General features: G+C 38.2%; 1 protein-coding gene across 2 annotated transcripts; it reads right to left on the minus strand.

The window, feature by feature from the left end:
• Positions 1–31,945: 31,945 nt before the first annotated feature.
• On the minus strand, positions 31,946–46,116 carry Pcdh18 (protocadherin 18). Of its 2 annotated transcripts, none has more exons than XM_034500753.2 (4): positions 43,170–46,116; positions 42,320–42,408; positions 42,066–42,229; positions 31,946–33,922 (listed from the first exon to the last, which is right to left on the minus strand). In XM_034500753.2, the coding sequence occupies exons 1-4, from the start codon at positions 45,654–45,656 to the stop codon at positions 33,255–33,257; spliced, it is 3,408 nt and encodes a 1,135-aa protein (XP_034356644.1). In that variant the 5' UTR covers positions 45,657–46,116; the 3' UTR covers positions 31,946–33,254. The 2 variants fall into 2 exon arrangements, with proteins under 2 accessions (XP_034356644.1, XP_034356645.1); XM_034500754.2 differs by having other exon boundaries at positions 42,320–42,405; positions 43,170–46,115.
• Between the last annotated feature and the right edge of the window lie 25,973 nt (positions 46,117–72,089).

Genomic DNA, 72,089 nt, shown 5'->3' on the forward strand with positions numbered 1-72,089 from the left:
CCGGCAACCATAGCAGGTTCAGGATGTTACAGAACTATGGCTCACAAGACTCCACAAAAGAAGCTTTGTTTTTAACATTTTTGAAGACAGAATATACAAACTGGGTGATCTAGTTCCTAAACAAAAAGAGAAAATGAGGAAGTGGAGAGGCAAAATACTCTAATCTCACTCCAATTTCAGAATTAGGAATAAAAATTATTACTTAAAAGGTCCAAGAACTTAAGGCTGTGTATTTTAAAACATGACTAAATTCACAACTGTCTAAAAATTGGAATATCAAATAAAGTTGGCATTTCACTTATGTAAAAAAACATTTTGATTTGTTATGTCTTAATATGCTGAGTTTATTAAGTAAATGGTCACTGACACAAAAAAGAGTAGGTTGTAAACTGTAAGTAATTAAAACAGCAGTTGTCATTCTATTGTAGATTTTGTGACTATTCTGTATAAGACTACAAATTTAGATATTCCAAAATAACATGCCATCTAGTTAATAGCCAAATCTTAATGTAGTCTGGAAATGCTCTAAGCATGTTATATTTGCAGTGCTGAAAACTTTATGAGGCAAATATCATTACTGGATCTATAACAACACCCAAGCACAGCAAGAAGTCATTTGTTGTAGGCCATATGGTCTAGAATGTTCTAGAACTAATTAGAATCTAAATGTAGATGGACTCACAAGGTTCGAAACCCATCTACCTAGAACACTTTTCACCATTAAAAAAGAACCTACTGGATTCCTTGTATACCTGTGGGTGTTTGTAGATTGAGTTGTCACCCTAAACATATAGGTACTTTTAAAATATGTGTGTCTCTTATAAAGACTGCATCCTAAGCAAGCAAAGAAAGTCTTCAACCAAACTATGTTTCTCATATTGTTTTACAGAAACTATTTAGGTCATGATACATATGACACTCTGGTGATAGAATTTTATTTTCTCTTGTAATACCAATTTTTAAAAAAAAATCTAATTATTTAATAATTTCTTCACTTCTATGAATGTTTCAGAACTAATTTTTCAGGAATTAAGGGTCTTAAATACAAAGAAACTTAAAGCTGGCTTTTGGAAAACATTCCCACAACTTGCAGTTTGACATACATCATGCTTAGTCTCTGTTATGGGGCAGCCAAGGCCTGTGAAGATAAGATTTATGTACAGGCTTCTAAAACTATACATTTCCAAGGGAGTAGAATTGGCCACATCATCTGTTCCACACATTAGTGTCACAGAGACAATCTGCACAAGCAATCTGAGCAAAGCTCGGGAGTTGTTTGATCCCCAGAGCAAGAGTTAATTTGTGTACATAATATAAATGTTTTGTGCCACTGGGAAAAGAATATGCCATCACTGTCCAGGGGAGATAATATGAGTGACTCAGAGTTATTTCTCTAAGTAGTTGAACTTTCATTGCAATCTAATATTTATCAAAAAGTAAGAATATGCAACTGTAATAATTTTGAAAAACTCTTGAGCCACTAATTGTGTCAGACTAATGAGTCATCTCAACATTGAGACTGGCCTAACACTGGTCTGCAGAGAGACCCGAGCTCTGGATAACTGGAGTCCAACTATTTTTGGATTCTAGTCAGTTCTAGAACATGCTGGAACATATAGCCTTGAATAAATGGAAAAAGAAGCTTTCCATTCTAGTTTTTAATACCCAAAATATTAAGAGAAAACCAAATTCATGATTTATAAGCACCAGAGGCAAACCCCACTTTCCTTATTGGTGAGCAATTAGAAAAGGATGTCTATTTTACTATCGTAAGATATGTAATGTAGTATTTCTGTCTGAACTCTCTGAAGTTTACAAGGTAATTCTGCTAGGTGCATTCACTTTGCTCTGAAACCGTGGTCATTGTGAACTTCCAAAGCTTTCTCTTTCATATTATTTAGAAAAATTTCAATTTAAGCTTGTTTTTTAAAAAAATTAGAGCTGAAATTTAGTGATTTTTAGATGTTCTTACTTTTTTTAAACCTATTTTTTGAAAACACGATGAACTTCATGCTTCATCTACCCTTAACAATTGCATCACAGAATAATATACACATATTTAAGTTATTAATGGTGGTGAGATAAGAATGTAATTTATAGTATCCATTCAAGTGTGTTTCTACAACATATTTCCTAGCAATAGTACTAGTTAAATTTAAACTAAAGTCCTTAGTTTTATTTCTTATCAGAACAAATTATTCCAAAAGAAGAGACTGATTAAGAATGGATTAGAAAACACACTTGCAAATATTGGGGTCTTTTATTAGAAAAGGAAAATCATTTAATCAAAGTGGTACTTCTCTTGGAGGTAACAGAACACATTCAAGACAGCCCAAACCTAAAGCCCATATGGACATATCCTCCCTTTACCACCTGTCATTGTTTATGTACTCAAGCAAGAACAATTTAGAACTTGTGTTGGCAGCAAATACCCCAGGTTCTAGTTTTTCGACTGGGTCCAACAATAGCTGCTCATGACACTTTAATCCAAATCCTTCTGCAAATCAGTCAGTAGTCAGTAAAATTGAATGCTCACTGCTACTTGCTATTAGCTTTACTGAGGGCAAAAATACAAAGAACAAGAACCAATCTTCCCAGTGTACTCAAAGGTAGATCCCTGCTTCTTTCCCTGCATTCATTCCCTAAAGCTACAATAACAAATTAACACAAACGGGGCATCAAAGACTCACAGAATTGCCTTTTATTCTCACAACTTCAAAATAAGAACTGCAAACTAAAGCTGTTGGCAAGTCTGAATGTCCCCAATGACTCTCAACAACCATCTTTCCTTACTCTTTCTGTTTTCTGTTTGTTACAGTCTTTTGATAGCTTGGGGTTATTGGCTGCAATCCCTCCCTGTCTATGGGTAGCCTTCTTTCCTCTGTGTCATTTTTTGTCCCTCCTGTGAAGAAGCATGACATTGGATTGAATTACTCAGCCTACCTGAATAATCCAGGATGATCTCTTGCCAAAATGCCTAATTTAATGACACCTGCAGATTCACAAATTGTAAAGATTAAGACATAGACATACCTAATTCTGCTTGTGTGCATGTGTTCTGAGAGAACAATTTAACTCACTCCAACTATCTTTATGACTTCAGCTGTTATTATGTGCTACACATGAAGCAATTTGGAGGTATTACATTTTTCTTTGTGATGGTGGTCTGCTAGTCTTCTCCAAAACAGTGGTACCTACACAAAAAGTAAATGATTGGAAGATGATTATAATAAGTGATAGTTAAAAGATATTGGCTTTCATTATCTACACATTACTCTTTTCTCAACATGATTGCTCTTCACAGCAGCTTTTTGGAGTAGAGATCACTTTGTGAGTTTTACATATCATGAAACAGACTCTAAACATAATTTGTCTGAATTACACAGAAAATTAGAGGAGCTGAAATTGGAATCCAAGCAAGATATCTTTGGAACCCTATTGAAAAATAAACACGACTATTCTATGGGCTTTCCTGTGACTTAACTGATACACTCAAAATTACCTTAGTGTTCTATTGAGTTGATATTTTTGACTAGTCAAGCTTCCAAATAAACTGGCTTTCAGTCAAGACTGGTTTATTTGTCAGGTTTTCTGTAACAACATCATAAGATAAAAGGAGCAAATTTCTTTCAGTTACCAGGCATGTAATCTACTTTAGTTTTTAGTATTTATTTTACTTAAGGGTAGGCCCAAATCTAGAGACACTGGACAGGCTCTGTCAAGCAGACTACTCTAGTCACGGTTTTGTCAGGTTCCCTGAAGCAGAGCATGTTTGTGATAACCTCTTCCTCCCTCCCTCCCTCTCTTCATACAACTCTCCACACATACTTAAATAGAAAGTGTGTATTATTTCTTACCTGTACTTAATAAGTTGTTAACTGTGATTCACTCTCATCCTGAAATCCTCTTCTGTAATGCAGTCAAAGAAGCTGTACCTGAGAGGTCCATAAGCCAAGGGGGTAGAGGATATATATATAACAGCAATTAGTAAAATAAACAGTCCATGAATTTGCATGAGTTCAGGGAGGAGTGTATGAAAAAGTTTGGAGGGAAACGGTAATTAATAAATTTAGTTCCAATTGTGGAAAAAAGAGAACACAATATATGGCTATATCACTTCAACAGTCACAGAAGCTGGAAAAAATACCCCCTATCTTTGCTGCCCACAGGAAGCTCAGTCCTGGCTACCTGTTCAGCTTATTGGGAAAAGCTGAGGCAGAAGACCTAAACAACTAGTTTTATTTTCTCTGGTTCCTTACCCCACATGATTAAGACTCAATTAAGGAGACCAATAGCAACAACATCAACTAATCTGAACCCTTGGGGGCTCCCAAACACTGAAGTACCAACCAAAGAGTGAGTATAGGTCCCCATACATATATAGCAATTGTACAGCTTGGTCTTCATGTGAGTCCCCTAACACCTGGTGCAGGGCCTGTCTCTGAGTCTGTTGCCTGCCTGTGAATCTCCTTCCCCTAACTGTATTTCCTTGTCTGGCCTCAGTGGGAGATGTGCTTAGTCCTGCAATGACTTGTGCTGGGTGGGGTGTGTGTGTGTTTGTGTGTGTGTGTGTGTGTGTGTGAAAGAGAGAAAGAGAAAGAGAGAGAGAGAGAGAGAGAGAGAGAGAGAGAGAGAGATATGAGGGGCTCCCCCTTCTCAGAGAAGAAAAAGGAGGAATGAGGGGAAGATCTACATGAGGAACTATGTAGTTTATATATATATTTATATATATATATATATATATATATATATATATATATATATATATATCACAGAAAAGCATGCATATATATATATGCATGCATATATATATGCATTCCCAAATGTAACATATTGAGTCCATATAATGTTACTCATATGTATATTTTCAGAGCTGATCATTTGGCACTGAACAACCAATTAGTGTTCTGTTCCTTGGGGGGAGGCCATCTCTCCTCCTGTCTTTCTTTAGTTACCCATAGTTCTTTGTGTATGGATGTGTCCTCATGGGTTGTTTTTTTAAACTGAGGATATCAGAACTGTCTTACCTGCTTCCAGACATTCCCCTCTCAGTGCTTTGCTGTCTCAGTTTCTCCATATAGTAAGTTGCTTCATTATTGTGCACAAGAACCAATAGAAAGTATGTGGTGAGACAATAGTCATCTCACTCAACATGCTCCCAGGAGGGAGTGCCACCTCATTATCTGTATAAGCTGTTGTCTAGAAACAAGCTAGAGACCCTTCAACACTCAGGAGGGTGGATCACACAGCATTATCTATAATACAAAGCTCCAGTATCTATGAGCTACCTTTTATTCACTGTCATAGTAGTTTATATGATGGAACGATAAAGAAATTCCTAACTGTACTCAATGATCAAAGCAATTACTTGCTCTAGGGGTCCAAAATCTAATTATGAAATAATGACAATAAGCAATCAATTATTCAATATCCCAATTAAACATTGCCATGCTTTTCTGTGGTTTATGAGTTATGCAGAGTAGCTCACGTTTCTGAATAGCTAAGTACTAAACTCTCTCATTTTACTTGCCCAAGATGACTGTCAAATAAAGAAGACTAATTGATCAATAAACACAGATACCAGCTCTGAAAACATACTATTGGGGAAATTATGGACCGCAGTATCAGCCAATATACAATTGTAATTATTCTGATCCTGATCTGATCCTGAGCAAGTGAAAGCCTACACATTGTGAGAGTGCAATGGGAATTGGGAATCAGGAATCTGTAATAGAGACCCGTTCCCAGGACTTGGAACTCATACAGAGTCAGGCTAAAGAATGTAGGAGTGCCTCTTATCAACTTGAGGATCTGTAGCCTAGAGTTTGGGCCCCACAGACCTGAGACGTTCTGTTCTGATGACGTAGAGGCCCGACTCATTCCCTCAGTCCTCTGCAGCCATTTTCAACAGACTGTGATTCTGTTGTTGCTATGTATCCTTGAGAAGGCCAACTCTCACATAGGCAAGTGAATCCTTGAGTCTCTGTCAATATTCCAGATCCCAGAGAGAACACACTGCCTCCTACACGACTGACAGTCTTTCCCAATTCTATCCATTCCCTAACAGTGTTGAGCAAATAGAGCAGTCTTCTTGATGACATACATGGGCTTGAGTTCATTTCAAAAGCAGGTTACTTGGCTCAGGTCTGAAAGACTTTTTATGTTCTATGATCCTGCTGTATAATTACTTCACTGCATAGAGAAGTTTTTTTTTTTTTTTAATATTTTTCCTATAAAGTTATCACCTCATTAAGCTAGGTATTTATGCCTTTTCTTTCCATTTAATCACTTTTATTAGACTACTCAATTTCTAGGAGAAATATTATCATCTAACTTGAAAATACATATGTATTCCTCAGGCTGTTTTATTTCTTAACTTGGCATTATATTTTTAATATGCTCTGTTGAATTAGGTTACCCTATAACAACTATAGCAAGGTCTACTTTAAGGGGTGTTATTAGGAAGTTTTCTTAGTTTCTGCTTTAAGGTGGACCGAGAGATACATTTTCCAAGTCCTGTCTGAAGCAAACAATATTATGAGAGCAATTTTCCGATCTACTTTTTTCCCCTAAAGGTTAATAGTCTAGCTTCTGAAATAACCATTTAGGAAATGTTAACTTTATGCTGATTTAGATTGTTCTCTGAAAATGTGTCTTGAAATAACCTCTTGCCATTTTCACGACATGCATGAAAGAAAAAGAAAAACAAATAAACAAACAACAACAAAAAAAAAAACAAATCAAAAACTAGGATTCCTGTCCTGAGAGAAAAAGCACTAAAGAGATTCCCAACGCAGTTGAAGGCATGTTAGTTTTAGCGCTTGCTTCACAAACATGTGACCCTTCCAACTGAAGAAAATGAAGACAACTCTCCATCTATTGAGTCCATATTTCTGCCTCAATACTTAGCCTGGAAAATGTTAAACAGAAAATAAAGGCATGTAAAAGGAGTAATGTGTCGTTTACGGCTTGAATATCGTGGATTTAGTTTAATGCTTGCATTATGGGTGCCTAATATCACATGAGAATCCCGCATGTGAGATGCTGAGGGTCCCTGCCCTGCCCCCACCCCCGTTGGCTTTGATTGGTAAATAAAGCTGCTGGTGGCCAATGGCTGGGCAGAGACAGAGTCAGGACTTTTAGGATTCCTGGGAAAGAAAAGCAAGAGTGGGAGAAGGCAGAATTGCCAGTCCACTGGAGGAATAAGATCCAGGCTTAGGAGTGGCAGAAAAAGAGGCATACTAATCACGTAAGAGCTGGGGAAGAACAGGCCCAAACCCTCTGCCCCAGTTGAGTTTAGTGTAGCAAAATGGAATATAGATTTTAGTAAGTAATAACTCAGGAGTATCAGAGGGGAGGTGTTAGCAAAGTACAAGTTTGGGAGTGGCCCAATCATTGAGCTGTTTAATGCTATTAAATATAAATAAGTTTCTCTCTCTCTCTCTCTCTCTCTCTCTCTCTCTCTCTCTCTCTCTCTCTCTGTGTGTGTGTGTGTATGTATGTGTGTGTGTGTGTCTTTTATTCAAGAATCCAGAACATTGGAGTGGGTAGCAAGAACTCGCTCAGCAGCCACAAGGTGAGTGGAGAAGATTAACCAACTACAGCAACAGAATATAGCAACTTAGTTTTCTAAAAATAAAGGATTTGATTCTAACCTAGTTTGGAGTGTGAATCCAAGTCTGTCTTGCTTCTTGATAAATAAATGAAAGAAAAAAATTAATAGTAATGTTTTCAGTATATTTCAAGGATCTATGGTATCGAGATAAAATAGATTCCGAGGGGGAAGTGATCCTGTTAGTGAACCTTCATCCATGTTCCTGTAAGTAACTCTTAGGAGCTCATTGATTCACCAAACAAGACTTAAGACAGATTGATTCTAGTCCTGTTGGGGGTGTCTCTAGCTGAACAGACATTGTTCATATCTCTGTAAAAATAGTCAGAAAACACAGAGGAAATATTAACAGGGTGAATAAAACCAAAGAAGAACTGCAGATTAATGGTTACATAGCCTCCGTGTTGGACAATAGAAAGAGAGAGAGAGAGAGAAAAAAAAAAAAAGAACTGCAAACAATCCTGATTCATCTACAGATGGAACATCCATAGAGGCCATTCTAATATGGTTACCTTCCATTGTGTGGGATGAGATGTTGTGTCTGTAGTGGTAGGCGCATATACCCTGCCATAAATGATAACACATGCAACTGAGAATAGTGTATCGTTTGGGAGAAATTAATGATTCCCAGAAGACAGATGAACTAGAAAATACCACAGTCCCTGAATGTAGCACATATAGAACAGGATGGTACACAGGCACTGATAACCTCCTTGTGCCTGTTGCTATGGTCAATAAGACAAACACAGATCCTCTGATTTAAGCCTAAACTGTCTTCCCATAGAAAATAAATAAATAAATAAATAAATAAATAAATAAATAAATACTGTCAACACAAAAGAGGAGTTACAACAAGAAAATCCATGAGGGTGCTCTTCTCTCCTCTGGCTTCTAATTTGGTAGGAAAATGGGAAAGATAGAGGTGTTGGTTTCTTGTTTTATGCAGCTAACCATATGCAACAGAAAGCATATACAAGTTGGCTCTGTTTCAAAAACTCCATCTTGGAATCCCAGACTTAAAATTCATGGAAAGAGAAACAATGAAAACAACAAAGGTGAGGCAGAGTGGTAAATAAAGACAATTTTTACCAAACAAATTCTCATAATGTGATGGCTTACTGCCCTCTGGGAAAGCAGTCCAAGAGAAATTGCAAAAGAACATTTCAACCAAGCCTCCTAAGTCATATCCCATGCTTCAGCTTTATCCATTCATTAGAGAAAAATCACTAAGTACACCAACAGTAACATCAAAGGAATTAGACTTATCTTAGTCAGGAATTAGAGAAGAAGGATGAAAAGATTTGTTTTGTGTCCACACTTGTATACTAGGCAAAGCAGCTAAGGGCTCTTACGTAGATTCCGCAGTTGTGTTCTCTTCATAACACATTTGCCTGGGTCCTTGTTTCTCTCCTAGCTGATGAGATGTTGCTGCGACTTAGAGGGTAGAGTTGATTCATTTAAATGTACTGCCCAGCTCATAGGGACACTTCATATCACTATATACGGAGTTATTGTGTCATATCTTCTGGGAAGATATGAGCAAAAAAAAAAAAAAATTTAATCAAAGTTAGAGCATCTGATGGGAACAAAGACTTGATTCCATTCATTTAGATCCCTGGGGAACCAGGGAGTTTACTGGGGTTCTTTATAAGGGGAAGGCAGCTTAAAGAAGCACTTTGTTATTTGAATGATATTAGTAATTTTCCCATTATTTGACTGTATATACTGTTATGATTAAATTAAAACCAGCTACAAAGTACAACTTCTTTCTATTATAAAAAGATGTGAATTGAATTATGATTTTTTTCTTTGTAGTAAAGTTGAACCCAGTTCTAGTTACACGCTTCAGAAAAGGGTGGTCCCTAATACCAGCATTCTGGCTGATGTACCATAAGAAATCCTATATCTTTCTCCAACACCTACTCAACAAAAACTGGCATGCTAAACATTACAATTAACCTGTAAATTTAGGGGTACATTATTATATTACATTTACAATCAATAAAAATCTAAGGGAGTTATATAATTTTTTAAATGACTATTTTTTGGGATTTTGTTTGTTTGTTTGGGGTTGTTTGTTTATTTGTTTGTGGAAAGGCCACATGAAAAACCATGAAAGACTGAGTCTAGATAGGAGTTATTGTCAAAGAATCCAGAAAATTACAGAGACACTGGAAGCTGGAATGAGCAAGGATTCTCTGGAAAATTTCTAGAACCATGGTCTAGACTCTTCAGTCAATGGACATTTTTTCTTTGCATCCACCTATTCATAGATGCCTGGGAGCCTCCCCCATCCCAGATCTCTGGCACTTGCTAACGATGCCCCTACCCTCCGACTCCCTCAAACCACCAATTTCTATTCATTATCCTGGCCCTTGGCCCTCTCACCTGGCTCTCTCTATACTTGATCCTAAACCATCACCCCCATCTCCTTATTTAATTCTTTCAAATTCATTAGTTAAGGTGAACCATCTAGGAAATTGCCATGGGGGCTGTCTGAAAGGCCCTAGTTTAGTTCTTTGAATATATATGGATAAGAGAGAGAACAAATTCCTAAAAATTTTCCTCTGACCTCTGTGGTGCTTGTCTACCCACACATGAACAAACCCATATGCACACATATTCACAGTAAAATATTAAAGAAATGCAATTTCAAAACAAAACACTAATCATCACAAACAACCAGCAGAACCAATAACTAATTATTTAGTTAATTAATTTTTCCTAGTGTATGTTAATAATACAAATAAAGCAATAATATCAGTAATATGCATTCTGTCTAACCTTATAAATGGCATCTGTAGACAGATGTAGACATTGTGACTGTTCATAGATTTTAAAAAAGAACAGACTGAATCTTTAAAGTCGGTTAGAGACATACGTGAACTGACCTCAGATGAAGAACTGGAAAACTGCACAAACAATTCACCATTCAGGAGATAATTTGCTAATAGCTGTTGCCATATGGTTCCACGGGGGAATTCTTCCAAAATGTCAAATAACAGATAGCTGCAATTAAATTTCAATTGTTCGGCACACAGGGAAATAAAAGAAAAATTTCCTAACTACTTTATAATATACATAGTATTTTAACGTCAAACCAGGTAGAGTCATACAACAACACACAGACATGTACATACAGAGATACAAACACACATATATACACACACACAAACATATTCACATATACAAATATGCATATCCACAAACATAATACAGTACACATCCTCACAGACATACACACAAAAACTCAAATACATACACACAAAATATATGCACACACCTACACAAACACACATACACAGTCATAGACACCCACAAAGGAACACACAGACAAACACAATCACAAAATATCATACTCAATGAAAATCCATTTCTAAATATAACTAGGAAGATTTGATTTTATATTTAATATAAAATGAGTCATGTACATTGCATTTCTAGAACATTGTTTTCCTTCCTTGCAATATTAACTTAGCTAAAAATAGAAAACAATACACCTAGCAAGTCAGGAAATCAGGTCATATGAGTCTCAGGTATAAAACAATCCAACATCTCTCCTTCATTTCTGAAATCTACATAGAATCATTTTAAAAACCTATGTTTATGCATTTGCCAAGTGACATGAAGTGCTAATTACATGTATATGTGTAATTATATATCTAATATGTAATACAACATTTTACAATGAACGTTCTGATAATAAACTATACTGGAGACATCAGCCAATGAAATTGGGGAATGAATTGAGAAATAATGATTGGAATGGAGAAGTTTAATTTATTTAATAATATAGAATTGCTTTCCTTAGGAAACTGTTTGAAATAAATCATTAAAAGACCTGTTGAAATAATGTAATAAAGCAATTTTAAGGCTACACAAAACAAAATTGAATAAACAAGAATTAAAGTAATCTTTTATACAGGTAATAATGGTGCAGAATAAACACACAGAGACCTGGGAAGTAGTCTCAGCAGGTCAGAGCACTCACTGCAGAAGCAGGCGAGCATGAGATTAATTCTCATCACCCAAGTAAGAAGCCAAATGTGGCTACACAAGCCTAGGATTCCAGCCCTGTGGGAAGAATAAACAGGAGGGTTCTTAGGGCTTGCTGGTCTGCCTGTTTAGATAAAACAATCAAAATCCACATACAAATGGGGCAGAGAGTAACAGAGGAAGACACCCAACAGAGGACATGTGAGAGAAGACAGCTGACGTGAGATTCCCTCCATAGGAACAAGGGACCATGCATCTGTATGCTCAGTGCTTATGTGCTCCCACACACACAGACACACGCACACGCACATATACACAAACACATGCAAACAGACACGGACACACACATACACACACATGCAAACACACACAGACACACATACATATATACACAGACGCCTATACACAGAGACAAACAGATAGACACACATACATACACACACAGATGGAAACAGACACACACACACATACAAACACACACATTCACACATACATACAAACACACACTGACACAGACACACATACATACATACATATACAGACACATACATACAGAGACAGACACATAAACACACACACACACAGAGAGATACACACAGACACATACACACATTCAGACACACACAAACTCAAAAGAATAAAACATGAACAGATAAAATACAAAAATAAAAAACATTAAATCTTCTATAAATAAACTGTATATGCCACTGGTAATGAAAAAAAAGCTCTGTCACTAAAAGGAATGTAAAGATCTCGGGAGAGAAAATGCAGTATCACAAAAATATCTGTCTTTCCTTATCTTAATCTGTAAAGCTAATTTGATCTCAGTTAAAAAAAAAAAAAAAAGAAAAATGTCAATGGTATATTTTTGGAAATGTATATAAATACTAAAGTTAAAATCAAAATAACGTAGCCACAAACATCCTAAAAATATATAGAGAATTATGTTCCCCTAATCCTAATATTTTAAATGTAACAATAATTAAAACAGCATGATACTGAAGAGAAAGGCAATCTATGTACTGCTGAGCACAATAAACACTGAAGTTGTTATATTATTATCAGTTTGACTTTTATAAAATCTGAAACTATTTATGTAATTTATTTCAAGACATTTCAGGCAAAAGATTCAAATGAGAAGCATAGGCGGAGCCATGTCGCAGAACACAGAAAGCAGGCTTTGAAGAAGCTGTGCATAAGCAATGAATTTGGCCTGAATTAGAAACAAATAAAATGAAGCAGTATGAAGAGTCAAGGGGAGACAGGATCAAATCAAATTTTTTCCTAAAAGAAAGAAATGCTATTCAGGATACAACATCCTGAGGAGTTATTAACTTCTAGAGGAACAGTATCAGAACAAAAAATTGAAAGACATTTAGAATGGATATTGCCATTTCTTAAAGAAAAGGTGTTCATCAAGAAATAAAATGAATTATTCTGAGTCATAAACAAAATCATTCCCAAAATATGAGCAATTAGCTGGTGATTTGAATTTCATTCTTTTCATTGAAATTCAAAGGGTTGCAAATCAATACAGAATTTTCTTGTCAAAATAGAAAACATCCCTTTATGTTAAAGAACCCATATGAAAACCTAGTTCTGATGCAGGAGACTCACCACAACATTGAGCCTGGGTGTTCAGAATCAAAACCTGTCTCAAAAAACTGAAGGAATTTAAGAAGGGGAGGAATAGAGGAAAGAAGAAAGAAAAGGAAACAGTGAGACCAGAAAGAATGTAGGACTTAGAAATATAGAAGGAAAGGAGGGAAAGAGGAAAGGAGGGAGGGAAGAAGAGAGGGGGGAGCAAAGGAGGGAGGAAGAGAGCAAAGGAGGGAGGGAATAGATTCCTTCTACAGAAATCTGAGACTTCCCTGTCTCCTTTGCATTTGAATTCCATCTTTACATGAGGCAATAATTTTAAATGTGTCAAGCTTTGCTTTTATTACAGTAACTGCATCATAGTAAATGCACAGATAGGAATGGGAGACCCTACTCTTCTTGTTGAGGTTGTTGTCATTTGTTTATTTGTTGTCACAACAAACAGCTGATGTGTTGTGTCAGGAAGCTTTAGTAATGACACATACATTCAGAGTATGAATTTTTGACAAATATTTTTGAATGGCACCTCCATTCCATGTGTATTTCCCAGCATTCTGTAGGGTTGTTTAGACCCCTGATGCAGGATGTCTGAACTGAAAAACCAGGGACTGCTGCACACTCTGACATCCTGTAATGATCTTACAGGCTAAATCTTGTGGCTGTTCAGATTCTTCATGTGATTGTTCTGGGTAATTCTTGAGTTTCTATTGTAGGCGACAGGAAGCTAGCCAAATGTGCTTGTATGTGTGTGTCCGTGGGTGCTCTGTGATTGTGTCTATGTGAGTTTCTGTGTGTAAAGGTGTTTGTGCGTGTGCCTCTGTGTATGTATGGGTGTGTCTCTCTAAATATGAGTGTGCATGTATTTGTGTGTGAGTGTATGTTTGTGTGTATATGTGTGTTTATGTGTATTAGCATGTGTGTGAGGCTAGGTGATTGTGTGTGAGTGTGTGTTATTTATGTTTGACTGTGTGTGTGAATTTGAGTTTATGTATGGATGAATGTATGTTTATATGTGTGAGTGTGTATCTTTCCCTGTTATGAGTATGTATGTATCTGTGTGTTATGTGAGTATGTCTGTGAATGTGTCTGTGTATATGTTTGGGTGCATCTGTTAGTATCTGTGCATGTGTCTGTATGGATAAGTTTAGGTGTGTGTCTATATCTGTGCGTATGGTGTGTATCTGTATATGTGAGTATATTTGAGTATCAGTGCTTGTGTGAATGAGTATATGTGTGCGTTAGTGTATGTGTCAGAGTGTGTACATATGTGTGTATTAGTGTATGTATATGTGTGTATAACTAAGCTTATGTTAGTGTGTGTGCATGTGTGTGTGTGAGGGGTGATGGTGTTTGTATGTGTGTGTATGTGAGTGTTTGTATATGTGTATGTGTGTGAGTGTGTATGTATGTTTTTGTGTATGTGTTTATGTGTGTATGAGAATACACATGTATGTATGTTTATTTGAGTATTGTGTGAGTCTGTATATGCATGTGATTTTTTTATGGATGAACAAGTGTGAGTGTGTTTCTATGTGTGTGAGTGTGTGTGTATGTGTGTGTTTGCATGTTTGTATGTGTGTATATGTTTATGTGTGTGTATGTATTTTAGTGTGTATGAGTGTGTGTGTTTGTGGGAATGTATATTAAATGTGAGTTTATGAGTATGAGTATATATGTGTGGGTACAAATATGTATGTGTATACATGTGTGTGTGAGTTTGTGTGTGAGTATGAGTGTGTATGTGTGTATATATGAGTATGTGTATATATGTGCCTGTGAGTTTGTGTGTGATTATGAGTGTGTATGTGTCTATATATGAGTGTGTGTATATGTGTGTAAGTGTTTTTGTATGTAAGTTTGTAAAAGTGTATGTATTGTGAGTGTATATGTTTGTGCTTTGTCAGTGTATGTGTTTGTTTATTTGTGTGTCAGTGTGTTTGTGAGTGTATATATACAAATCTATGTGTGCCTTTGTGTACATTTGTGTGAGTGTGTGTATGTGTATGTGAATGTGAATGTGAATGTGTGTGAGAGTGCATTATGAAAGGGTGTGTGTTTATGTTTGTGTGTGAGAGCATGAGTGTATTTGTATGTTTTTGTGAGTGTCTGTCTATGTCATGTGAGTTTGTATGTTTGCATATATGAATATTTGTGTCTGTGTATGTGTGCGAATGTGCCTGCATGTGCATGAGTGTATATATGTGAATTTGTGTGTGTGTTTGTATATTTGTGTGAGTGTGTGTGTCTATGTGTATGTATGTGAGTGCATGTGTGTGAGTGTGTGTGTATTTGGATATGTGTATATGAATTGTGTGTGGATATGCTTGTGTATGTGTGCATGTGAATGTGTGTATTTGTGTGCATATATTTTTGTGTGTGTGTGTGTGTGTATTATGTGTGTGCATGTGTTTAATGTGTGTGTGTGTGTGTGTGTGTGTTTTCAAATTAGGACAGCTCTTTGATATCTCTACCTTCAGGAATATCAGCTACTTTAGAAAAGCACATGTGTTTCTTCTCTGACAGCCAGTAACATGGGTTTCTAACAAAACAAAATCAAAATTAGGAGGATTTTTCTAAATACAGGAACAACAGAATGAAGGTTGGTTACCTGTGCTGATAGTTTCTTCAGTACAGTCTTCAAAAGGTCTTGAAGGGCATTTCTCCTGAAATGAGTTTTCATTGAAATTAGAACTAAATTAATAGGATTCAATGAGGAGTCCCCATATTCTATAGTATTACAAAATTTTCCTACATTTTAAGATAATGTTTTCAATCTTACTAAAAAGTACAGAAGTTAAATCTGTATCCCCACAAGTTTTGATAAATGTGATGTGCTATTCTCAACAAGACAGAACATTCCTTAACCTGAAAAATGTCCCTAAACTTATAGGCAAGCCCAAGCTCTAGTCTCCATAGCCTCACGAGTGAGGGAGCAGCACTTCTATGTTATCCATCAAGACATGGGAAAGAATGTTCTGTTCCTCTTGCAAATCTTTGGTTCTGGGAGTTACCAGACTTTTACCTGACATACTAGGCTCTCTATACTCTCCCATTTACCTACCAGCATTTAAAATGTGTCATGTAAGTTCTGCGTAGGTTTTGAATCCTGTTATTTTCTTTCTAGCCTTTTACTTAATCAAACTTGTATACTTGACAGGTCAAAAGTGAACGAGTCTCTATACACAAAAGTACAGAACATAAGAACACACTCTCCTTTCCACAAAGGTACTCTAGAGTGGGGCTTAAGAGAAGTGTATTCGAATTACTACAGGGGCTGAGAAGATGCTTCAGAAATTAAGGGAACTTTTTGCTCTTCCCAAGGACCACAGTTGAATACTTAACACCCACAATGAGAGCTAACAACTATCTGTAACTCTGGTTCCAGGACTTTCAATGTTTTTTTCTCAATCTCCTGGGCAGTGCATCCAGCTGGTATACAATCATACATGCAGGCAAAATCCCACACACATAAAATAAAAATAAATAATTTTTTCAAAAGAAAATTGCTGTAGAAATAATATATATAATTCATAGCAATAATTTAGAGGTGCTAGAACTCCAAGAGCTCTTATTGCACAGTTGGCAAAGCTCAACAAACTTTGCATCTAGCGGGTCAGTCTTTGTGTGGTTATGTGACTGCTTCTGGCCAATGACAGTTCCCAGGGGAAGTGGCATATGGCATTTTCAGGAAACTAATAATTGTTTATTTATCCCTCTCCACTGTCCTTTCCCTAGTGTCAGAGTGGAAGTGGTATCCTTCAGGAAAAATGGGTGAGTGCTAGCACCAAATCTAAAAGATATGTGCCTTCCTATGTTCTGATGGAAAAAGTGGCTCACTTTTGTATTTTATTTATTTTAAGATTAACTTTGTAGCTATTAGTCTTCATCACTTAATATAATATGATTCATAGTTTATCTTATTTCAAAAAAAAAAAGTTTTGTTTTCAATCTAGTTGGTAAGATCTGAAAGGAAAGAAATTTGTAAATTCTCAAGTTCTGGACCTGAGCTGATACACCATTACACACACACACACACAAAGACATAAACAAACAACATACTTTTCTTACAAATATCCCCAGGTTCTTCTAAGATAAAGTCTTCATTTTCTGTCACTTGCTCCAAATAACATTCCTATGAGGAAAGCAATCCTGTCCGTGTTACTAACATTGCTCTATTAATGTAGAGACCACATTGTGTGACATACACAGCACCTACCTTCAGAGATGAGGCACCACCATCTTTGAGATTTCAGATCCAACACTAGGCTGGGGAGAAATTTCACTGTGTGAAAAGTGAGGACTTGAAATCCACAGAAGGCCAGGCAAGGTAGCACACATCTGTAATTCCAGTGTGTGGTAGTTTTTGAATTTTGGGGTTTTTTGGGTTTTTGTTTTATTTTGTTTTTTGTTTTCTTTCATTTTTTTTGTTTTGTTTTTGTTTATTTTGTTTTGTAGTTTGTTTGTTTGTTTCTTACAGTGAGAGGAGAGATACAGAAGTGAAAATCCTTAGAAACCACAGAACAAATCTTAGACAAACTTCATCCGCTCACCTCCATGCATAAGCCCTTGCTCTGGCACACACTTCACAAGTAAAAACTAAAAGAGTTAAACAGAGAGTGTTCTGGTTAATATTTGTGAACTTGACACAAACTAGAGTAGGTTGGGAAGTAATTGAGGAGTTGTCTCCATCAGATTTACCTGTGGCCATATTCTTGAACCATTCTTGTAGATTAATGATTGAAATGAGAAGGCACAACCCACTGTGAGTGACACCACCTCTGGGTCGGTGGCCTGAGTTATTTGAGTTATTAAGCTGAATAAGCCATGGAAAATCAGCCAGTAAGCCATGTTCTTTCATGGTCTCTACTTCAGTTTCTTTCTGCCTTCAGATTTTTGCCTTGAATTCATGTCCTTGTTTCTCTGAATGATGAACTAAAAGATCTAACCCAAATATTACTTTCTGCATCAAGGTTATTTTTGTCAGGGTTTATCATAGCTACTGAAGAAAACTAAAACAAAATGGAACTTTCCCTCCAGATCAGTGGAGAAAAAGAATGCCCTCTGTCTTCCTTCGACAAAATGCAAATTACTGCATAAAACCTCAGTGATTCTTAGGAAAGTAAAAATAAATAGATATGTATATCCCCTCCCCATCTGAGCTTTCTCTTGATTTCTAATCCCTGTTGTGTGCAGACACACTGAATGTTGACAATTAATTCAACCTTAGTCCCACCAGGATTATCACTGAAGCATTTCTGTAAGAGCAAATCTTGTAATGGTGACAGTGCATTCATTTCTCCTGCGTTTCCTAGGAGTTCAAAAATGTCCAGTTGTATATTTAGAGTGTAAGTGTTGGCTAGTTTATATGTCAACTCAACATAAGCCAAAGTCATCCAAGAGAAAGGAACCACAGTTGAAAAAATCCCTCCATAAGATTGGTCTGCAGGCAAGACTGTAGGGAATATCTTCAACTAGTAATTGATGGGAGAGGGCCTAAGCCATTGTAGATGGTAACACCTCTGAGCTGGTGGTTATGGGTTGCATAAGAAAGCAAGCTGAAGATGTCATCCTTAGTAGTCAGGGAAATGCAAATCAAAACAACCCTGAGATTCCACCTCACTCCATTATGGCTAAGGTCAAAAACTCAGGTGAGAGCAGATGCTGGCAAGGATGTGGAGAAAGAACAGTCCTCCATTGCTGGTAGGATTGCAACGTGGTACAACCACTCTGGAAATCAGCCTGGTGGTTTCTCAGAAAACTGGATATAGTATTACCTGAAGAGCTAGCTATACCACTCCTTGGCATATACCAAGAAGATGCTCCAACATATAACAAGGACACATGCTCCACTATGTTCATAGCAGCCTTATTTATAACAGTCAGAAGCTAAAAGGAACACAGATGTCCTTCAACAAAGGAATGGATGCAGAAAATGTGGTACATTTACAAAATGGAGTACTACTCAGCTATTAAAAACAATGAATTCATGAAATTCTTAGGTGAATGGATGGAACTAGAAGATATCATCCTGAGCAAGGTAACCCAATCACCAAAGAACGTACATGGTATGTACTCACTGATAAGTGGATATTAGCCCAAAAGTTTGGAATACACAAGATACAATTCAAAGACCACATGAAGCTCAAGAAGAAGAAAGACCAAAGTGTGGATACTTCAGTCCTTCTTAGAAGGGGGAACAAAATACTCACTGGAGAAAATACAGAGATGAAGTGTTAAGCAGAGACTGAATATCCATCCCATATACAGTCACAAAACCCAGACACTATTGTAGATGCCAAGAAGTGCATGTTGACAGGAGCCTGATATAGCTGTCTCCTGAAAGACTCTGCCAGAGTCTGACAAATACAAAGGTGGAGGCTCACAGCCAACCCTTGGACTGAGCATGGTGTCCCCAATGGAGGAGTCAGAGAAAGGACTAAAGGAGCTGAAGGGATTTGAAACCTTATAGGAAGAACAACAATATCAACTAACCAGACCCCCCCTAGAGCTCCTAGGAACTAAACCACCAACCAAGGAGTACACATGGAGGGACTCATGTCTCCACCTGCATATGTAGCAGAGGACAACTTTGTCAGAGATCAATGGGAGAAGAGGACGTTGGTCTTGTGGAAGCTCAATGTTCCAATGTACGGGAATTGGGGGGGGGGGGTGAAAGTGGGTGGGTGGGGAAGACTCATAGAAGCAGGGGAGGGAGTTTCTGGGGGGCAGAACCGGGAAAAGGAATAACAATTGAAATGTAAGTAAAGAAAATATTCAATAAAAGAAAGAAAGAGAAAAAGAAAGAAAGGAAGGAAGAAAGAAAGGAAGGAAGGAAGGAAGGAAGGAAGGAAGGAAGAAAGAAAGAAAGAAAGAAAGAAAGAAAGAAAGAAAGAAAGAAAGAAAAAACAAACAAACAAAGCAGGCTGAGCAAGTCAGCAAGCAGCACTCCTCCATGGACTCTGTATCAGTTCCATCCTTCAGTCTCCTGCACTCTTTGAGTTCCTGTCCTGAAGATCTTTAATGGCTCACCATTTTATGCCTATGATTTAGGAGTACAAGCAAAATAAACCCTTCTTTCACCACATTGCCCTTAGTAATGGTATCTCATTGCAGAAATAAAAGTAAGTGCTAAGATCTTGTACTAAAAATGTTCGCAGAGTACCTATGAACCAGATGCTCTTCTGGTTCCCTAGGTTGTCTTGGCTCACTGAGCTGAGCCTTTGCATCTTGTCTGTCCTGAATCTCATGATATGAGAGGAGAAATGCACCTGTGCTCTCGCCCACTGTGAATCTGACCCTGGTGGGGTTTGTTGACCTTCTTTCTGTTTATTTGTTTAATGTGTTCATTAATGTATTCTCAAACTCCAGGTTGTTATATGACCATTAATAAGAGCAAGGGGCCTCTGTATTGACTTGTGGGGAGCCGACAGAAGGCGGCTATCTTCCTTGCAGCCATCTTGAGCCATATACCCTGACAAGAGATTTGATTACATTAGCCTGCAACAGCTGAGCACACTCTGATAACATCTTGCTTTAGATACCCAGGATTTTCCCTTGGGTGTGTGAGACTTAAAGGTGTGTGACCTAAGTGTGTGACTTAGAGATTAGATTTAGAGACAAGACCTAAGGGCATGAGTAAAGGCGTGACTTAGAGGTGTGGCTTAAAAGTGAGACATATAAAAGGCGAGAGGCAGACAGAAGAGTGTATCAATCAGACACTTCAGAGAGACACTAGGAACAGAGAATCAGACACTTGAGAGAGTACAACTTGGAGTACAACTTGGAGTAGGAATTAGGCATTGAGGAAGAAGACACTTGGACTAGAGAACTCAGAAGAAGAATTATTAGTTATTAGGCACTTGGCACTTGAAGAAAAATCTTGGATCTTGGAGGCACTAGGGACTAGGAACTCAAGACAGATAACTTGGACTAGGAAGAGAGACTGAAGAATAAACGGGATTGAATCACACTCTGTCTGGTCTCCATTCTTCGTGTCCCTCCTCACTCTCTTGCTGAACCCCAACCTGCAGACCTGAGCAGCTTGGGGCAGTGCAGGCTCTAACAACTTAGCCCCCAAGGCTTTTGGCAGTGCGGGTCCCAATATTGACAGAACGGTCGGAGACATTTTGACCCCCAAACGTGGGGTAGAGCGGTTCTCAACATTTTTGGCCCCCAAGCGTGGGGCATCTTGGGCCACAACATTGACTATAGCAGGATTCCATAGTTCCATGAAAGTCTACTATGCACCGGAGGATAAAGGCAGGATACAATAAACAACATAAAGCAGACGTGCTTGGCTAGTCCTCTGCACCCATTTCCATGGGTGTTATTTGCTCACTGACAGGCAGTACACCTTTTCATTTGCCACTCGGCCCTTCTGCAACCAGCAAAATTCCTTAGTGAGAAAATTTGGTTACCAAGTACCACTATGCAGATGATATCCCTTAAAAGTCAGGCACGCACTAAATGAACATTTCTCTGGTTACACTTCCTATAAAAATATTCTCATTTGTGCCTTTTGATTTATGTCATCATATGTGTGCTAGTTTTCTTTCTATTGTTATAATTTACACCAAGACCAAAGCAACTTGGGGAGGAAAGGGCTTATTTCACCTTATAGTTTTTCATTATAATTATTTTACTTTCATATATGAGTACTGTGTTTACATCATTATCTTTCTCTATCTACTCCTTCATTATCCCTCCTACTTCTTCTTTTCAAATCCATGGCCTTTTATTCTTTGATTTTACTTGTAGTGTGTGTGTGTGTGTGTGTGTGTGTGTGTGTGTGTGTGTGTAATAGAATATTCTGAGGTGGATTTATGTTTACCAAGTGTGTTTAGAGCTGATCTGTTAGACTAGCTAACCAGTCAGGGGACTCATCCATGAAGAAGACCGATTCTCCATCTTTCTGCAACCATGGCCTATAGTATTCTTCTAGGTGTGAATCTTGTGAAAATTCCTTCTTCTGTGCTGGTATGTTAATTGGTGCTATGATTTTTTATCTTGTTTAGGCAACCACATTGTTTAGATTTCCTAGGTTTAGCTTCCATGCCATAGCAATTGCCCACGGTGAAGACTATTTTTGATTGCCAACTTGACTATATTGGAATTAACTAAAACCTAAAAAGGAAGCATAGTTTTGTTTAATTTGAGGTGGGAAGACACTTTAAATCCAGATAATCCAGTTCTTTTGAGATGGGACGGCCCACATCAAATATATACTGGGTGACTCTATATAAAATCTTTAACAGTTTGTAGAAAAAATGAGAAAAATGATTGTGCTTGTCAGTTGCTCCAAGCATCTCTTGATAAAGTGACAAAGTGCACTCTATGGTAAAAATATTAACCAAATTCTGGCATCTCAGGGTACATTGAAGGCAACAATGAACTTAGTGATAAAACTTTCAGGCTCCAGATATTCAGAAAACAGTCTCAAGTTTTCTAAGTGTGCCTTGGAAGAGAATCTTCTCTCTTAGCAGCCATAGAGTTGCAGAAAATCAAGTTGCAGAAAATCAAACTGAAGCCTTCATTATAAGGTTGGCTGAATTAACACAAAAATTCAAGTACTAGCCCCAGAGGGTGCTGGTGGTTAAAGTGAGGGCATTATTGGTAAAGGATGGGGTCCTGTAACTTGGGGTGAGAACATGGGGAAACTGTATTGAAGCTGGGAACTTCAAACCCATAGATTCCCAAGCACTTATTTGACCTGAGAAAGTAGTCTATTCCTCAACAGAAGATATACATAGTCCCCCACCTCTTGTAAATATTTTCTTTCCATTTTTGACTGAGTAAATTAATCCTTCATTGTCTGCTAAACCAACGATGACTCTGTCTGAAGGAAATGGCAGGCAAGACAATACTGCTGTACTTTAGGGCCCATCAAAAGTTGGCTTTCTGGACCTATAACTAGGCTAAGCAGGCTCCTAGAGAGAAAATAGGAAGTATAGCTCATGAGGAGGTGTGCTACAAGTTTAATGCGTTTGGTAATTCATTCAAGTAGAAATCTGATTATATATGTGGAAATAGATTTTAAGGGTTTGGGAAAATGGCAAAGGAAACATAAACTGTATTAGGCTGAGTTTATTGATATGGGTCTGCTGAGTGGAGATTCTAAGTTTAATATAGAAGCTTGCACAGATAAAAGAGATGTCAAAGTTTGTTTATATGGTTGCCTGGAGCATTTTTCAAAAAACGATCCACTGAAAAAGAGTTGGAGATGCCTGATATCTCTTGGCTTAGTGTTGATGAAGGGATTTTAAGGCTCAGGGAAATTGCAATGCTAGAGTGGGTGCTCTGTGTACAACCTAATCCTCTACAATGGGAAGGCCCAGAAGACATTCCTTTCACTAATCCTATAAGACGCAAAATGTTGAGAGGGACACCAGTACATTTAAGAGCTTTATTGTTGCCCTTTTGCTTGTGCCAGACCTTAGGGTTGAAGATGTTGCTGCTCAGTTGAATTAATTAAATGCAATGGGTTTAACAGAGCCTGGAGGTAGCAGAGGCAAAGTGTCAGCTCTGAATTGCCCAATGTAAGGTATTATAGTTATCTCAATAATCAGCATAGGCAAGGTAATGTCCGTAACAGTCTGACCTGTAATTGTCTGCACAGGCAAAGTGAATTTTATGGTGGCGTGACTTGTACAGATCTTTGGTTTTGACTAATTCATTATGGTGTTTCTAGGCATAAAATACATAAGAAGCCTACTGCATTTTTATTTCATCTATAAAAATAGGAAAATTCTCAAATAATAACATAAAGACTACAATGGATCATGACAAAAGGAAGTCTCAGCTTATGAAGCAATTGCTGAGCCAGATCCCTTTCAATGAAGGAATGGGCAAGTTCCCTGAAGAGAGACCTTGATAAAATACCTAAAAGTTTTTCTGGTTAGCTTTCCCCCAACCCTTCCCCAGAGGAACCTACAGCTTTTTGCAAAGATAACTTTTCAAAGATAAAAGGAAACAATCATAATTTCCTGGCTCTTCTCTAAATTGACCCTAATTTTGAAAAATCTGAAGAAACATTTTGATACTCTAGTCAGACTAGGGATGTATGGAGGTAAATTGATTACTAAATATAATTATTTTTATCAATAAAATCTGACTCTAAGTATGTTGAGCGGGTTCCTAAAGTCATACCTGTTGCTATTTCTTCAGTCCCTGAATGCATAATTGGGATAGATAAATTTAGAATTTGGCAGAATTCTCACATTGGTTTCCTGACCTGTGGAGAGAAGGCTGTTTTGGTTGGAAAGACTAAGTTGAAGCCTTTAGAATTACTTCTGCCAGTGTAAATAGTGAATAAAAAACAAAATCACACCCCCCTGAATGAACTATAAAAATTAGTACCACTATCAAGAACTTAAAAGATTCAGGGTGGTGGTTCTCATGATATCTTCCTTTAACTCTATTTGGGGAGCAGAGAAGACAATTGGATTATGGAGAATGACAGTTAACTATAGAAAACTCAATCAATTAGTGACACTCATTGTAGCTGCTATACCAGACAAGATGTCCTTACTTGAGAAGATTAACACATCTTTTAGTATGTAGTAGGCAGCTATTGATCTAGTAAATGTTTTTCCCCTCAGTAGTTGTCCATAAGGTCCACCAGACGCAATTTGTATTCAGTTGGCAAAACTAAGAGTATACCTTTACTGTTTTATCTCAAGGATATATGAACTCTCCCACCCTATATCATAACTTAAAATAGATCTTGATTTTCTGTCTCTTCCACAAAATATCATATTGGTGACATTATACCAATTCAAAAAAATTAGTTACTTTTGACACATTGGTAATACATATGTGCATTAAAGAATGGGGAAGTAAATCCAACCAAAATTCATGGGCTTTCCACCTCAGTGGCATGCGAAGATATTCCTTCTAATGGTGAAAGATAAATTATTCCACCTGGCACCTCTCACCACCAAGAAAGAAACACAATGTTTTGTGGGGTTATTTGGATTCTAGAGACAGTACATTTCTCACATAGGTATGTTATTCTGATCCATATACCAGGTGACTCAAAAAGGTGCTAGCTCTCTAGGAACCCTTGAATAGGAGAAGGGTCTTCAACAGGCCCAGGCTGCTATGCAGGCCGCTCTACCACTTGAACTATATGATCCAACAAACATGTATTACTTGAGATGTCAGTGAAAGATAGAAATGCTGTTTAGAGCCTTTGACCAGAACACTATAGGAGAATCACAGAAGAAAACTTTGGGATTTGGGGAAATTCATTTTGCCTCTGCAGATAATTACAGGTCAGACTGTTATAGACATTGCTTTGTCTATGTTGATCATTGAGATAGCTATAATACCTTGCTTTTGTCAATTCAGAGCTGCCACTTTGCCCCTGCTTTATTATCATCTGCAGACAACTATTCTTCCTTTGAAAGACAACTTTTGATTGGTTATTGGGCCTTAGCAAGAACTGAACATTTCATAATGGACCAACATGCTACCATGCAACCTGAGCTTCCCATTATGAGCTGGGTGTTATATGACCCACCAAGTCATAAAGTAGGATATATACAAGATACAATTGATCATCAAATGAAAGCCTGGGAGCACATAGGGAGGGACCCATGACTCTAGCATTATGTGTAGGGGAAGATGGCCTTGTCAGGCATAGGTGGGAAAGAAGATTCTTGGTCCCATGAAAAGCGAAGACAGAGTGTGTGGGGGGGAATGTGAGGGTGGGGAGGGGGTAGTGGGGGCAGGGGGTAGGTAGGAGCACAGCCTCATAGAAGCATGAGGAGGGGGGATGGAATAGGAGGTTTCTGGATGGTGGGAGGAAGTGGGGTAATGGGATAAAATCTGAAATGTAAATATAATACCCAATAAAAAAAAGGAAAAAAAAAAAAAGAAAGAAAGTGGTATATATGCGATCAGACCTGAACAGAAAAGCACAAGCAAGTAACATAAAGAAGTTGCCCAAACGTCTATAGTTTCTACTCCCATTACAATGTTTTCTAGCCAACCAAGTAGCTATAGCATCATGGGTTAACCCTATGAGCAATTGACTGAAGATGAGAAAACTAGGACCTGGTCTATTGATGTTTCTTCATGTTATGCACACACTATTCAGAAGTAGATAACTGTGTACAGCATTACAACCTCTTTCTGGGACAACTCTACAAGGCACTGGCAAAAGGAAATTTTCACAGAAGACATAACTTTGGACAGTACACATGGTCATACATTTTGTTGGGAAGGTGAAATTTCCCAGATGTTTGCTTATTCGCCAATTCACAGACCAGAGCCAATGAATTGGCTGGATAGTTCAAGAACTTGGAAAGAACATGATTGTACAACTCAGTTGGTGAGAAAGACATTTGGGGAAGAAGTATGTGGATAGATCTCTCCAAATGGGCAAAGGATGTGAGCATACTTATATCCCATGTAAATGCATATGAAAAGGTGATTTCAACTGAGGAAGAGTTCAATAGTCAAATAGATAGCATGACCCATGACATTTAGCCTCTTTCTCTACCTATCCTTGTCAATGCCCAATGGTTACATGAACTAAGTGGCCATGGTGGCAGAGATAGATAGGGGTTATGCATGGGCTCTCCTACATAGACTTCCACTCACCTATGATGACCAGACTACAGCTACTACTGCTTACCAGCTCTGCCAACAGCAAAGAACAGATATGGCACCATTCTCTGGGATATCCAGCCAATGACCTGGTGGCAGTTTGACTATGACTACATTGAACCACTTCTCCTATGGAAAGGATAATGCTTCGTCTTTATTGGGATAAATACTTATTTCCGTTATGAGTTTGGCTGCGTGCTACTTACTGGCTTGCTTTCCATGGCTTGCTCAGCCTGCTTTCTAATAGAACCCATGACTACCAGCCCAGGAAGGTCACCACCCACAATGGGCTAAGCCCTCCTTCATCAATCACTAATAAAGAAAATACCTTACAGCTGGATGCTATTGAGACATTTTCTCAATTGAAATTCCTTCATTTCAGATAACTCTACCTTGGGTCAGGTTGACATAAAAATGTCCAGCAGAGATTCTTAAATCATGTTTGTACATTGTCATGACCTGGTTATTGTTTTCATTTGGAAATCCATCATGACAAAAGGAAATCTAATTATATGTCAAGTGGAATTCGGGTAAACTTATGATGACTATTGTTGGATGTCAGCCTGAATACATCTGGAATTAACTAAAATCCAAAAACAGAGAGACAAATCGGTGAGGAATTTTTGCTCAATTTGATTTGGTAAGGCACATCTTATTCCAGATCTTTTAAGGAGAGAAGATCTGCCTCTAATCTGAGCTATGCCTTCTGCTGGAAGCCTTTAAAAAGGACATGGAAGAAGGAAACTGTTAGCTTTACCTGCTGATAACTTCACTCCTTCACTGGTATTAGAGTCTACTTCTTTAGGATTTTGGTGCAGACTGAAGACCATCTGAGATGTCCAGCCTCATGGTCTAGTTTCTTAGGCTTTCCATAAATAGGCAGTAGTTGTTGGATTAGCTGGACCACAGCCTATAAATCATTCTAATAAATAACAGACTATACACACACACACACACACACACACACACACACACGGAGAGAGAGAGAGAGAGAGAGAGAGAGAGAGAGAGAGAGAGAGAGAGAGAGAGAGAAAGAGAGCACTAGAGAGAACAACTGTCAGTTGCAATTTTTTTCTAGTTTGTTTTTTTGGCTTACAGAGCCAACTCTCTTACACAACCCATGACTTCCTGCTCAGGAGTGTCATTGCTCACAGAGGACTGAACTTCTCCCATATAAATTATTAATCAAAAACAAGCTCCACAGGCTTGCCTTCAGGACAATCTGATGAAGGCATTTTTTTTTTTTCATTTGGAATTCCTTCTTCCCAGATGCACCTAGCTTGAGACACGTTGATATAAAAACAACAGTATCTAACACTTGTACATGAAGTTGTGTGGATAAGTTAGAACTGAGAACACTGTGTAACGCCATGGCCAACTTCCAGAGGAAAGGTCTACATTGTTTCTATCTAGAATATGGTGCGGTTATCTATTTTAAGTGGCAGAATGTACCTTTTAATAAAATAAGAATGGACAATGAATCTGGGGCTTTTAGAAAGCTTCTTCTTGTTTAGATAAAAGCACTTGAAAATGTAATGGGGGCTACGTTTCCCACAGGCCCTGCTTTTAAAAATTGGCAGTCCAGCCAGCCAGCCAAGGGTAAAGACCAGGATATTCAGGCTCCCTAGAGGTTCAGGTACATGGCACCTCTCCCTCAGATGCCTGCATTCCAGAACCAAAAGGCTCAGGGAAATGAGGTAACTTTTTCCACAATCTCTGTTTGAAAGCTTCTTTTAAAGTTTATGACTGTGAGAGCAAACGAGACACCAACAGCTCTTACTTATGCTCCAAGATTTACTCACCTTGAGGGCTTCATACTCCAGTTACTAAAGCTATCAAAACACACACACACACACACACACACACACAGAGAGACAGAGAGACAGAGAGACAGAGAGAGAGAGCACGGGAGAGTTAGTAGGTCCCTTTTTAAAACTCTGTTTTATTCTGCACTTAGATTCAAATATTGTAAAAAATGTAAAGTTACCTTTCTGAGTTTAACCCCAAGTACCTAAAAAGTGTTTTATATTTTGGAAAAATATAATTACCTCTCTTAATATTCAGCTGTCTACACAAGCACTTTTAGACACCTAAAACAAGTACTTTAAAACTCAGAATAAATACAAAATCTCTTCAGTTCCTGATTTTTCTGAACTTACCATCTCACCAAACCTAAACAGGAGAGTGAGGCTTACTGAGAGTGAAACTCATTAGCTTTGTGTATAAGATGTATGGTACTAATCATATCAATAATAAGAAAAAACAGTAGAAAATGATAAAATCTAGGTAGTTATGTGGAAAAGCTATATTTCTTTGAAAACGTGGAAATTGGAGCTATAAATGTGGACAGTAGGATACGTCACTAAGGAGAAGTGCCATTAAAGAAATAAATTGAAGAGATAAAACCTGAACAGGCAAACAAGAATTAAGAGCATTTTTCAGAGGCCATAAAGGGAAATAGAAAGGTATTAATTTAAAGTGCCAGAGGAAGCTGTGTTTCTACAATCTTTAAAGTCAAAAAGTATGGATACCAATTTGATGATGTCAGCCCCTCATAAAATGTTCTGCTGGATCCTCATGCCATGTAAGATAGAATATAATAAAATAAAGCAAATTCATGATTATTTTCCCACCACTTCCACATATACTTCAGTTTTGGTCTCTACTGTAGGCTAAAGACTATTAGGTGCTTATTAATCATTTCAGAATACATATATTGAACTATGATATTAATGATAAAAATGGCAAATGAAAATATAACTCAGGCAATAAATCTGTTTTAATTACAACATACTCTACATGATGTGTAATTGTCTTGGAAATGACTCTAAAAAATGAACTGGATCACAACTCTTTGGTGATCCAAGCAGAGTAATAAATCAAGTGAAGACTTCAGTTTTTGCAAACAAGCAGAACAGTGCTTCTGTTTATCACAACCATAGAAAACTCATCATATCCTAAGTATTTACAATTAGTATATCTTATACTTTCACACACAGTTAAAACACCTTATGAACCCGAGTACGTTTTGTTCTATAAATTTAATCTGCAATTTAGAAAGTAAATTTAGCACTTTAGGTTTGGAGAAATGGCTTGGATATCAAAGGACTAACCAGAAAAGAGTAAAGCCATGTAAAAGATGGTTATGGTGAACTTCTTGCAATCCTATATGGTGGATGATGATAGGGGAGTCTCATATCAAAATGGCTAGGAAGATCAACCACAACAGAGATCTCTGGGTTGGAAAGACCCCTGCCTTATTGAATAAGTTGGAAGAGCAATTGAAGATAATTCTGGACATCAATCTTGGATCACACATAGGAATGTGTATCCATACACATGTGAAAATGCACACAAAATAGACAGATGGTCAGTCAGAAAGACAGACAGACAGACACACACAGAGTTAATTCAACTCTGCTTTCTCTTTTGAAATGTATACACTTTTAGAATATTTTGAAGTTTCACATCAATCTTTAAATCTTTTGTAGTTTAGTTTTAAGTTTCACGCAAAGCATTAATAGCTCACCAGAGTCTCCTTTGTCTTTGATGATGTGGTGCCATGCTACCTAGATACATTGAGTTGGATCAGGAATATCAGGACAAAAAAGAAAGCATACAAATCTATTGCATAGTGGGAAGCACCTGCTTCAGATATGTGAGAGCATTCCAGACTGGAGACATGCTTTTCACAGATGCAGCTCATTCTGTCTGAAATTACTAGCCCCTCACATACATCCACTATGCTTTGAATTACAACATGACAGTAATTTCAATTTAGCTTTGAAGATGCTCTGATATTAGTAGGAAAAGAATAAAACAAAGAAGCCAAACCTATTTTACTATATGTGACTTTCCCTTTACCTTCAGTAAGAGAAGAGTTTTTAATAATTATGTGATTAGCCAACACTGCATGTGATTCATAGAAGACAGGAGAATGAATTTAAATGATGAACAATGTCTTCAGCCATAGTCTGCTAAATACTAAGAAAGAAATTAGTAAAGAATAAATCACAAAGTGAGGGACCTGTGACAAGTTAGACCATAAAAGGTTAGCCCTGCATTCTGTAGGCACCAGTTAAAGGGGGGATTTGTGAAGCAGCAGGCTGGTACAGAATTATCTATTTTGGAAGAGAATTTCCATGGCAGATGATTATTAGTGAATAATATTGAAAGGAATCTACTGGGGCCAGAGGAAATGAGGAATACTAAATGACAAAGACATCTTTAATTGCTCATTTGTTTGCTTCAAGCTAAGGTGGCTCTCTACTCACGAGAAGAAAATTAAACTAGAGAAGATGTTAGATGGTATTTACAGAAATATGGCTGGGGAAAGGAATATGAGAGTTAATCTCATATTAGGAGAACCCAGGGTTTGGAGGCATGGAATGCCTTGCATAGGAAGGTTGCATTTTATTTATTTCATATTATTCAACAGTCTCTATTTTTGGTTGTGCTCCTTCAGTTGGTGCTGCTGTTATAAATAAAGAACAGTGAAGTTATGAAAGTCTTTTCGTTAATGATAATATTCACTGAGAGGAAGTGAAGTTGAAAGAAAAATGTATTTAAATGAGCTTAGCGTTAGTATGTGTGATCTGCTAAGCAAACAAACAAATAAAAGACCAGGCATTTTTTCCTGTAGCTGCAGTCCCACCTATTGAGGCAAAGGGGCCTTTTGTTAGAAACAATACATTCTATTTAATGTAGGGTTTATTTCAGAATTTAAGCATCTTGCTGGTAAGTCAAGGAGGAGGGTTATACTTTAGCCCCTTGGAAAGCTTGTAAAGCCTTATTTTTTTTACTCAGGTTAGCATGATATATTCTGAGTCAGTTTTCTGTAATTTGAACAATATTTAATGTTACTAGTAGTGTTTTTTCTTTTTACTCCAAATACATTTAGAAAAAAATTCAAAAGAAATTCAATCGATTATTTTTTTTCTCATACAGGTCTCTAACCCATTCCTTTTCCAGTGTGTACAAGTGTGTGTGTGGGGGTGGGGGGTGTAAGTGTTGGTTGTTTCCTATTTGTCATTTGATGCCCAACCTTGAATCACCCCTCAGAGAGACTTTTGAGCATGCAAAGCATTTAAACACATCAAAGCAGAGGTCTGACTTATAGACAGTTCCTTAGCTTTACTTTAATTTTTCTTTTATTTTCACTGACAGTAAAACTTTCTGAAGAGTACAATCAAGATAGTGTATTAATAGAAATAACATTCATAGAAGCTTGGACATAAATGATAATAGTCGTACTAAGGGTCTTGTTTACCAAAGCATTCCACACAGAAGATAACAACACAATAAATAAAGCTTGCATTTGTCACACAATAAATCAGACAGAATTGCAGTAACCAAAAAAACGTGACTTTATAAGTGTTCATATGCTAAAAATACAAGCGAAACTGTGAAAGCATGCACAAGAGACAAAAGCTAAACGTGAATAATTATAGCCAAGTAGACAATGCAGTCAATACAAATGTTCAAGTATGATGAGAGAAGAAGGGGAGAGTCACATAGAGTTTCAGATACATCAATTATGCTTACTACCCCAGAGGGGCAGAGCACTGACATATCTGTCTTTGTCGATTAACACTCCATGCTGGTAGAGAGCATAATGGTGTCTATTTAGAGTACTGATTCCACATCATTGGATCATATTTCATAGGGCAAGGATCAAATTAGATTCACCATTTAGTTTCATTATAAGTAGATATTTTGCTACCGGAAAAAAATATTCTCATGATCAAGCCAGTGTGGTGCACTGAAAAGGACAGGAGCCACTGCCAGGCAACACGGACAAGAGCATCATTGCAATGAAGAAGTCACATGTCGTTGCCTTCCCATGAACACCTCGGGATGCTTCTAGGTATACAATAGGTTTACTTCCTTCCTCCATTCTGCCTTAAGAAATGATCTATCATAGCTAGCAGAAAGCAATGAAAATAGTAATTGAAAAATTGTTTAATGTTTCTAACAATGCTTGTTTTTTTTTTTTTTGTAAATATTGAAAAGGAAGTAGCATCGTTTAATGAAACTAAGAATTACATAACGCATTAGTGGTGTTGTTCATACAGCTTAATAATTCTAATTCCGCCCTACTTAACTAGCCTAAGCAGTAACTTTGGTTGAAAAGAATATAGATTCAAACAGTGGATAATTTCTGCATGATTAGGAAAAACATGTTTGTCATGGGAGTAAAAAAATAAAATTTGTCTGTTAAATTACACATAAATATAAGGTACAAATGTATTTTTAAAATACAGATTAAAATAATCACACTTGCATCGTGTACATACGAAAATACAGTATTTAATATTCAATATACACAGACACATTTATGATAAATGCAACTATTTGGCAACGCCAGTTTTTTTCGGGGTTTTCCCTGTCCCCTAATTCCACACACATGGAAACACAACGGCTCAGCTAAAGTCTCCTAGCTCTGGCGGACATCTTGAAGCAGTTTGTTGATCTCGGCCACCAGCTCGCTTGCATCCATAAGTTCGTGTTTCCCGTCGCTAAGATGGTTAAGCACATTGTCAAAATCATCTTCCTCGTAGTTTTCAGGGATCTCCTCCATAGCTGGCAGCCACTTGGAAGAAGGCTGCACACTGGAGTGAGTCCCAAGAGGGGTCCCGGAACTGCTGGTGGGGTTCTGAAAATGTGTGCTGGCTGCCCAGGCAGCAACCCCTTGTGGGTAACCCCCAGTTTTGCCTTGCGCTGGACCCTTTCGACGTTCCAGGGAGTTGGACCGGTCTACTTCACTGCACTCAGAATAGGTGTCTAGAGATGCGGGGAGAAGGCGCTGGAACACACTGCTCATTTCCGATAGCAGAGATGACGTGCTAGAGTCCCCCGAGTCCTCGTCGCTAGGGGAGTCCTTCCCAAAGGTGGAAAAGCTCTTTTTCTTCTCCCCAGATTCCGCGGGCTGGCTGTCATCATCAAGGCCCTGATGAGAGTGCTGTTGCTGAGGTTGAGCTGGGAATTCTTCTCCTGGGATGAACATGTTGCTTCTGTAATCCGAAGATGGAGAGGGCAGTGGGGGCATCCAGCACTGGTCAGAGTGGCCCAGGACTCTGCACTCCTCCGTACAGAGCCTCATTGCTGAGAGCAAACAGAGCAAGGAGAGTCCATTATTATACAAGACATCTCCCAAAGCGATGGGACGTGTCATCTTATTCTTAAGGTAGGAAGAGAAGGTTCTGTTCTAGTGTCATAATGTTAATCTGTTGTTAGGCATATTAGATAGACTACGGTTATACTTTTCATGTGTATATTGACTCTCTGGATCAGATGTCATGCTTGTGTTATAAGTCCTCCGTTTATTAAAGGAAAGGGAATAATCAATTTTAGTGGTCTACTGTGAATATAAGAAATATAATAATAAGATCATTATTTTTATGTGAACATGTCCAAAAATAGCTAAGGCTTAGGTAATCCAACAAAAGATAAACTGTACAATGACAACAGCTGGAAGTAGAGCGTAGGGTGAGCGCTTCAGTTCTGAATAACACCAGGCAACCTCTGTAAAGTATTTTTTGCTAACTTTCTTGAAACTTGACCTGCACTGAAAACACCAGTTGTCTGTCTGGTTAGTGTCCTTATCAGTCTTTCTTTTTTTTAAAATTCACTTTACATCCTGATCACAGACCCCCTCCATCCTCTCTTCCCAGTCCCACCCTTAAAAGCCCCTCCTGCATTGCCACCTTGGGTACCACCCTACCCTGGGGGTACCCAGCAGGACTTATCAGGCCATTATTCACAGGTCTATTAACATAGGAATTCAAGGTGCTCTGAATTAGTTCCTTAGGTATCCTGAGTTGTCCCATTATAAAGTACTTATTTAGGGTTTAAAATACATTAATATTCAATTACATGTAAAAGTCATTGGAAGCTGAAGAATATGAAAAGTACATGCTTTGATTCTTCCATATGTTCCAGTTCCCTAGAGGAATGTGAGTGGCTGAATTCATAGAAATGACTACAACTGAGAAAAGCAGAAAAATAAAAGAGGGGCATCTTTAAATTCAGTATATAGAGTTGCTAAAAATGCATCTAAAATTGTGATAGGCAAAGATATAAAATGTATTCCATACAACAACCACTTATTTCAGAAAAAAAACTTAGTTTTTTTTCAATAACATTTCATTTTAAGACAAAGGACAAAATTATAGAAAATGTAAAGTAACCCTTGTATCTGAAAGAAATCAGGACTGATGCTGACCACAGGGATGTATTTGGTGCTGAGTTTAGAGATGCAGCTGCTGAGAGCAGATTTCCAGCTTTGTCACTGTTGGAGTTATAGCATGCCACACTAAGGGAAACTAAGTGCCTACTATGTGCACTACGTCCACTGTCTGGTAAAGAAACTGTGCAGAGCGTATGGGCACTATAGTTTGTGGATGAGAGTAAGCAGAAAGGGATAAATAATCATCTTTAACTGTGTGGAGGTCTCTGCACTCTATCACTGACCTCTACGCTAATTTTGGTCTTTAGCTCCCTCTGGACTTCCATTCTTAGTTTAAAAGGAGAAAAACAAAAAAAAAAAACCAAAAAAACAAAAAAACAAAACAAAACCAAAAATGAGACTAAGCGTTCTAAGAGAAGGGTTTGAATTATAAGACTCTAAAAATCCAAAAGCATAAGAAAACAGCAGAGAAAATGTAAGAGAATCTAGGCAGGGAACTTCCTTTATAGAGGGCTGACTGTGTCACTATGCTGTGGTGAGAGACTCATCTGAACAAACAGGGTGATTTCAATAAAACTCAGGTTTAGATGTCTATCCTTCAGGTATGGAAATAATTTGTCAACCCTGATTTAATCTGTCCAGTGGGGAAAACATCAAAGGGTATTGACAAGCAACTGGTATACCATAAAAACAGCACCTAGGTTTCCTCAGCAGAGAACTATCACAGTGATGATGTCCCCAACCCCCACCCCACACGCCACACCCCATATCCTGCACCCCACACTTTAACCTTTCAGTCTCTGAACATGAAAATGGATTTTGACTGCCTCCATCCTGATGGGAGAAAGGGGAACAGACCTGGCATTGTTGTTCTGACTCTCACATCTGTGGCTTTAAGAAGGACATCTTTGCTGTACTGCCTTACTTGGCTTTAATTTCCTTTCATGAGGATGAAAACATTACCTGGGGTTCTACGAATCTTGACTGTATGCATCTTTTCTCATAACCTGAATGTGCTGAGTGTGTACGCACCAAGATGATAGAACAGCATGGCCCACGTGGCTAACACAAATGTCTTAGGAATGGTTGCTAAATAGTGAAAGGCATTTATAAAACAATATATAAATGATGATTTAATTATAGAATGATTTGTTATCTTAAAAATGTAAAGGAGAGCTGGAAACATGCTCAGTGGTTAAAGCACTTGCTGAATAAGGGGAAGGGCTAGATTAATGATCCTCAGAACCCATGGACGTGCCAGGGGAGTGTGGTGGCCCATCTGTCACCCCAGCCTTGGAGAGTGGAGACAAGGTGTCCCGAGAACAAGCTGGCTAGCTAGAGCGCTTACATCAGGAGCTCTGGGTTTATTGTAAGATTCTGCCTCCTTGATTAGGATGGAAGAGTTATTGAGGATGATTGTGGCCATTATTGCAGGATTCTACATGCATGGGTACTGTACTGGCTGGAGTTGTGTGCCAACTTGACACAAGCTGGAGTTATCACAGAACAAGGAGCCTCCCTTGAGGAAATGCCTCCATGAGATCCAGCTGTAAGGCATTTTCTCAATTTGTGGTCAAGGGTTAAAGAGCCCATTGTGGGTGATGCCATCCCTGGGCTGGTAATCCTGCGTTCTATAAGAAAGCAAGCTGAGCAAGCCAGGGAGTGGGATGTGATGGTTTATATATGCTTGGCCCAGGGAATGGCACCATTAGAAGGTATGGCCTTATTAGAGTAGGGGTGTCTCACTGTGGGTGTTGGCTTTAATACCCTAATATTAGCTGTCTGGAAGCCAATATTCTGCTAGCAGTCTTCAGATGAAGATGTTGAACTCTCAGCTTCTCCTGCACCATGCCTGCCTGGACACTGCCATTTTCCCACCTTGATGATAATGGCCTGAACTTCTGAACCTGTAAGCCAGCTCCAATTAAGTGTTGTCTTTTCTAAGAGTTGTCTTGGTCTTGATGTCTGTTCATAGCAATAAAACCCTAACTAAGACAAGTACCCGCAAGCAGGCACACATACCACACAAATGCACACATACATGCAAACATACATAGACACATGTATACCACACACAAGTTCATGAAAATAGAAAAAGAAAGATAAGGCAGATTAATGGAAAAGATAACAAACATTAGGTGGACAGAGGCAGTGGAGAGGAAAGGGGAGGGGGATGAAACAAAAAGGATCCTTATGAGAAAAACAGAGAAAAGTAGGCTCATTGCTATGGATGTTCCTCACCCCTAACCACTGAGAGTCGGTTGCTTCACAGTGGATGTGTGTTTCAGTGCTGAAAATGTTCCATCCCATATACAAGGATCAAGAAAAGCTGAGCAGTACGCACTTCTTCTGCTCTTCTTGGGAGTATCTAAAAGTCTTGTCAGGTAATAATTTTGGTGGCTATCGGGACAGGCAGAAACTGAAGCTCCTCTGTATCACTACACGACTGTGAACTTTATTAGTGTCCTGTACCTTACAAGTAGTGTGGAAGGCAGTGCAGTGAGTATGAGAGTAAGCCATTAGCTATGGAGTGACTAGTAGGTTATCCTTGAGGAGCTCATCAAACAGGGGCCACATCAGTGCCTGCCTGTCAATGGGATTGCAATCCAGTTCTAAGCCACATATAACAAATGATTTTTGAGACACCCAAGTAAAAAAGCAAGTGAGATGATGCTCAGGAAGTGTTCAGAAAGGAAAAAGAAATGGATATGCAGGCTGCTATTTCAAAAGACAGCAGGTCAGCAGCACTGGGTGCAGGAATCAAAGAAGAGGCACTTGTCGTGGAGAAAGGGCAGTGTGCACAAAGCACTGGTGTGCTGGAGGAAGAGAAGCCTCTCTGCCTGTTGCAAAGGATTCAAAACTGGCAAAATTGAGAACAGGCTGAGAGTGTATTTCAGTGGGCTTTGAAAACAAAGATAATAGATGCGCTCCGTGTTGCTGAGCAACGAGAGTCAGAGATTGACTTTGAATAAAATTATGTGTGTTGAAACGTTCTGAAAAGGTTGTGAAAACTGTATGAAGTAAAGATTTGAAAGTAGGAGTGGCCACGAGACAGGGACTAGGAGCCTGCCTGTTGCTACAGGAAGTGAGCCACTAGAGGAAGGCAGGGAGCCAGCTAAGATTCCTGAGGAGAACAGAGGGCAGAGTGAAAAGTGAGTATTTGAAGTCCGCACTGATGAAACATGATGAAAAGTGGAACAAACTCAATCGGGAAAGGGAGAAGAAGCCTTTACAAACCTATGTGCAACAACTTTCACTGGGAACATGAGGTCTTTGTACACCCGTGCTTAGTGCTGGAGTTCAAAGTTGAACAGGGAAGAAAAAAAAAAAAGAGCTAACAAACGCGAGTCAACAGATAAAAATGCATGTTTGTTTAGCTGAGGAAAAAAAAAAAAACTACATTTGTGTGGGAATTAGAAGAATGAGTGACCAGAAATGACCCTTTTGGCAAGCCATGCAGTGCAACAGGATCTATATTTGCTCACAAATCAATGCAGAAAAAAACAAAAAAGAAAACAAAAAAAAAAAAACAGTTGGAACAAGACACTTACATCCTAAAAATACACATACTTTAGAAAATTGTGCTGAGCTCTGTTAATAAGATTCAGATGTGGACCAACATTTTCCTCGGCTCGTAGTATTTCCTGGGTAGATACTTTTGCAAACCACAAGTTTTACACCCTAGCATGCCTGTAGTAGTTGCCAGAATGAACAGAAATCTAGGATATTGACTTGGTGTCACCACAGTGATGCTCATGATTAAAAAGATGGTCAATCTCTGTAGACACTCAGTAAGCATTGCAGTCTCTGCTAGCAAAATGTAAACATAATGGTATCATCACCAACCACAGCTCAGGTCCCACTGCTCTGCAACTTAAAATGGCTCAGCTACATGCAGAAGTAGGAAGCAACAGAATATGCCTCCTATGACATAGTTGGAAACACAGACATCTGTGCGCACACATGTGCATATGCGTACACACACACACACACACACACACACAGACAAGTCTATAATTTTGGACAACTATGTAATATTGATAGAGATAAAGATAAATAGTAGGCAGGATTCACTGTTTTCTGGAGTTTAATTTTGCCTACCTACAGTTAACACAATCTATTGTCTAATATTTATTGCTATTATTTTTATCATTATTATTTCAAGTATTAGATAATTCTGTTGCAAGGAACATATGGAAATATGGTAACTTTGGGAATATAGGGAAGACGGAAAAAGAACTGCCTTTTTTTCTAACTATCACAGAAATGAGAAGCATTGCAAAGAGGCAAAGCAAAGCTTTGATTTGTGGTGTGTTGTGTTGTGGGTTCAATTCCCAGGATTGTAAGTAAGGAATAATTGAATGAATGAATGAATGAATGAATGAGTGAATGAATGCATAAGTACATAAATAATATACTAACAGTTAACTATTTAAATTGTATTATTTTGGAGAAAAAACAAACAAACCAAAAAAAAAAAAAAAAAAAAAAAAAAAAAAAAAAAAACCAAAAAATCCTCAGATATGTACTTATGTACTTCCACAAATGGTAAGATTACTTTTTAGAATTGTCTATTTGTATTCTCCATTTTATTGCCATGATAAATTAAAATCCCAATAAATGAACCCAGTGCATTTTTTAAATGTCTTCTGAAATATTGATGCCATGTTCATCTGTTTCTGTTTATGAAATAACCTGAGCTGTAAAATTCTGCTCTTCTAGGGTAGGCCCTGTCAGCATCGTATCACAAAACCCTAGAAATTCAACCAGCTACATCGTTATATAATTCAGAATAATAAAACTAATTGTCATTGAGCACGATGTTTTGAGGTATATATGTTCCTTGAGCTATTTCAGAGATTTGTCTTCAAAATGAAAATTTGTCTTATAAATTGAAAATAATAAATTCCATTGGTGACTGTGGAAATGCAGCCTGCTATGCACCTAGTAGGCCTCAACACAACTACACATCCTTCCTATACACTTGTCCAGCTGGAGATAAAGTATCTGGTCTTGTAATCATATAATTGGACAAGCAATATCTAGTGGTTGTGAAGAGGTTGGTATGTCTTCAGATATAAAAGCAAATAAGGATATGGTTCAGTGGGTGAGGGTGTGAGGACCTGAGTGTTATTCTCCAGTCCCCATGTACAAACCAGATATTGTTGCCTGTGCCTCTGAACTTAGCATTCTGGGGCAGAGACAGGCATGCTGGAAGCTTGCTGGCCAACTAGCTAGCTGTATCCAGGAGCTTCTGAAGAAGACATCTTCTCTGAAGGCATCAAGGCAAAGAGAATAGAGGAAGACATCCACTACCTTCTCATCCCTTCTCATCCCTTCTCACCCCTTCTCACCCCTTCTCACCCCTACCATGAGCACACTAGGGCAAACATATATGCACATGTGCAGAGAGATGGAGGAGGGGGTGTCTGGGGACAAGCAAGCTAGGCAATTAAAAAAAAAAAAAGCACTAGTTACTTTGTATACATCATAGGTTAGTGATTAAGGGTATCGACACTGAGTCAGATCTCACTGTCTCATCCCCACCAGGCACAGCCCGCCTGCTGCCTGTTTTACATTGTTATAATCTTTGTAAGCTTCCAGTTTTCAAATCTGAAAACATATATGGACACTAATGTCACTGACATCTGGACAACTAAGCCTAAAGAGCATAACGTCAACATTCTTAAAATGATAGTTAATTAGTCACTGAAACGCATATAAAGCCAACAGCCACCACTGTAAATAACTAGAGTGGCAAAGCCTGACTCCATATGAACCCAGAGTACTCAGTCTGGGCCCAGAGGATACCCTGGGGCACAGCTGGGAAGAACTGCTGCTGGTTAGCTAGTGTTACTATGGTTCCTATAACTCAGGAGAGCTAAAATTCTATTTTGTAAATTTCCCTACATTTCTGGTAAATTCCCTCGTGTTTTCTATTCTGCTTTCTTTATCTTTACAAATAAATGCATAAGTACATAAATTCATGTAAGGTACTAGCAAACCACTGTTCCCTTTCCCTATGTGTATTGCAGATGACAGTCATTTGATTGGCAATCAATGAATTAAGATGTGTGGACAGTCAGAGGAGAACTTGTGTACTCCTAAGGGCTGATTTCTTTCTACAGCCCCTAGCAACAGAGCGGCTACTGATGGTCTCAGCACTTGCTCAGTTGGACTAGAGTTCCTAGGGCACAATTAGAGGCAAGAGTCACTAAGGAAAAAATTGATTCAAAAATTAATAGAAGTTCCTCCACCGGGCTGTGTGCTTTATAAATCCCCCTCTGGGCTTGTCTTCCTCCTCCATTGCTGCACAGACTCAAAATTAAAGGTGGCATGAAGTATGCTCTGCTCACCTCCTGCAAAGGTGCATTCCTTCGCCTATTTTTAGTGCTTAAAATATACCCTCTCCAGTGTATTTTCGTCTCTTGATTTGGTGAGTTGGTTCCCATCACAGGAAATGCATCCTCCAAATTATAGTCCAGTTCACCACTATTCACCCAACAGGCTGTCTGAATACAAACAGCCACCCAGTAATTTTCTAGAGTTGCTCACGAGTGTCCTATGGCACTGGCTGGATAGGACAGAGGGAGGAGGGCAGGGGCTTGGTTTTCTTCTGCGCTCTCCTCCTCCTCCTCCTCCTCCTCCTCCTCCTCCTCCTCCTCCTCCTCCTCCTCCTCCTCCTCCTCTTCCTCCTCCTCCTTTTCCCTCTTCCTCCTCCTCCTCCTCTTCCTCCTCCTCCTCCTCCTTTTCCCTCTACCTCCTCCTCCTCCTCCTCCTTTTCCCTCTTCCTCCTCCTCCTCCTCCTTTTCCCTCTTCCTCCTCCTCCTCCTAAGCTCTCATATTTATTCCTTCTCTACCAACTGCTTGTTGTGGATTTTGGGAAGAAAAAAATTTTAAATGTCTCACACTTGCTCATTGCCAACAGTGCACAGATTCCACCTATTTTTAATGTAAAGGCTAAAGACAGCAGAAACAGAAGCAGGAGAGAAGCTGCCCATTGTCCTGGCACTGTGGTATCTGTGAGAAATAAAGATTTAGCTATCATTGCCCTCTTACCTGCTGGAATTCTCCCATCAGTGAGAAAGAGGTCACTGAATCCTTCTCCCAGGAGCCTGTCTATTGGAGAATCTCGCCCCAAATCATAATCACTGTCTCCTGCTTCACTATCTCCGCGGCCACTGTCTTTCAAGCTAAATTTATCCATGTCTTGAAGGGCATATCTAGAGAGATCAGTGGAAGAAACACACAGTTTTATTCTTCAGTATTTAAGTTACCTGAGACTTAACAGCTGACACAAGGGTCATTCATACCTATAGCTCCTGGAATATTTGTTTCCTCGAAAACTTGGCCGTGGCTGATATTGCCCCTGGTGAAGCATGGAGAGAAGCTGTGAGACCTGCTGGGAACCAAAGAGACAGAACTGATTTCTGGGTAAGAAAAAACAAAAAGAAGAAGAAACACTCCTCATGCACCCACATGCATTAAGGAAGAAAAAGCAACGGACTGTTATTGCATGCTAAGCTCACACTTTCTGTATGCAGAAGGCACAGCCAGACACCAAACACAATTAAAATATATTACAGGGAGATCTGGATAATCTCAAAATACAAGTGAGTTGTTTGTGCTTAAAAGACTTCCTCAAATAATTGCCTTCCTTTACAGATCCGATAAAACAATCAAATGTAAAAAAAATATATATAATAAATAAAAATACAAAACTCAGTAAAATCCATGCTTAGCCCAGGTAATTAAAACAATGCCAGAATACCAGAAAACTACACAAAGTTTTCCAAAAACAGCATGGATTAGAATGAGATTCTGAAGACCCAAGATGCTGATTTTTCAGGAAAAAAATTAACAATAGGAATTGCTGGGTCCCTTTAGGTTTTTTTTTTCCTTCCCATCATCTTACTCTATGAAGTGCAGGGGACTCTGATTAACAGTCCCATGTGAAACATCACATGTAACACCCACAAGTGAATTATTTATAAAAATAGAAATATGCCACATTGTGTACTTGAGATAGGTACACACCGTGGCTTGAGTCCCAGTGGAACTGCATACTGTCATTTATCAATGACAACCTTAAATGTGTGACTACTGTGCAGCCTCTGAGTATCAACAGCTGGCTTTACCAGGCACTGTAGTTTATGATCTTACCTCAACAGCAGGAGTGGCGTGGGTGAGTTCTAATGAAAAATTCTCTGGCACGTGGTTTGATGAGATGGTCACCAAGCTGTTGAGTGACTGGTGACTGTTGTGACTCTGGCGGCTGCCCATTTGTCCCCTTTCCAAGGTTGGAGACGAAGATGGGGAGGATCTGTGGTGAGATCTGATGGGCAGAGTGCCATTGATGGTGGGCACCAGTGTAATGTCTCCCTTGTGAATCTGCCTGGATGGCCTTTTGGGATGATGCTGGTAAGTGGACTCTGCCACCCTGCAGTTGTAGGATCTGGTGTCTTTCTTTTCTCTGTTACACCTTGTTGCAAACAGTACCATAATAACCAGCAACACTGCACAAATTGCTCCTAAGGAAATAATTATGATCATGGACACATCCAAGGATGCATGGCTGACAGAGGTCATGGCTGTGCTTGTCACAGATTCTGCATAGTCAAAGACCATGCACCTCAGAAGGACTTTGGTGTGCAGAGGAGGATTGCCCTTGTCCTGGATGATAACTGAGAGTGCCCATTCGGTAGAGGAAATGGATTCCAGGCTGACATTGGTATGAATGTCACATGACCTTGGATCCATGATAAAGATGTTTCCCTCATTACCAGCTACTATGGAGCAGCTGAATTCAGCATTTGCACCAGAGTCTCTGTCGACCACTCTTATTCTTGTGACATGAAAACCACTTTCAGCTCCTTTGGGGATGGAGATTTCTGCTGTATTATTGTGCATTGCAGGCCCTATAACCACAGGGACATTGTCGTTCTCATCAATGATGGTCAGCACAACTGTGGTGTTGCTGGAGAGTTGCTTCTGACTCCCTCCATCCCTTGCTTCCACCACAAAAGTGATCTGACTTACTTCTTCATGATCAAAGATCCTGAGAGCATAGATGGCGCCATTAGATGGGTCAATGGTTACATAGGTGGTAATGGAACTTCCCAAGACAAAACTCTCTAAAATGGTATATGTCACATGTCCGTTCTCACCAAGATCCGGATCTGTGGCTGTAACTGTGGTGATATATGCCCCTGGCGAATTATTCTCTGAGATGACAAATTCATATCGGCTCCTCTGGAAGCGAGGTGGATTGTCATTTATGTCATTGATTTGAACAGTAAAATGTCTCACGGAAGAGAGGCTGGGCGTTCCCTTGTCCTCAGCAATCACAGTCAAACTATACTCAGATCTCTTTTCTCTATCCAGAGTGGCATTGGTCAAGATTAAGTAGTTGTTTTCATATGTCTTCTGAAGTTTAAAATGCCCATGCCCATGAAGTTTACAGATTATTTCCCCATTCAGCCCAGAATCCTTGTCTTGAACCCTGACGATAGCAACAAATGTATCAATGGGATCCCCTTCAAAAACATAAGATACTTCTTCTTTTCCAGGGGACATGAGATTTATGCTAATTTCAGGTTTATTGTCATTGACATCCACAACCTTAATTATAATTTTGCAATGAGCAGGGATGGAATTTGGACCCAAATCTTGGGCTTGAACGTCTATCTCATAGGACTTGGTGATTTCATAATCCACTGGCTTGAAAAGGGTCAAGTGTCCTCTTTCTGAGTCGATCTTAAAAGTCTCTATAATTTTGGGAGACACATGACTGCTGAAAGAATACACAATTCTCCCATTGGCGCCCTCATCTGGATCGGTGGCATTTAGATCGAGGAGCAAGGTTCCAATTGGGGAGTTTTCTAAGAGTTGTATTGTGTAAGAGGGCTGCTCAAAGGCCGGGCTGTTGTCGTTGGAATCCGAAATGCTTATTTTCAGGATAGAGGAGCCAGACCTCTGAGGCACTCCCATGTCGGAGGCCGTGAGCTGAAGCTCGTAGCTAGCCTTCAGCTCACGATCCAACTCTTTCACCACTATGAGTTCAGCGTACTTGGCCCCGTCCGTCCTGGTCCGCACTTCGATATTAAAATAATCATTAGCAGAGAGCGAGTAGGTATGGAGGGAATTTTCCCCAACATCTGGGTCGAACGCACTATCCAGAGGGATGCGAGTCCCAACTGCTGCGCTCTCCGATATCTCAATGGGAATGACGGGTCTCGAGAATTGGGGGGAATTGTCATTAATGTCCAGCACGTCTACTTCAATATGGAACAGCTGCAGATGCTCGGTCGGCAGAGTGAGCACATCAAACTCTATCGAACAGTTCAAGTTTTTTTGGCATAGTTGCTCACGGTCGATTTTAGCCCCTATGCTGATTTCTCCGGTATTCTCATTTACGACCAGGAGAGGAGAATTCCCCCGTGGCATGGCTCGAAAACGAACGGCAGAAGGATTTGGTAGCTTCAGTAAAACATCAGCCACATCTTCTGATAGTCTAGCAATTACCGATCCGACCCTCTGCTCCTCATAAATCCTGTATTTCAGATTCTTACCCAGGACATTGTGGCTGAAAAACGCCATCAGAAGTGCAAGTGCGAATCTAAAGTGCATTTTAGTATTCATTTGGTGCATTGGTCAGTTGCTAGATTCCCTTCTCAGGGCAAGTTAGAAGAGTCCAGCGATCCCTTCAACTTCCTCCCCACCACTCAGAGCTCTAAGCCACATCGGGTCTCAGAGTCTTGAAAGCGACGCTTAATCACACAGCAATTAACAGCTCGCAAACTTCAGTTTTCATACACACCGTTTGGCGACTTCCAGACAGGAGCGTGAAGTCCCCTCCTGCCGCCGGTCCTCCTGGCTGGGAGCAGCGTGTCACCTCGGCCTGGCTCCGGGCGTGGACTCCGTCCCCATCTATTGCAGGGTGCTGGCAGAGTCTGCAGTGTGTCTTTCCCGGGCGATTCTTGATTTTTTCCCCCCTTTCCTTTTCTCTGCTCCGCTGCAGACTAAACACCCGTGATTGCTGACTCCAGTCTGAAAATCTCTACAACTTCACTTCAACTCAGACAAAGCTCTTTGCCTGGCGTGTGTTGAATCGCTTCCAGCCAATCAGCGAGCTTCCAAATCCGAAGCTGCTGGAGTCACCGGAGCAAGGGAGGGCGCGCGTGGAGGGTGGGAGCGGGAGGGTGGCGGGCGCGGGCTGGGGACCCGCTAGGGGCGCGGGAGCGCAGCCGTGGGGGAGGGGGGTTCAGCCCTCCCCGCCCCTCCTCCATCTCCATCCACTTTCTCCAAGCGTGCCGCGACAAAGGGGAGACAAATTACAGCAGGAGAGGGATGTGGGGGTAGGGAGACAGGGAGGGAAAGGAAAAAGAAAGAAAAAAAAAAAACTTTAAATCAACTTCTGGTCGCCCGTATTTATATGGCACATTAAATAGTTCTTGTTTTCTTAATTGCCCTTTTCTTCTGCCACAAACACGTAATCATCTTGCTTTTTTCAGGGTTCCTTAACTGCTGGTTTCACTTAAAATACCTCCAAGTGAATTTTGTCGGTGGAGGAATTTAATAAAACGGGGAAACTTGCTTCTAATTATCCACCTTCCCCTCCCCCTCGGCGGGTCTTTTCTCCTCCTAGGAGCACACAAGCCGATTTTCTTGGAGCTCTGTTTTAAAGAACAGCCCAAGTGGAGAGGTTTCATTTTCTGCTTTCTTTCATCTTTACTCTTTGAAGATAAGAAAGGGGCCTATCTTGCACTCCTGATTTCTCTTAATTAGCAAGATTTAAAGGAACACCTCAGAGTTTGGGACTAATTAGCAAAGGAATTCTACCTTATTTCAGCCCTTTCTTCGGTTTGAGCAAAATCGTTCCTGATTTTTTTTTTTTTTTTTTGTCTTGAAATTTAGAAAAAAAAATCCTATTTATCTTGGGCAAAATTGATAGTTTGGGTAAAATTGTTAGCCCTCACCTAGCGAATTCTTCCAATAGAGTACGATCTATCCATAGTGAGTTTTCACAACGAGTGCTGAGGGGACCTGGACTCAGTAGTTTACAAGTCAAATTTGAATAATACATACATTATTTATGAAAACAGTTTCCAGATATGTATTTTAAAAACCCAAAGGTTGTTTACACTGAGAAATAAAATGCCTGAGCTGAAAATTGCATTTTGTGTGCATCAGAGTGCTGGAAATATCTCAGGAGGTTGGTGCTGTATCCAGGTCACGGGGTTGATCTGGTATTCTTATTGGAAAATATGATTATTTATGATGTTCCTTCTGCTCGGCGGCTCCTTTTAAGTTTATCACTCCGGCTCCATTCTTGCTCACCCTCCCCCACCTTTTGCATTATTCCTCAGCTGTCTTCAGCTACTTGCAAATTCCCTGCTTCACAGAATCTCCCTGTAACTTTATTTTCCATTTATTTTCCTCCTATTTTGCCCCCCAGAAACACATTTAAAGAAAAAAAGCAATTTTCTGATTTTTCCACTTTGCTTACTCTCAGCAGAACTCAGCTATAGTCACAGAGAAGGTTCTTCCCCAAGAAGAAATCAGAGAAGAGTCCCAGTACAAACTCTCCTTCATTTTAAGCCTTCAGAAGCAGTTTATGAACCATTGTCTCCCCCCCCCACCCCCCACCCCCCGCGTGAAACCAGTGTTGTGTGTCCAATTGTGCAGAATAGGAATGCCTGTAATGAATGTGTTTCGGGCTAGGTCACGCTGATGAACACTTTGCCCCCGTGAATAACACCATTTTACAAGTTTGCAACCCTTTCAAATTGCTGATCCCCAAACCCTATAGACAAACTCGGGGAAACTACCACAAGCAACTGGGACTTTAGAAACTCACAGCCATCTGGCCTTCGTCGCTAACAATCTGAGCCAATAATTATATCAGCTCAGGCTTTAGCGAACCCCTCTGTAAAAGCCAAAGGAGCAAAGACAGAAATTAATGACTACTCAAAGTTGGGGGAGAATTCCAAAATCATCTAAGTCGACTAGTTTGAGGGCTTTCCTCTGAATGTGATAAGCGTACTGCCACAACTCATGCCTTGGCTTGGTCACCTTCATTTACAAGATGTATGTGTCTTCTGCTTGTTTACGGCACCATGCTTTAGCAAATCTTTCTCTTCCTTCAGGCAGTGTGCTTGCACATAAATATTATGAAAATGACTCCAGAGTCATACCCTAAGGTATTTATCATAAGTTGACAGGTGAGATGTAGCCACACAGAATGTGTTTCTGTGATTATGATTCCAGCCATCTTGGAATCATCTCATGGATTATGGCTCTTTACACTCACAGCAGTATGGAAAACAAACGTAATTTTATTTTCAGAGGCTAATATCTTCCTGAGTGGTTTACATATCTCCTTGGTCATGTATTCATTTTTTTTTTTTTTACCCCACCTATGGTAGTAGGGATAGAATCCAGGGTCTATGAGGCATGATACCTCACCCCTTTAATCTAAGCACTTGGGAGGCAAGTGGAACTCCCTGAGTTCAACATCAGCTTCATCTGCATTGCAAATCCCTGTTCAGTAAGAGCTATAAATCAGGGGTGGGGTGTGGTGGGGTGTGGTGTGGTGGGGTGTGGTGTGGTGGGGTGTGGTGTGGTGGGGTGGTGTGGTGGGTGTGGTGGGTGGGTGGAGTGGGAGGGATCTAAAAAGAAAAAATACATATATTTCTTTCATATGTTGTATTCTAATAATTCAAAATTTTAGTATTTCTTATAACTACAAAGAAAGTACAAAAACAGAAATGAACCAAAAAATCCCTGTCTTCCAGACTACACTTGAGAGAGAAGATGAGTAAGTTTCCTTTACCCTGTCCTTTAACCATGACCTGATACAACTTATTGCTTTAGACTTTCACAAATGTGGCAACAAGTAGATGGCCTTCTCAAAGAACTCAGGCAGCCATTGGAAGAAAGCAAATAGCATATTCCTAAAAGTCCATCACCTTGATATGGCAGCTTTTTTGACTAGGAAGAGGTGTGTTCTCATGGCTTAAACACTGTGGCCATATAAGTGAGGTCAGATAAAACAAAGTAATCCTGTGTCTCTAGATTTGAAACTGACTGTGTCTGGTCTGTTGGGCATATTCTACCCATGATCCCCACCCCATCTCTCATGTTTATCCATCTATCTATGTGCATAGGGAAATGGATTTGCGTGTGATGACATGTTGGTAGGTACTCGTGGTAGTATGTGGGTGTTCACATGCATGTGTATACATGTGTTTACATGTACACATGCCATATATTTTGATTCCTTTTTTAAAGGAAAAAAATCATCTTTCTACGTCTGAATCATTAATATTTTCCATCCTCCTAATGAGTGAGGGAAGCTAAGCCTCAGTTCTCCAGGCCATGTGTCTCATATTAAGGGAAAAATGTCTCTTTTGTTGTCAATATGTAAAGTTAAGACAGCAATTCTGAAATGCATACATGAATTTTGTGAGCATCATAGTTATGAACCTATATTCCATAACAGCATATGAAAATGTAAAAGCAGTTAGAATATTAATCAGTATTCACTGGCAACTCACCATATCACATCTTGTCTACCACCAAAACACAAGAAGTACATACTTCATCCTCTTCTAGAATAAGCTAACATTTCAATCTCCCCTGATATTCGTTAGGAAATGGCTCTCCTTGACACCATATGGGCAAAATAAGCCACAATAATTACTCTACAACCTATCCTGGGAAATTAGAAAAGGAAGAAAAAAGCTTTATCAGACAAAGATTAGTGAAATTAATGAAATTAAAGAAACACAGTACTCCAGAGCTGATTAAAAGAAAGAGGTTGGTGAATGAGGCCAGCCAATGAGCGATTACAGGTGCCACCATCTGAAAGCTATCGAATTCTGAGGAATTTACCTAACTACAATGGATTCACATAATCTTTTCCAGGTAGTTGTGCTAATAACTCTCTACAAAATATTCTTACAAGTATCTTAATCATTGGTAAATGCACAAAGGCCAGGCCAGAGGAAACACATGAGAGAAGTATTCTCTAGGCCTTTCTGCATCTGTTTTCTGCTTAACATTTGTTGAAGGAAAAAGAAATGTGTGTTATATCTACAACCCTTTGTTCTTTTTAGGTAGTTTAAGCCAGGAGGCTGAATCTCTCTCCAGTTGGAAAAAAAAAAAAAAAAAAAAAAAAAAAAAAAAAGGGCAAATTATAAAGCATAATAGACAAAACTAGCCATATGAAACTATGAGGATCTTGAAAATCTGTGTTTTCACTGAAGGAAATGTCTTAAGATTTACTAAGCATACCAAGTAGATCTCTAGGTCCTACACCATACAAATACACCTAATACTACAATTAAGAGAAATCTGGATGCTTAGTAATCTTTATATTTGATCAGATATATATCTGGTATATGCATATTCTCCGTTGATCTAAAAGGTGTAAATAATCATAATTTTATATAATGTTTTGTCAAGGAAAGATAAAATCTGTTAATTAAAATTTTTATTTAAATATGTATTATCGTGCCTTTTCCCAACCATGTAGCATCTCTCTGTTGTTCTCCCTGGGCTTCCTATACGAATCAAGTCAATAATGTAATAGTAAAGACTGAGTAAACAGTACTCTCTTCCCATTGGCACACATTCATTAATCTAAGTTAAGAGACAGCAAATAAGACTCTACCCAAAATTTCAATCTGTGAAGTCAGAAGAAACTGATAAATTCTGACCAAAACAAAAAGGGCTAAAGACTACAGGAAAGCCACACACCTGGAGGCATGGCTGTTTAGGAGGCAGCAGGAGCCAAGAGCCAGAAAGAGTTGGAATCTACTGACTGGAGAGACAGGTGGAGGGTTAATTGTGTCTGCATGGGCAGTCAGTATTTGGGATGTCCTGCCAAGAGGACCACGCCAAGTTCCAGCAGGTAACTTAAAGTTTGGCAAAAGATGATCTTCTGTGTCCAAATGAGGGACATCTAGGTTGTTTTTCATTTTATGACTCCAGGTCTTCCAAAACAGGCAGGTTCTGAAATTGGAATTGAAATGAGGAGATTAACACAGGCACACCCAGAAACCTGGAGAACGGAAAGTGAGCCCTAGAATTCTAGTCAAAATCTGTGACTGGGTCTGTCTAGGACACAAGTCAACAAGATTCAGAAAGGTTGACATTAGGATTAAACCCTAAATCTGTTCCTGTTATAGTTTGTTTTTCTGGTTTTTGAGACATGGTTTCTCTATGTAACCCTGACTCTTGCTGTGTAGATCACCAAGGCCTCAAACTCACAGAAGGCCACCTGATTTTGCCTTTCTAGTGCTGGCATTAAACATGTGTACCATCATGCTTGGCTTCTTAAATCCATTCCTTCGAAAGCATTGCCTAAAGCAATAATCTCGGCAGACATAATTGCTATAGTTGCAACTGAGAAGAGTTGGAGTGAAGTGAGTCTCCATTCTTAAAGCAAAATTCATCATCAGTCAATGATGACAGTCTACAGAGCCAGGGTTGCGTATGGAGCCTTGTGGAAAATGCAGAATCTCAGAGAGTAACTAATCCTACTTAAATGCACTGTGCAACTCACTAAAGTCTTTTAGTGGTTCCCATGTACGTTGATGTCAGAGATATGTTTTTACAGAGTCATGTATTGTCAGCAGTGATAGGCGTTCGAACAGGACGGTAATTAATTCTATGGCTGGAAGAACACTCTTCTAGGGAGTGTAGAGAAAATCAGCACATGGAGATGATGCTGTAAAAAGGGCCTGAGCTTAGACATTATTAATTTAAGAGCATTAAGTAGAATTGATATAAGAAAAATTTCTCTGATTAGTTTCATAGTGAGGAGAGAAATTAAGCTTCCCTTTGGATTCAATCTCTTATGCTAGATATCACTCTGTTTATCCATTAAGGGCATATGATTTTTACTTACAGGAAAACATTTTTCAGAAAAAGGGTTGTAGCTCTTTTTTGACAGCAATTTCTGAAAGGAGAACATTTCCAGTGTTATTACCTATATGTATATGTGTACATACATATACCTATCCCATATACATACCCCATATACATACCCCATATACATACCCCATATACATACCCCATATACATTCCCCATATACATTCACATACACATACATACACATATACATATACACATATGCATACAATGTTATGCATTGTATCTGACAGGGACATGTACATTATAAAGTTTCTTATGCTGTTGTTTTTATTCATTGACAACCTATCTTCATCCTTTGACATTCTTTCATTGGATCCAAAATTAAATCTTCAGTTGCTTTCTTTTATACCTAACCACTTCTTGCTCAGGACTAAGTGAATATGTGGAAGCATGGAGAAAGTGTATTGTCTGTGCTTGTCTTTAAAATCCACTTTATAAATACCCCTTCTGGTTGCACTTTACTACATGTCTTATTTGGCAAGGCATTTGAGTATCCCAGCTTTGGGCATTCCACTCCTCATAGACTACTGACTATTCTCAGGACAAAGTTTAAAGATTACAAAGGAGAACTGAGCACATCATCTTAAGTGAAAATCAAAGCAATTATTTTTTTCATGTGGCTTTAAATTAGAATAAACCATCTGGAAGAGAGATACTTAATATAATATTGAGCTTAATATGTATTATTGAATATTAATATGAATAATGTAATAGAAATCACTATTATTGAATATAATTATATTGTTGGCAATACCAGAATCTAGTTGCTTATTTTCTTAATATTTGTACAAAATTACTTACTTCCTGGTTATCAACAACTACTTAGGTTTCTTTAAAGAAATTTAATCTAGAAATAATATAGTTTAAAACAGGATTATCAAATTATAGGAATTTAATTTTTCATGAGAAACATAGAGTTGATATCTTTTCAAAAACAGCTTCTATTAAGAATAATTAAGATTTCATAAAGTCAAGGAAACAAATGATTAATGGATTGTAAATGGAGCAGATCCTTAGCTATAAAGCTGATTTCTGGAAATACAGATGGTTAGCCCTTTGCTATTCACAAGGGAGAGCAATGCTGTGTATGAACAAGCATCAGATGTACTTGGACTCTACTCCTAAACACAAGTGGGGCTGCTCTATTCAACAGAGGTGGACATTTATTGTAGTGGTGTCCTAAGACTATAGCCTAGTGAAATTACAGTGACCTTACATTGTGTAAATACACAATCACCTAAGGACAGAACATAGTCCCACTGTGTACAAACACAGTGTAGGTGTTGTACATTTATATGTATGTAATATGTCAAAGGGAAAAAGGATGAGAAGAGGATCTGAAGCTTTATTGAAATAATGACTGTTTCTTGTAAGGCACATAATAGTCTACCATTGATGTGTACATTATACCTCTCTTATTGTCACCGAGTTCATTTTCTTTATATATGGGTAAATTTAATTATGATAAATTGGCCAATTATACCAGATGTTTTCTATCCAGAGTACTTTAAGCTCAAGCAGATTCTCAGTTAGGCCATAAAGCATCTTAAAAAATAACCGTTCAGATGAAGTAAACTATTTTAACAACTGTACATTTTAAAAGTTAAAAATGGTTTGTTTAGCAAATATGAAAAAAATAATCACCTAAAATAGCAGTATCTGATCTACTAATGAAATTTAATTTTCAGGATGTAAAATAAGTCACAATTATAGAAAACCACTGCATTCAAGTGGAATATATATATATATATATCATATATTATATTATTCATATAATATTTTTCTCTATAGTAATATGTAATGAAATGTTTATCATCACTAAAACAGGTTAAGATATAAGTAATAATAGAATATGGGCAAAAGCTTTTGAGAGTGACCTTTTTATTTCCTATCTCATGATACAAAAGCAAAAGCTAAAACACCTCCAGTGTTGCATAACCAGGCAACAGTGATCCCATCATAAACTGAAGGTCATCTCTCTTTCTGCTGGTGATGTGAAGATGCTGGGTTATCCTATTATATGTTTCTTCTTCATCATCTGAACATCAGGGCATCATATACATCAAGACAGCTGTATAGTTATAGGAAACAGAACTTCACTCTGATTAATGTAGAGTAACAAAACAGATAGTAGATCGCATTCTTTTGAGACAAAGTCTGCTGCTGAACCTGGCATTCACTGATAGGCTGAAGTGGATAACCAATCAACAAACTTCAGAAAGCCAATTTTCCCTAAGTACCAATCACTAAGATTAAGCTTTAACTTTGCATATGGGTTCTGGGAATCCATGTTCAGGTCCTTAAATTTAAAAGTAACTATTTTCCCAACTGAGCCATGTATTTACCACAAGGAAAATTTTCTTATGGGAAAAAATTGAAACACATACAACAAAATCAGCAACCAGAGATTCATTGACACAGGGTACTAGGACAGTACCTTTGAACATGATGGATGCTGATGCTGAAAGATTGATTGAAGCATTCCTTGGCACAATGAAGTCAAAAGACAACATTCATGGATTTAATCAGCTCTAAGTATCTCAGTTGCCTGGGGTATGATGACTTCCTACACAAACTCTAGGTCACCTAGGAGGAATTACCTCTGAGTTGTCTTTAACTGACTAGATATAAGAGAAAAGTCCCTGGGAGACTAAGAAAAGGGTACTTGTTTATGTTGTAATGAGAAGCATTCCAAAGCAGAGTCTGAGGATTGACACAGGGGTAACAAAGTCCAGTGCCCTGATAGGAACAAGAGATCAAAGAGAACCACTTCCCACCTCCCAACTCTTTGATGTTGCCTCAACATTCCATCACTGGTCTTTACAGTGATACGTTCTTCTCTTTGTTTTTGAACAAAGCATGACATCCCAAACTCAGGAGGAAGACAGGAAGAGAACTCATGAACATCTCAAGCGCTTTCCTTTCTAAAGGTATATCATATAGTAACAGACTTTTCTAGAAACTCTACTAAATGAAGACAGTAACATTTGTAAGAAAGGCTATGCAAAGCTTTAAGGCAAGCAAATGTGGTCTCCGATGCTCACCCAGAAGCTTCGGAATCAGCACCCAAAACATAATTACAAAGAAGCCTTTTTAAAATTGTAAGAAACACTTTGAACCTACAATTTTTGGGTTTCTAATGTGTATTTAATGAAATTATAGAATAGTATTTAAATCCCTCAACTCTCAATACTAATTTTTCTTTACAAAATGGCTGCCATTTCTGTTTTAATGTACTCTTTTAGTTAAAAAAAAAAAAGTAAGACCAATCTCAAAATGATTTTCTCTCAGAGCCATTGACAAAGCACACTATTATAATTAAAAATTTTTTTCTGTGTAGCATTAAGTTTATAAAATCATCTCTAATTTTTAAAAACAGTCAATGTGTTTGAGCACTTCACAGTCAGCCTACACTATTTTCTGTTGTTCTTTCTGTTTTGTTGTACCACAGTGTTTTAAATTCAGATCATCTCTGCTAGGATTGGGTTATGATTACTATGCAGAAACAGATCCCAGTGCAAACAGTCTGCTTGGATTTACATATTGTTCCCACATGCTTCCATATCTGACTTCTCAGTCAGTCAGAAGCACATATTGTATGGTTTGGGGAAAAAAAAAACAAAACAGTTTTTATTTATCATAGACTCTTAGCTCTTTATAAACAAAGTAACCCTGTGTCACAGTGCCTCCACAGCCGTCATCTGAATAGATAATATTGAATATAAGCTTATAAAGCGTGTACTTCATCTAAAGCCTATATTATTAATGCATGATAATAAAAGGAATTCCACACTACTCTCAAAAACTGCAACCAAACTAATTGATTTTATATCTAGGAGAGTTGAAATACCTGAACAAAAATGAAAACACAATGTGACTGTATAATGTAGTGTAGAGAGAGTGTCCTCTCCATCTTGGATTCAGGCTGAGGACACTTTAGGCTGTGCTGGAATGTAATCTTCTTGATGAGAAGCCCCATGGGAAATTTACTCAAATCTTTTCTGAACCTGAGGTCAAGATGCCTCAGCTAATTTATCTGCTAGACTGAATGCATGCAGACCACACCCCCAGCTCAATGCTTATTTTAGCTTCTCCAACTGCTTGCTTGCAGGAAGCTTTCTTCCCCCTCACCCTACCCCCATAGGCTGCCAGACAAGATACCAGAACATGCTTTGCCTTCAAAAATCCATGCTCTGAACACTTAGATGTAGGTCCTCAGTACCTGAGTGTAGTCCCAGATGAATGTGATAAAGACTTGGAGTTGACTATAAATTATGTCATTTGTAACAATAACAACTTTTGTTTAACCTTGATAGAAATAAAGAAGCCTCCCCTCTGGGACTTTGCAAGTAGGCCAAATCACAATACTACATTGACCATTCACTTGAGCCCTGTTTTCTAATACTACAGTGAGGTCTGGCACTCCCGAAAACATTGCTGAACAGCAACTATATGCATCCTCATTAACAAAAGTAGCCAATATATGGTCAGTTTCCTAGAGTTTTGTAGCCTATACTGTCTTTCTGGAAAATGCTGGAACACCCAGTGGAAACCTCTACCGCATATTACTTAGTGGTGACTATTGCTTCAGATCTGCTCTCTTTCATTATGATCATCTCATATAGGACTCAGAGCTTTCTAGTCTGACATATTTAACAAAAAAAAAAGAAAGATTAATTCCTAACCAACAACTCAAACAAAATTAAGACAGGACTGGGTAAAAAAACTTGGCTGAGTTACTCCAGAGAATCAAACACTTTTATTGTTTTTTCCTTAGGGGTGAACACCAACAAATCATAAACTATTAATTAATTAATTAATTAATTAATGTTTCAGACCACCTCACTGGCTGGGAATTTACATATCATCCCACTTCAGCTTCCTGAATGATGGACTAAATAACGGGTGTATATCCCCCTTTTTGGATGTAAATCCTAAATTTGCTATTGTAATTTTTCTGTAAGGACAAAAGTACTTCCTCAAGATGATGATCAAACCCTTATGGTCCCATTAGTCCATGTAACATAAAGAAACTCAATGAACAGTGTCGAGAGCCAAGTATTTATCAGTATGGGTACTGACTCGTATTCATTAGAGTACATGTACATTATAATGAACAAAACTCTCCCTGTACCTACTGTGGGTACAAGTGTTTCCTCATAAAGGGTGCAAAGTTCCACTCCTCTAGAATAGTCAAAAAAAAAAAAAAAAAAATCCCAGTATCATCACAACATTGCAGAAAACAACAAACAACTCTGCTTGTACCAGGACTTTTTTTTTTTTTTTTTTTTTTTTTTTTTTTTTTTTTTTTTTAACAATAGGTCTGGCAGTTGGCATGTGGCTAAGGGTGTGTCTATCCTCATCTCTGAGAGGGGGTGGGCAAGATGTCCTCTAAATTTCTGTTGGAGGAATTTGTTGGTGCGGTTTAGATTGTAAAGGCATCAGAGCATCTGCTGCCTCCCTGCCTCATTACCATTCACACAATTAACTCCTGCAGCTCTGGCTGGGCGGCCATAGCCAAGGACCCCATTATGCTGCCTCCTTGACAAGGCTCCCTTGTCATTCATCTGGAAGTAAGAGTTCTCAGGCCTTCAAGTGGGAGGGGGAGGTTCTCCAAGTAAAGGACCCCAATCCAGAAAGATCTGGAAATAAAAATCAGAGGAGTAAAGGTGATTCAACCCAGGATCCTGACTGGAGAGTTATATTTTCTAACATGCCACATCATTTCAAAGCACATCTACTTCAAAGGATTGTATTTATTTCTAACATATTCACTTAACAGTTACATTTGCTGCACCCTTGACTCCAGGTCAGATTTTATAACATATATAAACGTTAACCAAGAGTACAACCGTATGAAAAATGAACAGTAAGTAATTTTCAGTTAAGCAGAACAGGAAGCTACGCAGAAGAGAAAGAACAACCCAGGACAGACTGAGACAAGACTGTTTTCTTACTACTCAGGCTTAGTCCATGTTAAACTGCAAACATATCAGAGATGCTATCTGGAAATTAAGCCATGTTGTCTCTTTAACTACATTGTCTCTGATAAATATTCATAAACTTCATTTAGTAACCAGCTAATGCTGGACAAGGGAAACAATAAATATATGATATCCCCTAACCCCCAATGTAAATCTAAATCTGTTGTTTATATTCAAAGAGGGTTCAATGAAACATCCTTGGTTGATATAAACTAAGTGACTTGAAAGCTGAACCTCCTCTTAAACATAAAACTTAATTTTGAGGAAGAAGCACATAAAATAAAGCACTCAGATGAAATAAGACTTCTTCCTTCACAAGAACAAAAGATTATGTTATTGAAGACTTGAAGGAACATTGTCCCAAGAGTGTGCTGAACTTACCACACATTCAGATAGAAAAACTTAGTTGTAAAAGAGAGTTTGCAAGCTTGTTTTCAGTATGCAAAATTTTACATCAGTCACCACAATTAGCATTCGCAATGCTATTACTGAAATTTTTATGTTCATTGAGCTTTGCATTATCTTCCTGCTTTTGGCTGGTATCTCAAAGATACAAATACACAATTTCCTCTCTGCTCATGAATACAGTGTGAACACTAGATTTGATATGCAAAGAACATGCACACATGTTGACTGACAGTAAAAATAAAAACATTTTGTTTATTTCACACTTTTTATATCTATGGTACAGAGGTTCATTTGTGCCCCTGGAAATATAAGGAGTTCAGGAGAACTTGTAGAAATTGGTTTTCTTCTTCAACTGTGTGGCCCCAGGAACTGAATCAGGACTTCAAGCATCCTTATCCACTAAGCAATTTCATTGGCTTGGGAATAAAAACATTTTAAAAGATTATATAACTTTTTTAAAATCTTATTTTTATACCCCATTGTACAGTGTTCTTCAGGTTATAAACTTCCTCAAATAAAAGAAAAAAAATCATATAAATGTCAGGAGTCTGATATAACTCAAACTAGCCAGAATATAGACAAAGGGAATTAAATATTCATTTTAGATATTCAAATGTTCATAGTTTGTTACAGTTCAGGTGTGAAATGTATTTTATGAAAAGCCAAATCTATAAAATATGCATTACTTCAAAGCTACAAAGACAAAAATAAAGGTTATAAAGTAAGCAACTGGGGGTTTGTAATTATCTTATGTTTTGATCTAACAGATAATACTTTATCCAAGAACTCTGCACATAGACATTCTTGACAAGTTAGCATATGTGTGAAATTGTTTCAGTTATTCTAAAGGTCTAGAATGAACATCTCTGGTTATTCTCAAGATTCACAAAGATTCCATGAAGCTAATAGGCCCAGCTCTGGTTCTGCAGAGCTGTTGATATGAATTCTTCTAAAAGTGTCATCTGTGAGAATAAAATGAGTGTTATTTGCTTCTTGAGTATAGGTACTAGTATGCATGCTGTGTAGTTCATAACCTTAGTATTTCTCTCCTTTCTCTCCCTGTGCAGCTGAACCTTGCCCTGCCTCCCCCCCCCGCCCCCGGAGTTCTAAGCTCTGCTCCAATACATTTGAAACCAATCTCAGACTGAGTCATGGAGAAGAGATGAACACTAGAGCTCAGAAATAACTGATGCTTGTTCTGAGCCCTTGCATAGCTTTAACTGGACTTGTTTCTTATCTGGTATATCATCCTTGCCTACTGATCCATTCTTATAGAAAAACTTCCCATACAATTCAAATATTTGATTTTCTAACTCTAAGTCATGAGGTCTTACTTTAAACTCATTTCGACTATTGCCTTTGAATCCACAGTAAAAAGTCAATGAAGGTGACTAGGCTTAGGACTCCTTCCTAGCAACCTCATCCTTTGTACTTTCTCCACAGAGGAGTCCCTGTGATCTCTGGGATGCTAAGCATTGCAGGAATGGCAATTTGAAGTGTGCTGCCAGCTAGCCTGATCTTCTCATGAGTTTCTTCTCATTTACCTAGATGGCTTTCTTAGCATTTGCATTTAGATAGTCTCTTCTTTCATGGACTTGCACAGTTAGAGCCATTGACCAAATCCATGTGTCATACTTGCCTAGGTTTGGGGCATGAACTTTTACACGTATTTCAATTGCCTCACATATAGCTGAAAATGAAAGATTCATAGAAATCAAAACATATGCCAGCTGTGTAAATTACATTTCAAACATTACAAAAATTTATAGAGTGAAACATTTTTTTTTTAACAAGAACAGAATATGGACAGGTATTTCATTAACTTCTAATTCATAATAGTGTGATTCATAGTTTGCAAACATGCCTTTGTTATTTGGATATATATATATATATATCAATACAACTTTTCAGAGAAAATGAAATGATACAGTCACATGTTGAAATATAATTAAAATAATAGAGCACACTTTCTCTCCAGAGACATAAGGATGACAACATCCAAATGTTTTCTAAAATGTTTCTAAAGAGCATATGCTCTCAGGGACATGAGTTAAACCCAGAGCAGTTACAATGCATAATGAAACAGCTGCTATCATTCCTTAACAAGTGAAAACAATATATAAATTTTGATACTTTCCCAACGATAACTAAATGTAATCTGAATTTTCTCTTAGCATACAAATATATGCAAATATTTCCTTATCACTTTTCTGTTAAAAAACAAAAACAAAACAAACAAACAAAAAACCCCACTTTTTCTTATGGAAAGCAAATGGTAAAGCCATAGCATTTACTCTGGGAAATTTTTGCATATGTCCAAAAAAGGGAGAGAATTGATTTGCTGAATATAATTTTTAGATGAAATATCTGCATTACACTCATGTTACTAATCAATGTTAAAATGTCACAGTCACACTTTGCCTTCAGCATTGTTTAATATCATCCTGTTATTAAGATACTGATTGACTGTTTGCCATTATAGAAGTCCTCTTAAATCATGGAATAAAGCTACTGAGCAAATATAAAACAAGTCAACCATGTATTGTATTGCATGTGAGCAATTTCCATTAAGAAAGTCAGTATGTGGATAAAAGTAAAATACTTTAAAAGAGAATGTTGGAGTCCAAATGGTTTTCCAAGATAACAGTTTTGAATGTCACATTCCTTGGGTAAGCTGAATATTATCCCTAATGATTTTTATTCTGTGGCTTGAACAGGTCATTTACATATTAGCACTGGCCTCTCTTTTGCCTTCATCACAATTTCAAGTCAACACAGAGTTATAGTGTAATCTTCAAGTGATTATCTTACCTTAGCAATTTTGCAATTATGAACAGTACACTGACTAATGGGTTTTGTCAGGAATCAATGATGTGCAGAGATGATAGCATTGATTCTCAAAACTTTTTCTGCTCAGAGTCATGCTGAGTGCAAAAAAAGAAATAGGGAATCAGAATTGCACATGTATGATCTTCCAAGGAATGCATTGTTCTCTAAAGGTTCTGTATCTTGGTTTCAACCTAACACAATGATGACATCTGGAACTCACTTGCCACAGAACCTGACTTCCTGAGTCTGGGCTACATGTTGGGCATTTTGAACATTCCATCATGACATTATCACCTCCAACAAAACTCAGCATTTTTCTAAAGTTAAGAAAATTAGAGCATGAAGGACTATGTTGTCCATATTGTGCATATAACATTGGAATAATAAATGATGTCTAATTCCATAGCAAAGTTTTTATTTCTATTTGTTTCCAGAGATGGAAGAGGCATGTGAAAGTTATGGTCACAATGAGAAAGACAGAAGAAGAAGGAACATGAATATCTTTGGAACATCAGGAAGGCATCAGGAATCTACATGAAATGGAAGGTGAGGGGCCAGTGTGGGATAGATAATTTCTGTCTGTCTTTTTCTACCTTACAATTCCTTCATAATACTCAAATTGAGTTAATTGTCTAATTTCTGAGAATCATTTTCAGGGAAGATTTATTTAGTTCATTTATTTTGAGTGTATATTCCTTGAGAGCGGTGATGGTGATAGAGGTAGGAAGCATCCAGTCAGGAGAAAGACATTTATACATTCTAGTGATCAGCTGACTTTCTCCTTTTTATTTTGCTCAGGATCATAGCCAGTGGGCTAATGCTATCTACACTCAGGGTAGAACTTCCAAATCTATTCTAGAAATAGTCTCAGAAACAAGCTCAGAGGTGTTCTTAAATACTATAGCATTCATAATCAAGATTGGAGAACACACACACACACGCAGAGAGGGAGAGAGGGAGACAGAGAGACAGAGAGACAGAGAGACAGAGAGACAGAGAAGCACAGTGGTTTTTCTTATGTGTGTGTATGTATCATAAAAATATTAACAAAATGCATGCATAAACAACATATCAATAATAGCATGCAGTGAAAAACCAGTAAATCATCAATATTCAACAACATCTTTTAACTATTCCATTAAAAGCAAGATTAATTTGGAAACATATCCAATATTGGTGATTATCTACAAATAAAAGTGTTTTGTTGATTCAGAGAGCATTGAGGTATGCAAAAGCTTACAGATTCCTATAAAGTTGACTTTATTTCCATGTAATCATTTGAAGAGAGTTGAAATCACATTTTTGATTCCTGCTAAAAAGTTATCTTCATTCTCTGTGAAACAATGAACTGTAGGTTCAGAGACCATTGCAAACATAAAGAAATGCTCTAGCCCTTGCTTGAATTGCAGTCTAGGTAATTTAGATGTGATACATTGAAAGCCATGAAGACTGGGGAAGAGTGGGAAGCAATGGCTCTTCCCAATATGTCTTAGGTTTCCATCAGCAGATCTCTGATGTAAATGGGATGGACCAGTATGTAAGGTAGATGGAATATCTACAATTGTTCCACTTAAGTCAGAAGGACAGCAACTAGAGTTTGAAGAGCTAAAGAGATTTTCTTCCCATCACTGTGCAGGAGTGCCTGGAAGACTATTTAGTGCCTTTCGTGTGTGCCAAGCTGCGTGAGTGATGAGAAATTGATGTGCCTTACTGTTTGTATATAGCTCAAGTACTGAAAATTTAAAGCACTCATTTTCTTTTCTTAAATGGAATAATAGGGATGGAAAAATGGCAAGCAAAAGGGTAAAAAGTAGTCTTAAAGAAAAAAAGACTAAAAATTGGAGGATACAGTGAAGGCAAGGAATCAAAGTCTAAAGCTGGGAGAGAAGGCTGCAGAGGGATCCCAGGCTGACAGTGTGGTCTGAGCTCACATCTGTGTCACTGATACAAGATTTCCCCACAGTCATGTCAATTATGGAGAAATGTTACTCTCCTTGTCTAACTTTCCTTCACCAGAATATTTCATAGTTATTTGGTTAGATCAATTAATTGGCCAATCATTATAAATTATTTTCAGATTACCCCATTTCCTGTCCAACAGTCCATTTTCTTTCCTGATTAAATGTCATGACTAAAATACCTTCAAATCATGTCATTAAGTGAACATACTCCAAAAATTTTTTATGCAAATTATTTATTCTGTTAGCATCTAGGATCACAAAAATTAAAACCAAATTTACAGGAGAAACAAGTCATATTCATGAAGGTATTATAGAGGTTATCTGAAAATCAAGCCTACATATGATTACACAAACAGATCAGCAGCCATTCTAAGCTTAAGAAAAATCATACGTAATATTTTGGAGATTAGCCAACACATGTTGGCTGCCAGCTTGGGGTTCAACTGCACTTGTTTCTAAAATAAAATATTGGAAATATAAGCCACAAAACTTTTAAATTTAATTTGTAGAAAATGAAGTCTAGAAAATGAAGTGAGAAAAAAAATGAATGCCGGATATCTTTGAACACTTGCTAATTGTATACTGAGTTTTTATAATCTTCAAAATATTCTGAATAATTGTAAAACAATGGCACATGCCATGACTAATAAAGGAAACATGAAAGCAAACATGAGCTTCTTCTTTATTTTTCAAAATCAGACACATTCTTCTAGCCATGGTGGCCAATGCCTAATAATCCAAGCACATTGAGAGTTTAAGGCGGAAACATGAGGACTTATAGGCTAACCTTGCTATAAAACCAGTTTGGGGCCTACATGAGACCTGTTTGATACAATGCAACAACAAAAGGAGTTATATATACTCACCAATGCTTCTGTTTCTTAACACTGAGTATAGTCAGTGGGTGATTCACTAGAAAGGCGACTCTTTACAACCATAACTGTGGTCTCTGAATATCATTACCATCAAGTGAATCCAGTGCTCATTAGAGAAGCTGTTCCTACAGGTCTGAGAAAGGAAATGTGTCAGAGGAGCCTTCACCAAATTGTCATAACAGAAAGGAAAACTGTCAGCAAAGCCTAAGGAAATAAGATCTTGGCTGAGAATCAGACTTGAAAAAAGTTCTCCTTGGCCAAACGTGGAACTATTTGAGAACCACAGAGGAGAAGAATCAAAATGTACCAAAGAAGCACAAATCTGTGAATTCCCGAGGCTGATGATAAGCAAACATGGAATCTATAGCAACTTTTTGTGGGTGCAAGGGAATTAAATAGCTCAAAACAGAGGAAGGATCTAGAATTATTCTTCCTATTCTAATAATGTCTACTTGTAGTTAATTGGAACCAATATAAAGAGGTTCCTTTTAAATCACAATTATCTTAATCCAATAAAATAAAATGAATCCTGGGCATGAATGGTGACTAATTTTTAAATATGTGCAGAAAGGAAAGACCCAGGTCTTTGTCCTTCCTGACTGACAGTATCACAGGAAGGCACCAGAGACAAATGTGACTCCTGATGGAAACTTAAGTCATCATTTAACCAGGAGAAAAGCCAGAAACACGAATCTGACCAGTATTCTGCAGCTACTTCCTAATCTGCAGGAACTCAAAGAAAAGAAAACAGTGCTAAAGACCCTGCTGGGAGGCAATCAGCAAGACTCAGAATATGGGGAATTCTACAGAGAGGAAAAAAAAATCTAGATCTTCAACAAAACTTCCAGACATTTTGGAGTTGATACATGAAACTCTACATTCCAAGACATTTTAATGAACCACAAAATGTGACCCTCATATTCTTTCAATCACAGTCCAAGCTATAAAAGCTTAAAAGAGGAATATGAAGGCAAAAGAAGGTGGCAAGAAAGAGAAAACTTTGTTCGAATAATCGTGCATTCCTGAACTCTTAGCACTTGTAAAGGAAGGACAGCAGCATCCAGAGTTCAAGGTCACCCTAGGCTACATAGTGAGTTGAGGCTGGAGTGAGCTACAAGTCTAAATAAATAAACAATTGTGAATGTTTTATATTATTAAGATTTGCTAAGGTGTGTTAGTGGTATTGTGACAAAGTTTGATTAAAGAATTAAATGATGATATCCTTTTAAAAACCTACCTATACAATTAGCAACACCCCATTCCCAATCACTGGCTTATTTTGGTTGCTACTTAAGCTTTGATTGCTATTGTTTTAGTCAATAAATCAATACGGCAATATCTAGTGCCAGTAATTCAGAAATTGTTCCAAGCAGTGTGGCTTTCTGGCAAGTGGCCTTTTCTGAAACTGGCATGCAACCTCAGAGGTACTGGGCATTTATAATCTTTTATTGACTTATATTCTAACAAGAAGTTTCCAGGCTGCTACTGATTTTTTTGGGGTTATGAACAGGAAATCATAAATGATTGGTATCAAGTACTTAATGTGGGAAATATATCCTAGAGTGAGAAATGCAACAGAGTGACATGGGTTAGGACAGATGAAGCAAATTTATTAGCTGTTAATCACCTCTTTTTGGCTTCCATTAAGTCATCAAATGTAACTGTTTCATAATATATAATTGTGTGATATTTCTAGTTATTTATATTGAGAAAATGCTTTGGTGAATACGTTTATACCTATGTATATATGCATAAATATGACTGTGTGGAATTGTGTGTATGTGCATGTGTGTGTGCATGTGTGTGTATGTGTGTGTGTGTGTGTGTGTGTGTGTGTATTAGTGGTGGGGGGGAATTAAGCAGAGATAGAGAGCACAAGACTCGGTAGTTACATTTTATTGGAGTTGATTCCCATTTTCCCACTTGATACTATTTAGGCTTAAACATGGATGAATTAATGATTTCACTGTTTCTCAAAAATATTTTTTTTAAACAGGAAAAAAAAAAAAAAAACCTCGGAATCCCAACCCAGTATGTTGGGTTTACCAAGTCATAAAATGCTGTATTGGGTGATAAATCTATGAGACAATGATTTTATAGAAGTAAGCACTTGATACTTGATCAGCTATTTATAGCAAATGATAACTCAAATAATTTCAATACTAGCTTTTCAAATTGTTAACAAGAATAATATTGAAAGAGTCCAGAAATACATAGAGGAGATAATGCATTTCTAGAGGAATTTTCCAAAACATTCCTGAACATAGTTTAGTTACTCAGACATTGTTTGAAGCCCAGAATGCTATGAAGTCTAGAACACAGGGAACAGTTGCACATTTACAATAAAACTAACACTTTCCCATTAGAATTCACACAAATACTTTGGAATTAATGTATCCATCACATCATACTTTTCACCAGAGAATACAACAGGGCCACTGCCTTCTCCTGTATTTCAGGTTGCAACACAGAAGTATCTTCTGATAACAGAGAAGTTCTGCTTAGAACTTCTACAGATATTTTAAACATTACTGTTGCTACTATTACTATTTTAGTTTCTATCAAATCTTATTATTCATAAAGAAAATTAAATTTTAATCTTATGTCTGAAAATCGCAATTGGAAGTTTTCAATTTCTTGAATTAAAACTTTCTTCCATTAAAGAATTATTATGTAGACTTCAGTTATTCTTTTATTTTAATGTATCTTGCCTCAATTTTACTTGTAAAAACAACATAGGGCACTGGTCATCTGTAAATAATGTGTAGGTAGGTGTGTCCCAGCACTTCATCTGCCTTCACATGGGCAGGAGCCTTTTCTAAGGGGCCTTCACAGGGGCCCAGGAATCTTTGGGGAAATGAACTGGACCTGAAGCCTGGGCCTTAGCTGGACTTGTGGCTTCTGCCTTGGTTTGAACCTTGGGATTTTGTTGGCAGAGCCTACCACCCTTAGTGGTGTAGCTTCAAATCTGCTTCCCAAGTTTTGGTGAGCGACGAGTGCAAGACAGCTGAGTTTGCAGCCAAGGCCCTTTGGCATCTTGGGCTTGACTGGCTTAAGCTTCACAAGGGCCTTGATGGCCTCTGTGTGTGCCCTCAAGTGTCTTTGCATTGTTGGTCTGCATCTTCTTTAGCCTTTTCTTGTTATGCTTCCTGGCAAAGAGCATATTCCTCAGGAACTTGGGGTAAACACCCTTAAGAGATTTGTGTCTTTGTGACCAGGGTTTCTTAATGCCATTTCTGTGCCATTTACAGGTCTGGTCGTATATGGTATGGTGGTTGGAGTTGGCCATGTCTGCATAGTAACCAGCAACTCCCACAGCCCCTGGGACAGGAAGAGACTTCAGTTATTTTTGTTCCATCAGTGTAGTTTTTAGTATATTTATGTACCACATCTATTATCCTTAGTAAAAAAGAAAGTCTTTCTTCATGGGGACTCAAAATTTCACTTTAAAATTATACAAAAAGGAAAATTTTATATCATTAACTTTGACTAATGATTAAGCTAAGTCATTTCCCTATATAAATATTGCTAGTATCACACAGTGATAAAAACATCAAAAATTTAAATGAAAATCTAAAATGGTATAATTAAATCAGATCCCTCAGTATAGGGTTTTATCATCCTTTGTGTAATTTATACCTTGACTACCCCTTTCCTCTCCCCTCAGCTTCTGTTTTCTCCTCACCCCATCAGTGGCAAAGTAAGTCCTCTGTACTGCCTTGCATGACCCTCTATCAGTCATCTCTCTATCAGTCATCACTCTATCAGTGATCAGTACTGTGTTTCTTCTATCTCCTCTTATGTCGAGTGAATAATTACTTAGTCTTTATATGTCCTGGACATATTGCTTTGTCCAGAGTTTTTCATTATTCTCCTAACCAGGGCCAATTATTTCACTATAGTATTCAGTTATGTAAATCTTGTCAAAACAGTGAATTTTAATACTGACTTTTCTTCTTCTTATTCTAAGACTCAAAAAGGTGATAATCAATAATGATTATGCATATTACTTTATTTATCATAATTATCACATACCCAGCCTACACTGGAGACTGAATATATTTTGTCAAATGAATGAATAACAAATTCTATTTACATGATGTTTTCAAAACATCAAGTAGCATTTTCTCATCCTTAATCCTCTCACTATGGTTTTTCCCTTCTAACAATACTTAACTTAGATCTTATAACCAGAAAAGTGGACATAGATATGGCTCTTAAAATACTCCTACATTTTAAAGTTATTTCTCATTGATTGCCATGAAGATACTCATCAAAGATTTTGATTTTTCAGAATTCTCTGAATTTTCTCAATCTTTTCCTTACTGGGGAAACTTATCTTTTAAATTAGATCTTTTATTTCAAATGAGAGGAATATCTTGATGTTAAATTCAACAAGCACATTTCACAACTGCTAGAATAAAAACCAAAACTGTTCCTTGGATTCATACCATGTCTTCCCCTAATCATCAATAGTGTGAGGAAAGTTGGCTTTCAAAGACATACTACAGTACACTCATGAAGATTTCACAGTGTCCAAAGGATTTTCACACATAGTGTGAAATTTGAACATCCTCTAAGCACTCAAAACATATTAGGCAAAGAGCTGATGAGATGTTTTAGCAGGTAAGGGCACTTCCTATGCTATCCTGACACCCTTAGCTCCATTCCTAAATGCACAGAGGAGAGAGCCACCTCCTAAAGGGGTCCTCTGATCTCCACATATGCACTGTGACAGGAATGGAGCTTCCCAGAGCAATATCTCAGTGGGTAAAGGTGCTTGTTTATCGCCAAACCTGACAATGAAAGTTTGATCTTGGGAATTGGCATGATAGAGAGAACTGATGCCCACAAGTATCTTGTGACCTCTATATGTTCATTGTGGCATGGGCATGTTCACGCACATATACATGCAAACATGCAGACAAAGTAACTAAATAAATGTAAAAAGTACCATATGTAATAAGTTATTATATTATATATACACATATATACATATATATATACATATATAGTTATATATATGTGTGTATATATATGAAACTATACAAACTTATGCATACACAAACATATACAGGTAGAGGGAGAATGTATACGCTCACTTAATAAATGTTAATCAATCTTTGAAGAAGTGGCCAAATCCTCCTTCATAGTTTATGGTAGGTAATATAGTTATGATAGGTTTATGATTCTAGAAATCATAAAGTAAGAAGAAACTGACTGGATTATTAATAAAGAAACTACTGGATAGCAGAGAAATATGAGTTATTTTTGATGATCCTGACTCTGAAATGGACATACATGTGGGAATGGAATGCTTTTAATTAGAAGAGTTCTGTGTATCAAAGATTTCAAAACCAATGGATAATGATTAACATTTAATATGAGAAAACAAATTACCTAGCAGTCTGACAGCTGAGGCAGGAAGTTCCTGAGTTCAAAGCCAGCCTGGGTTCAGATGGAATTCTTGGCCAGCTGGAATCACTAAAGCAGACTGTCAGAAAACAAGAAAGATGACTGGAGTGGATGAAGAAATGGGGAGAAGGAGGATGAAAGTGATGAGAGAGGGAAAGAGAGTGAGAGAGTAACAGTGAAGGGAGAAAAGAAACAGGGAGATATAGAGAGACCAATAATATAATGATTTTTAATATAAGAAAATGAGACAATCAAAAGGGAGACTTAACAGAGTCAGGAAGTTAATGATGAAAAATTAATACAAAGACTATATACCAATACAAATATACCAGAGACATGGAGAATTAAGTTTCTAAGCTCAAGAGGTCTGAAAGATGATAAAGAAGGTGGGGAGGGAAAAGGAAGAAAACTATAAATTATATAAAGTTCATGGCTGATTCTATAAAAATTGTTTGAAGCAATTTCTCTATGAGATTGGGTAAAACTAAAATAAAATGCACCGTAGTAGCTAAAACAACCCCAAGCTGTTAGAAATTATATAAGAGGTGTGAGTGTGGTGTGTGGTATGTCTCTTTCTCTCTCTCTCTCTCTCTCTCTCTCTCTCTCTCTCTCTCTCTCTCTCTCTCTCTTTCTCTCTCTCTCTCTCTCTTTCTCTCTCTCTCTCTCCCCCCCCCCCCGCCACACACAGTGACAGCATGAGAAACAGCTTGTCCTGTAGAGTCATTGCTGAAAAGGGAGGCCAATGACTTATCTAGAAAGAGGAAGACAGTGACTGACCAAAAAGGGGAGACAGTGACTGACTTGACAAGGGAAGACAGTGAGTGGCCTAGAGAGGGGAGGACAGTGACTGACTTAGGAGTATGGAGATTCTTCACAGGACGCTTCAAAACTCTAGAAAGAAAATCCCAGAAGCACAAAGAGAGCAGAGAGAGACATATACACACAGGAAAAGGATGGCCCTGCGTGTCAATCCTCTGTCTGAGAATGTGAAGACAAAGTCACTAATGGGTGGACAGGACCTCTGTGGTTTTATCACATTTTCAGATGAATGGAGATTTTAAAGGAAAATTTATATAACCAAATTCTGTCCTTGAGACTTGAATTCAAGGAATGACAAAAAAAAAATTGTCATTAGATATTGATGAAGTAAGTTGCTATATTGTTCCACAGAGAATAGAAAAGGCAGAGAAACTAAAGGGAACTACCACACTGTACAGCTCGGTTTCATCCAAAACAAGAAAAACAGAAAAAAAGGAAAAGCAATTGAATAAAGGCAGACAAAAAAGGACCGAGAAAGCCTGGTAAAGACAGATGAGTGCAAGGTACTTATCCCTGCCCACTTCATGGACTGTGTGCAGACAGGAGAGTGCGTGTTAACCTAAACTGGAAACCCAGTTGGATTTGACTTTCTGTGAAAGCCTGACCAGGTGCAAGGCTAATGATACAATATAAATCTGGCTTCAGTGAGATGCAGTGCATTGAGGAAGATGCCATATTCACTCATGTAGCCAGTCTTGATTAGTGACATAGCTGGAAAATAGAATAGTGAGAGGGAACAGTTTAATTCTTCTTAGGGGACCACAAACATTTCATCTATGCATGTATGTATGTATGTATGTATGTATGTATGTATGTATGTATGTACCTACCTACCTATGTATCATCTATCTATCTATCTATCTATCTATCTATCTATCTATCTATCTTTCTTTAGTGTGCATGCATACATGTGTGAGAGGGGAAAGGGAGAGAGAGACACAAAGAGAGACAGAGAGACAGAGAGAGAAGCAAAGGTTCTAAGCATCCTGTAGGACTCAGTTCTATTCTTCCTTTCACCATGTAGATTCCAAGGATGCACTAGCTCAGGTTGTCAGGCTTGATGCCAAGCATCTTTACTCACTGAGCCATCTCAGTGGTGCACACATGCTCTTATGAATGAGACATTCTAGATGGTAGAATTAAGAATCGTGTAGAAACTGCATCCATGGAAATGGAAGACAGAAAGATCAGGTGAAAATCAAGGATGTTTAGTTGAATGTTCTGAGCTGACACTTCTTTTAGGTGGTAAAACTGTCATTTCAGGTCAAAAACTGAACACAGAAGATCTAAGGACCAGGGCAAATGACATTTGTACAATATTATGTGAAAAACCCAGGGTCAATCCAATGCTAAATTCTTCTTCAATCTACCTAAAATGTTGAAAAGGTGTATCATTTGTATTGTTTGCATATTTAATAAAAATATGTACTTTTCTTCAAACTGTTAGGCTGGATAAGCTTACATGGTTTAAGCTATTCACAGGTGCATATGCACACCGAGAGGTTCTGTGGGTTCTTTTACGGTTTTAAAGGTCCTGAGCCATGAACGCACACCATTTGTAAGCATCGAGAATGCTTACAATCAAATCAGAATGCTTCAAAAAGCACATCTTTTCTGATGAATAGGAAACACGTCTAGATGCAGTCCTTATCCACCAGAACTCTAGAAACAAGCAGCAGAGGATTGAAATTCTCCTGTGTTCCCTTGTATGGAAGAGTTAACGCCCTTCTTCACAAAGGAGCTATTGAGTAGTTAGTCTTGAGTGAGTGTGCATCTGCAGAAAAAAGCCCCTGGGCTAAGTGGCATGTTAAAGGAAAAGAATATATGTGTTTTGAAAGCTATAGGGAAAA

This window comes from Arvicanthis niloticus, chromosome 4, assembly GCF_011762505.2.
Source record: "Arvicanthis niloticus isolate mArvNil1 chromosome 4, mArvNil1.pat.X, whole genome shotgun sequence".
NCBI classification, from domain to species: domain Eukaryota; kingdom Metazoa; phylum Chordata; class Mammalia; order Rodentia; family Muridae; genus Arvicanthis; species Arvicanthis niloticus.

Excerpts from the sequence above, each read along its gene's own strand:
- Pcdh18 (XM_034500753.2), bottom strand. The coding sequence starts at position 45,656 with ATGCACCAAATGAATACTAAAATGCACTTTAGATTCGCACTTGCACTT. Across the intron at positions 42,409-43,169 it reads ACGCCACTCCTGCTGTTGAG|CAGGTCTCACAGCTTCTCTC; the intron begins GTAAGATCATAA and ends TTTGGTTCCCAG. Across the intron at positions 33,923-42,065 it reads TGATGGGAGAATTCCAGCAG|CAATGAGGCTCTGTACGGAG; the intron begins GTAAGAGGGCAA and ends GTTTGCTCTCAG.